The 72,089-nt window shown below is 34.0% G+C and overlaps 1 protein-coding gene across 1 annotated transcript; it reads right to left on the reverse strand.

The window, feature by feature from the left end:
* Positions 1-11,782: 11,782 nt before the first annotated feature.
* On the reverse strand, positions 11,783-56,537 carry LOC149776494 (uncharacterized). Its single transcript, XM_089940928.1, has 10 exons — positions 56,495-56,537; positions 29,664-29,775; positions 26,927-27,023; positions 26,097-26,152; positions 25,293-25,340; positions 24,614-24,713; positions 23,607-23,667; positions 21,716-21,814; positions 20,791-20,871; positions 11,783-16,151 (listed from the first exon to the last, which is right to left on the reverse strand). The coding sequence occupies exons 2-10, from the start codon at positions 29,773-29,775 to the stop codon at positions 15,183-15,185; spliced, it is 1,623 nt and encodes a 540-aa protein (XP_089797054.1). The 5' UTR covers positions 56,495-56,537; the 3' UTR covers positions 11,783-15,182.
* Between the last annotated feature and the right edge of the window lie 15,552 nt (positions 56,538-72,089).

The following is a 72,089-nucleotide window of genomic DNA, read 5'->3' on the forward strand; positions in this document are numbered from 1 at the left end:
CATGAAAATGATTTTGGCTCCGTTCAAAGTCACTTTAGGACGCTCGGTGCCTTGTTCCGTGTAGTACCTCAAAAGAAACTGTCCATCGTATCCGGAGAAATTGTGAGCCATCACCGTGGCATGACGATGACAATCTCCGTAACGTTCGATGTCCTCTTGGCTCCACGTCTTGTCGATGGGGTCTAAGACCCATCGAGCGAAATCGGCTAGCGTGTTCGGTCCCCGAAAGATTTTTTCACGCCCTCCAGGAATCTTGCTGCAGTAAGGGCAATGACTGAAAATAGGTTCTTGAATGCACTTCTCGCACGCTCGATGAGCCACGCAGAAATTAGGAATGTGAATGCCGGTCTCTTGCATGCATTCGAAATCGAAAAAGATGAAATTGCCTTTCTTCTTGTGACCGTCCTCTTTCTCTGGTGGGGGTTGGTATTTTTGCACGTAACATTCGTGTTCCAAGTCCACGATGTGGTGACAAATGTGACATTTTTTCTTTCCTCGACATACGTGTGCCTTGGCATTGTTGGTAAGTATGCCTTGTCCACACGTAGGGCACAATCTCAGGAGTAGACAAGCACATTTCTTCTGTGAACCTTGTGTTTTCAAATGTTGCTGGTAACAGGCAGGGCTGACAAACGTGCGCAGACAAGTTGAACAAGGCACTGGTTCTTCGCTCAGACAGGGTGGAGAGGCCAAACATCCTGGGCATTTCGATCCACAATGCTTGTGTTGCTCTCGATTGTTATAACCATAATCACATTTCTCACAATAATAACTGTATCCCAGGAATCCGGTGATACTGGTAATGGTATCGAAATGGTCATCGTGATAATAAACATGAATGTATTTTCCGTCCTTAAAATCCTGGCCTCGAAACAACAGAGACCCGCGCATTTCTTGAGGGTGCACTTTCAAGGTGTATCGTGGAGCTAGGGCATCTTGCAATTTTTGCATCTCAGGAATACCACAGGGTGTGTCTTTGGACAGGCCAGCTTGTTGCAACAGGAGTTCTGCTTCGTTTCGTTGTTTGGCTCGATCGGATCGTTGAATAGTGTTCCAGGTTCTTTTCTATTCTGTCGTGTCGTTCTTGTTGGCATAGGTTCGTCCCACCACGATGGCACGGGCTAAAGACATCTGGTCATGAGGATTGTGAATTTGGACAAGGCTACGCTTAATGCTGCGAAGCTCGTTCACCAATAACATCTTTTTGCGTCCGGTCCCTTGAGGAGGAGAGACGTGGGTCATGTCCAATGTGGCTTTTCCATCGGTGATGTCAAACTGGTCATTAGATTGTTGCACGTGTTGAATCTTGTCCATGACTTTGGAAGCGGTCAATTCTGCAGGGGTGCTAAACTCGATCCAAACAGAGGATTTCAAACCGTCGTGTTGTATGGAAAGTCTCAAGCGATCGTCTTCTTTGGGTTGACATTGTCGCTTGAGTGCAGTGAGCAGAGAATCCCACACCCCAGTGATAAACACTTCTGCTTTCTCTAACGGCACTTCAGCCTTGAAATCTTTAAACTTCACCGTGTATTTGTAAGCCGTGGTTCTAAATTTTCTAGAGGAGCGCTTTTCCGTCTCTCGAATGGAATAGTATTTTTCAGGGTTGACTAAGGGTGGTGAACTTGGTTTAGAGGTTTCAAATTCTGGTTCACTCATGTCCTCTTCAAAATCACTGGCATGAATTTGTGCCAAGATTTCAGCCCTGGTACGAGGCGATAGATCACGTTTCTGCCTCTTACTTTCTTCTTCTTCTTCTTTCTTCTCGAATGAATAGGATCGTTTCATCTTGAGTGCAAAACGTCAAATGACTCAAGTTTAAACACCATAGGCTAATTTATAGTCATGGCAGACCAGCGTATATAAAAGGGTGTGTGTCTTGTCCTTTCACTATTCATTTCACTCTCAAGCCGAGCACAACGATGGAAGAGACTAACCAAATCGAACGTTTCGTCAGAGCTTTGCGAGGGGTCATTAGAAAATTCTCTTCAGACCAGCCTACGGACTACTCTCCTTCCTTTCGAGATAAAAGTCAAGATACTTGCTATATCTGTCAGAAGAAAGGGCATTGGTCTTCAGAGTGTCCAGACCGTCAAAAAAGAAAAAAACAGGGGCTAAAAAAGACAGAAGTAAAGATACCTGTTATTATTGTCAAGAAAAAGGACATTGGTCTCCAGATTGCCCAAAAAAGAAACAAGAGGAATCAGAAAAAAAGAGGAATTCTTCAGAAGAAGAGAGGGATTCTTCAGAGGAAGAGAGGGATTCTTCAGAGGAAGAAGAGGAAGAAAGAAGACAATTCTATTTACAAGAGGCAAAGAAACAGGAGAAGAAAAGAAGGGAAGAAAATGAGGAGAAAGAAGAGGTAAAGACGGTGAAGAAATTCAAAAAACAGAGAGACTAAACAAGGAGAAAGAAGAAGTCAATGAACTTTTAATTAAAGTGTTCTGTTGTGAATTGTGAATTGGATTGTAACAATGATAAAAGAATAAATTAATGATATAAGGTAAGTGTCTTTGAGTTTTGATTTTAAAATAAGAACGTACACTCACGCACTCATACAAAGACATGTACTATAAGGGTAAAATGGGCTGTTAAATATTTTTTTGAGTTATTGGCAATTGAAATTGTATTTCTTTTCGAGAAATGTGGGTGGCCCTGAAAAGGGCCTTTTTATTTTGGTGCAGGGGTGAGTTTAACCAATCAACTTTAACTGCCTTAAGCCTTTGCCACGGCCAAGGCCTACTTCTGGACTGCGTAACGTTGATGATGATAATGATTGGGTTGAAATCACTAAGGGTGGTACGGTAGGCTTAGTCACACGGTTGACGTGTTTAGCTCGGGAAGGTCGTATTCTCTTCGGTCGTGATAAAGAAGTCTGATACATTTGTTTCAGACTTCTTAACTCCGCTAAAATGTCCAACAGTACCGTGACCGTTTGATTTTCACCCTCTTGTTTCTTTGCTGCTACTTCTTCTTGCTGTTGTTGCTGTTGTTTTTTTCTTACCTCTTCTTCTTGATGCTGTTGCTGTAGGAGAAAAGCTTGTTCCGCTTCCTTTTGTCGTTGTATAAATTTCTCCAATTCTTCTTTCTGTCTCTGTCTAAAATTCTCCACTTGCGGTAATGAAGAAGATAACGAAGGTTCCGGAACAAATTCTTGCGAGGAGAGAAAATCCACAAAATCCCAATTCACCTCTTCTGAAAGTAAGTCCGGGTTCCCTTGGGCAGTCTCCCCTGCTGGTGCACCCCAATGGATCGTTTTCTGAGTTTCCGTCATGTTGAATCACTGTCGCATAGATTGACTGCACACAAGTGCTAACGAATCTATATAGACCACGTGACGTCACAGACTGTTCTCTTCGGATTGGATGCGAGCTAACTGAATTTTGTAACGCGTGTTTGGATTGGTGAATGAACTCAATCCGTTTCAATCCTACCTCTACCTATAAATAAGCGCAGTTCACTGCATTGATTCACCTGTTCTCGTCGCTTCAAGATGTGGACCACAGTAGAATCATCCACCCTTGTGTCTTCCATGATGTTCAGAACGGACATGCTCATGTATGTCCGATCCAAGTGGACCGTTGTCCACAGGACAAACACCAGTTTGTGGATACGTAGGATCTACGTTGAAAGACAAGGATGCCTGAAAAGAGTGCTGATTTACGGACCAACAGTGAGACGCAGCCTAAGAACAAGAAGAAGACCAATGCGGTGCCCTTTATGTTAATGAATACATTAACATAAACCCAAAGGCCCTTTTCGGGGCCAGCCATATTTCTCGAAAAGAGATAGCCTTTCAATTGCCTACCCCTTTTTTTAAATTTAAATTTAAAAAAAATATTTTAAAAAAAAATAAAAATCCCATATTCAATTCCCCTTTGTCCCTAAACAACCCCCAAACTCTATTCCCCATGTTAAATTCCCCTTGTACGTATATCGGCCCACAATTTTTTTCCCATGTTAATTCCGCTTGTACGTATATTAACCCACGATTTTTCGCCATGTTAAATTTCCATTGTACGTATATTCACCCAGGGGTCTCCGTAATGCTAATTTCCATTGTACGTATAGTGCCCCACTTAACTACTATTAATTTAGTATGGTAATGTTAACTGTGGTATAATTTATTATGTTAATGTTAACTGTGGTATAATTTACTATGGTAATGTTAACTGAGGTAATTTACTATGTTGATGTTAACTGTGATATAATTTATTATGTTAATGTTAACTGTGGTAATTTACTATGTTAATGTTAACTGTGGTATAATTTATTATGTTAATGTAAACCGTGGTATAATTTACTACGTTAATGTTAACTGTGGTATAATTTACTATGGTAATGTTAACTGTGGTAATTTAATATGTTAATGTTAACTGTGGTATTGTTGTTGTTGTTGTTTTGGGGCTTAACGCCATTTTTCAGCACACGATAGGCTATACATGGCGGCCAGTATTAATGGTGGAGGAAGAACCCGGGAAAACCCCGGAAAGAACCACCGACCCACGAGAAGCTACTGGCAAGCTTTCTCACATACCCACATTGGCTGAATCCTAGACTCGAACCGCCGCAGACAGAGGTGAGATGGCAGTGATCCGTAACGGAGAGCGCTTTAGACCACTCGGCCACTCGGGGCCCTGTTAACTGTGGTATAATTTACTATGTTAATGTTAACTGTGGTATAATTTGCTATGTTAATGTTATCTGTGGTATAATTAACCATGTTAATGTTAAGTGTGGTATAATTTACTATGTTAATGTTTCCTGTGGTATAAATTACTATGTTAATGTTAACTGTGGTATAAATTGTCATGTCAATACTGTACATAAAGTGGGATAATTAAACTTACACCATAGCTGATACTGTGAAAGACATTGTGCTGATATTAGAGAGCTTGTTGATGAAAACAGAAAGGGTTGACACTGAAGCCTTCAACTCACTAGCTACGCTATATAATAGAACGGGAAATTTTGAGTGGGATGCTAACAGGCAGGCAAATTGTTTGTCCGAGAGGGCCTGTAAAGATGAAACACACTTACTCAACAAACGAGAAAATATTGAAGGACTTGAGAAATTAGGAAAACTTCAAACAGAAAACAAATGCACTCCTAAAAAAATCTTAAGATAGTTCTTGGTCTTACAAAGGAATATATGTAATCAACACATTAACAAACACAAAGTAAATAACAAAAATATTTTTCCGAACATCTCATTTTGCCACCAAGGAGGATTGTGTGACACGTGTCAAACATGTCATTAAAGGATCATACATATTGACAATATTTAAATTTAATTTGTGAGAAATACAGATGTTTTCTAAAAATAAAATATAAAAATCATTGAAAAATTTTGCCCTGAAAAAAAAAGACAATTAAATTCGCAACAATATTTCTCAGGAATTTCCGTACATTCCATATTGACGGATAAGTGGCATATTTCCTTAATAGTTTACACACCAGGAAACAATTACTTCCTTTACGACAGATTAATAGGCAAATTTAGATGATGTTAAATCAAAGGAACCTAACCCAAAAGCAGAATTCTGTTTTAAACGATGTTCGTGAATAGATTAGTTTCATAATAGTCTTCTAATCAAAAGATCAAATGTCTTGGCAAAATTCATATGAGGAAGTAACATAGTACGTATTTTTATAAGAGATCATTAATTCGGAAAATTAAAATGAAAGAGAAATAATGTTTAAAGACTAGAATACTCCTTTGATTACATGGTAGCAGAATAAGTTAGACTCCAATAGAGTAGCCACGATCACCAGTATTTGTGTGGTTCAAAACAACGGTCATCATCATTTGGTGAAAGAGCAAATTTTAATTCGAGTAATATTGTGGCCCAAAACAACGGTCATCATCATTTGGTGAAAGAGCAAATTTTAATTCCAGTATTACTGTGGTCCAAAACAACGATCATCATCGTTTGGTGAAAGAGCAAATTTTAATTCCAGTATTACTGTGGTCCAAAACAACGGTCATCGTCATTTGGTGAAAGAGCAAATTTAATTCCAGTAATGTTGTATATTTCTTGGTCATATGAACCCGTTAAATTGAAACCTTCACATGTTATGGTTTGGTTCCAAAAATAATCGTTTTAGATATCTAATTTTAATTTCTTTTTAAAATCTAGAGGCGTTTACTACTGTTGCATACCTGTTTCGCTATATTAGTCCTACAAACAAACAGCTTACTTCCAACTCCACAAAATTCTTATATTGGTGTACTACCATTTAATTCATCGTTAAAAAGTCTTAAAATAAGTAACGGACAAAAAGGGAAACCAAAAAGCTTATTAAAATTAAAATTACATGTGATTTATTTCTCTAAGTTACAAAGTAAACATTTAAGAGGAGCTTACAGTATTGTAAATTAAAACCCAAACAATTCTGAAAGTTCTATCACAATTTCAAACGTATAGTCTTCCAAATGAATTCCAACACTGAATGTGCTGATATACCAATAGTCTTGAATAGGCTGATGTAACAACAGTCTTGGTGTATCACAATGATATGATCCAGAATATCTTCGAATAAATTCACAATATATCTCAAATACATGTAGTGTTTAATAAAAAAAATAGTCAATGAGCACTTTGTAATTCCATAGGACAATTTAAATACTTGGTTGTTCTCAAATTATATATGAACACAACAGTAAATAATTATATGGATTAAATTCAAAGGAGGAGTGAATACTTCTGCGACCATATATTTATCAAAACCCTAAGACAATAAAATGACCATGATGTGGGTCAGAATTTCGCTTCCAGAACATTCAAAGTTTCTAAATAAGACTAGACCATGAACTCAAATATCAGCAAACAACTTTTTAAAAATTTATAAAAGTCAGGTAGGCCATAATTAGTCTACCCTCAATCACGGACAAAAGTCAAGCACACAAAATAAATTGATATATATAATAACACTAACTACTGTCAATCTTCATGCATTGTTGCTCTTCTGGCAAAACGAAATATTCTTTTTATATGTAAAATAAAAAACGTGGTTCTGTTTGGTAACTATGTCAGGTGAAGCTGGACAAGGGGTAAAGAATTGGTTTTATTTATCGAAATGCCAATGATTGAAATGTTGCAGAAACAGCGTTTGTATCTGCTGAAATACTTGACATAAGATGAAACTTTGCAGAGATCGGCAGATTAAAAGAAGCGGAGAAAATGTGCAGTTTTGAAAACATGGTGGGTCGTGTATTAATAATAGCGGTTAGATAAACCGGAGTTCTAATTGAGTGAGTTAACAGTCGGGGGTGGGGGCTTTCCATGCAAAGTCTTGTGTTTTAATGATGGCATAGTGAACAGTGTAGGCAGTCGAGTTTTTTGCGCGAGGAGAAAAGGTTTTGACTCCGGGGGGTAGGCGAGACTTTCGTAAAGTTTGTCTAAGGGACATATAGTCGAGAGTCTATGAAAGACACATAACCAAGGCTTAAAGAGACGGTTCTGCTAAAGGTACAAGAGTGTACCTCAAAACAAAAAGGTAATTTATCTTAATTTCATATATAATTTTATCTTTGATACGAGTCTTAAGGTATGTGTTTGAATGGATTTTTCATATATGACATATATGACATAGGAATCATGTATGATAAGAAATGATCATTATTAGGTTTGTAGGATGGCGATGAATTTGTACGTTAGAAATAGTGTAGTTTACTGTATTTAAGCTAAGAAGTAAATTTTGATCTATTTTACTAAGATGTGAATTCTTTACACATATGAATTGGTGCAACATTTAGTGCAAGATAGTGATTAATAAGTTCACTCTGCAGGGGCTTAAATATCATTAAGCGAGAGCAGACTATGCAATCGACCATTTAGTAATAGTAACTAGTTTTTTGGAGACAAACATTGATTTTGCTTTGCTATGTTAATTGTATATGGAAAGAGAACAAATCGAGTGTATGTAGACAAATACGGCACTGTTGTATTTAATGCAAGGTTATGACCTAAAACCAATTAACATTAGCGGTCTGCTGTGAAATATGATAATGGTTATTCTGAGATGTATATTCAGTTAAGGACATGAGAAAACGATAGCAGGATTAGGCCGCACCTACTTTGTTTCGTCATGGAAATAGTTTTCACAACTGAGATAACAGTGAACGACAGAACATAAGAGCGGACGACAAGTAAGAGCGTGATGAAACATTTCCCCTACATAGTTTGGGGCGTAATAAGTTGAAAGCATTCCCTATGTTATTTCTCCATTAATGCATTTACATTTTGGACGTAAATTCTTTTCTTTAATCTATGGAACTGCATTTTGTTCTAGTTTCATTCTCATCTAGCCTATGCGCATTTAGGGACGACATATTTCACTTTTAAAATGTTGTTGTAGCCATTGTTATATTACTCATACGGAGGCCCCGAGTGACCGAGTGGTCTAAAGCGCTCTCCGTTACGGATCATTGCCATCTCACCTCTGTCTGCGTGGGTTCGAGTCTCGGATTCAGCCAATGTGGGTATGTGAGAAAGCTTGCCAGTAGCGACTCGTGGGTCGGTGGTTCTTTCCGGGGTTTTCCCGGGTTCTTCCTCCACAATTAATACTGGCCGCCATGTATAGCCTATCGTGTGCTGAAAAATGGCGTTAAACCCTCTAACAATAACAACATTACTCATACGGTTGCATATCAGCGATTTCTGCCTGGAGATGGTCATTTGCATGACTATCATAAACTTTTCGGGAAATCTTGTTTTCTAGTTTGCTTGTGTAATTTTGTATATAGATTTTTGTAAGGTTTGGAATATTTTATTCTCTTCAATATTTTTATTTTATCATTATCTAAGGCCCTAACGTCCTTACGTCCCGTTTATTTTGTCATAACATTTAGAATGATATTTGTGAAAGCAACTTACATTATTGTAATATACGTCTTAGATGATGGTTTTGTTCCCGTTTCTCATTTAAGTGAGAAACAAAACGTATTTATGATTAATGTTCTTATTATGACTGATCATAACCATTGATAATCTTTGTCTTTTGACTTTTATTTACTATATATGCAAAATCGCACTCCGGTCTCTCTGTCCCCAAGGACAACCAGCTAAAACGCATTTTGGTGCACCTGGCCATCTTCAAAGATAAAATATTTTTAAAAATTCTTATGTCAAATTAATGAAATATCACACTGATTGGTTCAGTTAGGCAAACGACATAACACTTATTGAAGATCCTTACTGATGTGTCTAATTATTATGGTGCACCGAAGTTTGCATCACTTTTGATTTGAGCGAATATCAACTCGTACCCATGGTACCGCTTTCGTGACATTCTTGCATTATTGAGCCGAATTCGCCATACTGGGAATTGTTTGACTGTTGCAAACATGGAAAACTTCCTTACCAAAATTACCATTGAACTGCCTCTCATCTAAGCAGTTCCCCCCACCCACCCCAAAAAAAACTGGCGACAAATCCTGACTGAGAACATTCTAATTACATAAAGTAAAATTGAAATAGTTGCTTGTGGTTACGTCATTTGTATAGTTTGCTAACCTTTTTGTGACGAGTTGGTATTTGGGCTCTTGTTAATAATTTATTTTATACTTAAGTTCGATTTCTGACTAGTATACAAGAACATCAAAGTTATAGTCCGATAAAGAATTCTGGCGTAATTTTTATCGGGGTCTCAAGGTCATACCCATATGTAAGGTACTGTATGTAGCCAATTAATGGTAATAGTAACTTCGCATTTATTATTTCTAACTAAATATAATATTCAATGGCCTAAGCGATTAGAACGTCTGCCTTCGATACGGGAGATCAAGAGTTCGAACCCAGGAAGAGTCATACCAAAGACTTATAAAAATGGTACTATCAACTGCTTCGCTTGGCTCTCGGCATACACACACACACATACACACACATGCACTTTTTATCACGACTAAATGTATTCATATCTGACTACATAACCTGTGAAGGAGTCCAGATGTCCCGTTGGAGAGTCCTGATTAAGAATCCTGCCTGTATGGCCTATTTATATGGGCTTATTGTTTGAAAATACTAGCTGATTTTTAAGTGACATCAACGATGTCTTCACTTAAACATGGATCTATTTGTTATTTTTTGAGTGTTGGTTATCTGTTTATGGATACTAAATATCACAGTATGGGTGCTGATTTTATCCATCTTGTTATTACTATAGGATCTGAATGATGGGCGGTTAAAAACAAGCATCAGCCAAACAAGTGCCAGCACCACCGATTCCAGGATTGGCTACGAAATAATCCATAGTTTCGAATAATAGATGATGATGAGTTGTCTTTTCGACTTATCCATTTTTATTTGGAAATTTTTAATTGTTTCATTTCAAAGATTGGTGGCCCAGTGTTGTTAGGAAAGTTTTGAACGTTGGTATCCTAGTGTTTTCTTTAGGAAAAAATAGCTTTACTTGTGGTAAGCAGATTATTGGTGTTTTAACTGGTGATGGACCAGGGTTATGTGAGAAAAACAATGAGCGTATACATAGTATGGAATTTGGAAAACCAAATTGAAATGGCTAGGTTGGTGGGTGGCCCAGAATTCATATGTATCCAACTACTAACGTTTAAATTGGAGACAGCCGCAGCTAGAGGACGAAATGTGTGTGTGTGTGTGTGTTTATGTGTGATTTGGATTTTTAACGTAGCTTTGACAATTTTTCAGTCATATCACAACGATGTCTGCGGTGTGTCACAGTGTGGCAGTTTATAGTGATGTCTAGCACTGTGGCATCATGCCGCAGACATGTAGCATGATGTCCCATCCAGTTACATTATCCTGACACCAGGCCGACCAGTCCCAACACTAACCTCGTAATGCTGAGCGACTAGCAAGGCAGCTATTAGTACCATAATTATAAGTCTTTGGTATGACCCGACCGGTTCCCACGTTATTTTTGTTTTCATTTTCTGGACAAGTCCAATGTTCAACTCTCTCAGAATACAATAGATAAATAGTACTCATTGATTTTCTCATAAACAATATCCAGCAATTTTCGTATAAAAAGTATCCACTATTTTTCTTTTAAATAGTACCCAAATTACGAGAATGTGTGTGATTTTGAATTTAAACGTATCTTTAACAGGGTTTTAGTCATACCGACACGATGTCTATAGAAAGCAGTTTATAGTGATGTCTAGAACTAGGGCATCACGCCGCAGACATGTGGCATGATGTCCCACCCAGTCACATTATTCTGAGACCATTCTTAACACTAACCTCTTAATGCTGTGGGCCTAGCGAGGCAGCTGTTTGTACCATTTTTGTAAGTGTTTGGTATGACTCGGCCTGGGATGGAACCCACGACCTCCCGCATCCGAGGCGGACGCTCTAACCACTAGACCACCGGAGCGGTCATGTATGTATGGATGGATGGATGTACGTACGTATGTGTGGACGGATGGATGGATTGATTGTTATGTATATATAATTGGTATTGTTTGTTGTTTTTTCCCCATGATTATGTTATTTACAATTTTATTTTGGACCTGGCATTATCTAAAATCAAGTTCACTGTGTACTGATGTTGTTTTGATTTTGGCGAACAAATAATACGTAGTTAATGTGTTAAATATTTGGATCATTATCAATAGAGGCATACATTTTGTACTTTCCTGGGTCGTATGTATGTATGTATGTATGTATGTATGTATGTATGTATGTATATGTATGTATGTATGTATGTATGTATGTATGTATGTATGTATGTATGTATGTGTGTGTGTGTAATGGTAAGGAAGAAAGGTAACTAACTACTTAACAAAAATACATGCTGGAACAAATTTTGGATCACATTTTAATCGGTTCATGATGTATGTAGCACCATTCAACAACAAAAGTGCAAGTGTGAAATATACAACTCTAAGTATTTAAACAAAAAGAAAATAAAATCAGCGTCAAAAGTGACATGAAACAAAATGGATGGTTTTAGGCCAACTTAATTAAACAAAATATCATCTATTTAAATTGGTACATCAACCATTATGAACAGTCAACTGGAATGAAATCTGGAGTAGACTAGCGTACTTTAAGTTAACAAAGGTCCTGACAAAATATAAAAGCGTCGCTCGATCATGATTTCGCAATGAATAATGGGGAAAAAGGAGAACGCTCCGCATACTTATTTACATATACATTGCTTGAAATGCTGCGTCTGTCGTTTTGAAAAATTTCTAGGTGTCTGAAACAAGTCATACTTGTGAAAATGTCATCAAAAATCTCTCACGCTTTTAAGTGTAATGTAGAAATGTTAAATAGTATATTCTCTCTATTTTCCCAACTAGGCCAGACAATATTTTAGCCGGCGATCCGATTATGCAACGTTTTATATCTATCTGGCAATCAGATTGGTCAGCGATCCGCTGAAATCTGTTTTATGACAGCTGATTCAGAAATGCTACCTTAGGCTGATTGGTTAATTCAACGACCTATGGCGATTATGACCGAGGAAAATTTGCTGCTTTCCTGTTACTTGTAGGATTTATGTTCACACATTAGTAGCGTACACGTGAATACAAACTTTGTTTTATTAATTTTTGCCACTGCTAAGAACAGTAAAGTAGCTAATTTCGGACCAATGCGTTAACTTTTAAAAGTCGACCGCTTATATATATATATATATATATATATATATATATATATATATATATATATATATATATATATATATATATATATATATATATGTATATGTATATATATATATATATATATACCTGTTTACCATGGTTGTACTTTGCACGGTACTTTTCACTGTACCGGTACCTTGGTAGTTTCCGTCAACAAAGAATTTACGGGCTTTCATGCGTAATCTTTTTACAAACTGACTGATATTAACAGCATGGTTTCATTTTTCATGATACATTAATTCTAAAATTTATTATTATTATTATTATTATTATAATATTACAAAAAGAGTTTTATTTGTCACAAATTAATTTCAAATTTCATACTTTTAATTATATTTCAAACCTTTCAATCACAGGTTTGACAGGTGTCACGTAAGCCAACGTAATGGCCGAATAGCCTGTTGTGAAAGGTACTTGGGCCAAATCCAGCTTAAGGAAAACATTTCGGTTCTGAGAAAATGGTTGATGTGTTAAGTACATGCATTTCCTTTGTAGGACTGTCAACCATCCAAAGATTTTCAGGACAACAGTTGTTTTCTGTTAGAATTTTAGTTATATATATATATTTTAGTTAATATCTCAAGTGCACTAAATATTTTCTCATTTGTTGGGTAACTGTGTTTTATTTTTACTTGCCTTCTCTGACAAATACGTTGCCCGAGTATTGGCATCCCACTCAAAGTTTCACGGTATAATGTGGCTAGAAAACTGTAGGCTTCAGCGTAAAAAATTCCTATTTGAATCAACATTCTCTCTCAAGTCTGCTTAACGTCTTCCACAGTATCAGCTATAGTGTAAGCTTACTCGTCCCACTTTAGTTCCAGTTTTTAGATTTCAACTTGTACAATAACTGATATACATATAGCAAATTCATTTCTTATATAACGTACTGACCATTTAATTTTCGAGGCAGGGGCTAAGATTTTCTTTTCAGCTGTGGTATTTGAATATCTTTTGTCTCAAGAAAATTATTTTTTAAATTATTTAATGGGTATGTGGTAACTTTTGCTATAAACTTATCAAACAGAGAGAGATATTATTTTCAACCTGTTGACAGACGGTAATATTCTTTAAAACGTGCCAGGCCCTGCCTCAGAACTTCAAATTGTTGGTCCTTAATATAATTGCTGTATACCATGGTATGTATCGCGGTATGTTCAGAAATACCGCGGTATACCATGGTACGTATCGCGGTATGTTAGGAAATGTCTCGGTACAAAATGGTACGTGCTGCCCAGCACGAATATATAGTATTCAATTTTCGTGCAAGGAAACTTCCTTGATAAAATACTACAAAATCTTGAAATCGACCGCGAAATGGAACATATATGTAGATTACAACCTTTTAATCATAAACGACACACTTTCAAGTAAGTAATGTCGTCAAATCTATATCGTCTGCTTCACATAGCTGTGATACACTGTCTGCATACAGACCTTCCCTTTTTACTACCGGTTAGATTAACCTTTATCCAAACGTTGAAAACTATCTCCAAAATATGCTCGTAATATTAAAAAAAAAAAAAATGATACTTAACGCCGAGCAGATCAAAATGAAGTAAACAAAAGGAAAAGAAATTCAAATCTTCCCAAGCGACCACGATTTGAGTTTAAAAGTGAGAAATGAAGTAATCAAAAACTAAAGCGAAAACAATTGTCAACTCTTAATTTTGGTAAAATAAGAACAAATCACGAAAACTATCTTCATGTTAAAAAAAATGCAACTAAAAATCGGGGATATAGTATTCTATTTAAGGTTGTAGAAATATTTATGGAATGAATAAAGTAGGATTGTTTAACAATAATCTCTCGTGTTAAGGTCAACGGTTGCATCGATTAGCCACTAGGCATGGTTAATTTATAGCATTTTGATGGAATAAAATGATTGATGAAATAGATACCCTAAAAATTTCGAAAAGAAAAGCTCACTTTTGAGAAATATAATGCAAATTTCGTTAAGCAGAACTAAAAGCAGAACTAAAAATTACAACATTGTCAAAGTTTAGACAAATAAAACTCAAACATTTCTTGTTTTCAAATTTGAATTGCTTAAATAATTTCGAAAACTTGACTTCTAAAACTCAACATTTAGAGAAAAACCTTTCACTTCTGACCTTCCTAATTGGTTTATCGATTATGGCTTCAGTATATACAGGTAGACAAGCAAGTCAAATATAAAAATAAAGTCACGCAAGATCTGCAGAAATGCAACTGTAAATGCTACCCTATTGTTAATGAGAAGATACCACTTCTATTATTTTAAAGTAAATGATTTACAGTGTACTGCGACCAGACACAATCTAGTTGTACCACACACATCTTATACGTGCCGATATCATTATTTTCAGACCGTGAGAAAGCATTAATCCCTTACTAATCCTCAAAGAATTTAGTATAAAAAAATAAAAAAATAAAACCCACCGGCTATGCTCATAACCCTTCCTCTTTATATCCCTTTTAAAGCATAATTAAACAAATGATCAACTCGCACTTAGACTTGACAGTTTTTTCACCATGCATTTTCGACAAATATTCGGGCTCGCTGTCATTCATGTCAGGTACTGTCCGTCTGCATGTTGCCACTGTTGTCTTTGACACTTCCATTCTGTCCATTTTGTCTGACCTCATTCACCTCTGCACTGGTTACAACATTAACCTTGGTATCGATTTCCCCAGCCTTGCTTTGACCGTCCACATTTTTCGGCTTGGGACCTGGCTTCCTAATAAGTTTTGTCTTAAAAATTCTCCCCACTGAGACGGTGCCATTTAGTTTTTCCTCATCTGTTTCACTGTCACCTTTGCCATTGACACAGTTTTTGAGATTCGTTCCTCCAGTCGAAAATCTTACTCCATTAAACTTGGTGAACTTCATCAAGTCTTTGGCTGTTTTCCGTGGCTTCAGTGGGGAATTTTTTTTGGAAACAGATCCTGCTTTGTTTGTTTTTTCAGATGGATCCTTTCTCGGCCTTCCACGTTTCCTCTTGGGTACAGAAGAGTCATTTTGCAATTTGACATTGCCATTAGTGGATTTATGAGCCTTTTTTGACAAATCCAGAGCTTGGAATGGAACAATGCACATGTCATTGGATATAAAATGCACGTCCTTGTCACTCACACTTTTAAGATCATCCAACTGATAGATATCTTCATTGCTTAAATCGCCCTTGTCCTTACCATGAACACCAACCTGAGACTTCGAAACGCCGTTTATCTCGTCCTCTTTGGGAAAAACTCCCCTATCATCAGGCTTCACAATGTCATCTTCCTTTTGTTCCTTCAGTGCACAATTCATGCTCAATTTTACAAATTTGTCTTCTTTGGTCGTGTCGTCATCTGCGTGGACCTTCTTCAGCTTTTTCGTTTGGAAAGGGCCATCTGTCCCTGCCTTTCTGAAGTCTTGCTCGTTAGCCTTCTTTTCTCCGTGGGCAGGGTGCACAATTTTCACTAAAGAACTGGCCTTTACATACTTACGTTTCTTTGGCCTCTTGTCATACACTGTATAATACAACCGCAATGGACCTCTCTAAAACAAAAGAAAAAAACAAGCATGTTTACAATTACTTTTCCAATTAAGGAATACACGAATATTTCCATAAACTACATAATTAAACTATGCAAAACAAGAATGAAAATAAATTAAAGAAAATTAAAATAAATTATGGTATTGGTATTCCAACGTATAACACTTTCCTAAGCAATGTAGTACAATACGGTTGTCATAAAGATGCATCCAAATTGTATTGTAAATTGATGCCAATAATGTAATGTATGTATGTATGTATGTATGTATGTATGTATGTATGTATGTGTGCGCGTGCGTGCGTGCGTGCATGTATGTATGCATGCATGCGTGCATGTATGTATCTATGTATGTATCTGTGTATCTATGTTTGTATCTATGCATCCATGTTAGTGGTACATCAGCACAATCCTGGCCATAGAGCTATACAATACCGAATAAGTTTAGGAATAAAAAGGGCACACAAAACAATGATAAAGCCAACAATTATTAAATACGTTAAATATATAGTATAGTTAAGAGATATTAAATAAATTTAATATAGTCTATGTAATTTAATAAAAAATAAATACGTTAAATATACAGTATAGTTAAGAGATATTAAATAAATTTAATATAGTCTATGTAATTTAATAAATATTAAATACGTTAAACATACAGTATAGTTAAGAGATATTAAATAAATTTAATACAGTCTATGTAATTTAATAAATATTAAATACGTTAAATATACAGTATAGTTAAGAGATATTAAATAAATTTAATATAGTCTATGTAATTTAATAAATATTAAATACGTTAAATATACAATATAGTTAAGAGATATTAAATAAATTTAATATAGTCTATGTAATTTAATAAATATTAAATACGTTAAATATACAGTATAGTTAAGAGATATTAAATAAATTTAATATAGTCTATGTAATTTAATAAATATTAAATACGTTAAATATACAGTATATTTAATTTAAATGCATTTTTAATTAGTCAAAGAAGTTCAACTGAAAAATGAATCAAGGCAAATGAACAGCAATGACTAGAAGAATTGATCAGCCAGATAACCTTGTTATTTCATGCGACCAGACTTAAAGTTTCCATAATGTTGGAGATTATTATATTCGGGTTAACAGGTGGGTGATCCGTGTGGGTTCATATCACCTGTCAGGTGGGTCTTTTTTTACCCAAGCCGATGGCGGTGGATAAGTATAGCCCAGCAGGTGATAATGCACGCGTATCATGCTTATCAACATGATAGACGAGTTAGTCATGAGTCCATATCACTCGCCTATCGACCTAAAAAACAAATTTGTTGTGCACTGGTATCATTTGCCTGTCAATCTAACTGACGAATCTATCATGCTGCAGAGTTTTTTTTTTGTCCGAGTGCACAGTGCCCTATTTTAATGTGCAGAGTGCCCTATTTTAATGCATACCATTACGCCATGTGAAAGAAAATTACATTTATTATTATAATTACTTGTTTACTTCTCTTTAAAATTGTATTTGCAACTGACATTTTACACTAGAACAATGTATTTTTAAATCTTACAATTTGCTCACCTGTTCTACATCTGCCCAACAGCAATATACAAGAGCAATTGGCGAAGAAATCTTGGTCAGAAGGGTAGCTTTGTTGAAATGTTTACAATGCTAATGGTTACATACGCTGTGAAAATCGTACTGTGTAAAATTCGTTCAGGTCAGCAGCAGTGTGTGTTTTAAAAATGTATTTCTCCTTTTAGTGGTGGAAAGGCATCGTTTGTACAAATCTGAAATCCCTGTATACCAAGACGGTTGCTGTAAAGCTTGGGCAAATTCTGTCAAGCAGTATTTTAAAAAATAAGTCGTTCAAATGTTTGTGTTTTCTCCAAAACATTGTTTTAGCAACTGTGGCCATATCTGATGGTGGATTGGCATCATATGTAAACACTGACAGATCTCAACGCCTGGATACCATCTGTCATTGAAGAAAAAATCGTTTAGAGTTATTTCTATTTCTAATTTGGTTTAGTTTTGTGACTTTAATGCCATTTTTCAGTACACGATAAAATTTACATGATGACCAGTATAGTTGGTGGATTAAGTACCATAGGAAAAACCCTGGGAAGAACCAATGACCCACGTTTTCTCACATATCCACGTTGGCCGAGTCAAGACTCAAACCCACGAGGACAGAGGTGAGATGTCAGTGATTTGTAAGGGCCAGCGCATCACGGGACTCCTAAAACTTCGACCTGTGCCAAATTTGGCCCCCTGACTGCCCTGGCTTGAGGGTAAAATCCGACCTGGAACAAAATTTGGCCCCCTGACTGCCCTGGCTTGCGGGCAAAATCCGACCCTGCCAAGATGATGTAATTTAGTTATGGTGGCAATATTTGATGGCAGAGCAGTTACAGTAGTATACGCCTGAAAGCCCTCTATGCTTTCCACCAAATTTGGTCAAATTCAGTCAAACGTTTTTTTAGATGTCATTTAAATGTTTTATTGCTTTCATTAACAGTCGCATTATCTTGTGTCAGATTGGCATCTTGAAAGGCATTCATGCTTTCCATCATTTTTAATCAGATCTTATATAGCATATTTGGAGATACTGCTTAAGAAGTTGGGGTGGTTTTTTGTGGGTCTTTTTTTTTATAGAAAAGATGGCAATATTATGATAGCGGATCGGCATTATTTGTGTGTGTGTGTGTGTGTGTGTGATTTGGATTTGGATTTGTAACGTAGCTTTAACAATTTGTCAGTCATACTGCTACGATGTCTGCAGTGTGGCAGTTTTATAGTGATGTCTAGCACTAGGGAATCATGCCGCAGACATGTAACATGATGTCCCACCCAGTCACATTATCCTGATACCAGGCCGACCAGTCCTATCCTGACACCAGGCCGACCAGTCCTAACACTAACCTCTTAATGCTGAGCGCCAAGCGAGGCAGCTGTTAGCACCATTTTTAGAAGTCTTTGGTATGACTTGGCCTATATTCGAACCCCCGAGCTCCCGCATCCGAGGCGGACGCTCTGACCACTAGGCTACCAGAGCGGTTGCATTATTTGTAAAAATCGGAATGGTCCTCATAACAAAAATGCTCTTTGTCAAATTTGGCACTACTCTGCTGATCAGTTTTGAAGAAGAGGTCATTTAGTCGTTTAATAATTTTTCCTATTTTAGTAAAGCAGTCATCTTTCATGTCAGATCAGAATCATGTGTACCCGCTTGAAAGCCTTTTATGCCAGGATACTTCCTGTCAAATTTCGTAAAATTCTGTTGAACGGATTTTTACATGGGGCCATTTATGTGTAATATTATAATTTATTGTCAATAAATGAGAGCATGTACACCCGGATAAGAATCATTGATATAAACTCGAAAGGTCATATTCTCTTTAGAGGTTTTGGAGAAGAAGCTGTTTGAAGCTGTTTCTTCCTTTAAAAAAAGGCAATCATATTTGACGGTCAAACAGCATCTCTTGTAAAACTCTGAAAGCCCTCTACGCCTGGATTCTTTTCGGTCAAATTTGGTGTATTTCTGTCCAGCTCTTTTGAAGAAAAAGTCATTTAAAGATTTTTATATTTTTACTATCAGCAAGTTTTCTAATTTAGTTTTAGTCATTATTTTTGAAGGTGGGACTTGTCATGTGTACATGTTTGATAAATCTTCCAGCCAGGATTCTTACTGTCCAGATTACATAAATTCTTTTCAACGGTTTTTGACGAAAAGTCTTTTAAAGGGTTTTAACTATTTTTAGTAAGGGCGGCCATATTTATTGGTATATTGGCATCAACGGCACAGATTTTAAGGCCCTTCATGATAGTATGTTCAAAACTGGTTTGTTGGTTTTTAAGATAACGTTTAACATACCAACTGCTGACAGACTCACCACTGACACAGCTATAATGTAAGCTGATTTAGTCTTATGGCCAGATGGAAGAAAATATCAAGTTAAACATTACCCACGATCATTAATACATTCAGTGCAATATTCTTTGCAGCCATGATTGCAACGGCATTGCGAATATCCTTTCTTTGACGTCACGACACGTGCATCATCATAAACGTAATCATACATTATCAGAATAGAAATGTACAGTGTCAAATGATCATGCAATTAACCAATCAGGTTTGAGGGATCTTATTCTGCAGTCCTTGTGACAAAAAAATTGTGTCCATGTGATATATATCTTTCCATATTTATTTTCAAACGTTTTGGGGTTCTTTTGGGCCAACTTCAATGAGTTAGCACTTCGATCTTTGATCTAATAAACCATTATGGTTCGAACTTGAATAAGTGATATAGTGCTGTAGAATTCTGTCGTTTGTTCTTGGTTTAAACGGGCACTTCAAACATTATTCCCTACATCAGGCCTAGGAAAGAGGAGTTAAGTGCCTTTCCCAGGGACATACAGGAGCAATAAAAAACTACGGCTTACCTGGGCAGGTATTAAACCCGCAAACATTTGATAACGAGTCCGACTCTCAACCAGCGGAGCTACTGCGGGACGAGGAATATGCAAAGGACTCGTGTTGATTTTTAACATAAATATTGTAAATTGTAACACACCATCTGTTTATTGAATGGACTATTATTATATAATGCAATGGAAGATCGAACTATCGGGTCATCTAGCGGATATATATACTCACCCGTGTCCACGTGTAAATATAAGCAATGTCCATGAGAGTGTAGTAGGAATGAAGAGGTTCGTCTGTGTGGAAAATATCGATCTGTAAATTTGCCAAAATTGTATGTAAGCTATTACAGAACGCATTCTAATATGGCAGGTTCATTATGAAACATTCCTGGAAGCATACAGTTAAACTTTATTCAATCCTAAAATTTCTGTAGCATGAAAATAAAATAACAATTTTTTAGCATATGAACTTTTTTCACAAAAAATAATTTTTATGTAACGTCAAGTGCAGCCAGAATCACGTGCATTTCTCACAAAACCAATGTAACCTTTCCAGCAATCTTTAGAGGTTTCACCTCTGATAATGAAAACGATATGAAACAAAACTGGTTCCATGCAAAATGCCACTATTTTTAAAACCCCTTTATTCAAAAAGGGAGCGTAGGGGAGAATGGGAAGCATAGAATAAAAGGTACACGCAAGATACATTGCATTTCTGTAGATCAATGCTAAAATATTACTCATTTTCTGTTACCACGTAGGACAATATTGAGGAAGGTAGAAAAAAAGATGCGTTTTTTTATATAGACCAGATCAATCTATATTGACTGTGTACATATTTGTAACCAAAATAATTTCTAACCTCTATCATCTAACCAGCCCTATTTAAAGTAAAAATCCTTAATTTGTATTACAAAAATATATAAAGAATCTAGCATGAAATTTGATGCATACTTTTTCTGTAATTCTACAAGCCGTTTTTGCTATAACATTCAAGTGTAGGTACCTTGTATGCGAATGAATAATTAATGCAAATAATTTCGAGTTACAAGTTACTGCTTGTAATAATACAGACTCGTCAAGGTGATAGTTAGTTTCCTAAAAATGAACAATTTTAACAAAGGAATCTGCAATATTAGTCATGAAAGCATTGTTACCTGGTGCTGCTCGTCAAAGTCGAATTTTAGGCTTAGAAATTTCTTCAGATGTCCCACTGTAAAGGCTGCGGGGCACAGCAGGTAGCGAATGTCACTTGTCTAAAAACAGAGAACAAAACTGAAGTGTTTTGAGCGTTTATTGATTCACTGTATAATGTATTTCATTACTTATACTTACAAACCTTTATTTCAGTAGCGGATTATACTGAATCAAAAACAATTAACTACCAGTATTATCTGTTGCCAACACCATGATTTGTTCATATTATTGAGATACCTGCTGGACATATCATAACTTTATGAGTACGACCTTCATTTAAGAACACCACCTAATGACATATAGTCAACGATACTCATCAGGCATTGCCAGTATGCCATTAGTATTAGTATATACTATCACTAGTAGTACTCATTATTTTATTCATTTTCTTTTCCATTCATGAATGCACTGTGACAGAGGACATGGCCTTTGAAATAAAAGAAAATTTCCTATGCAACATTTAAAGGAGAGATTGTAAAAATGCTTTAGATGACAGCACAAAAGATAATACTTGTGAGGAACGTGGTCAAAAAGATACTTCATATAAAAACAAGAAAGCCGGGGTCTGTATGTCGAACCCACTATCAATCAAAATAGCTTCACAACAATTCACTTCAGGTATGAAAATCCATTATGAGGTTTAGAAAATATAAGCAAATTAGAAAACCTTACTGCTAATATCCTATATATGCGACCTTGACCCCAAGGCGCAGGCAAGTGTGTTGCTGAAAGAATTCTCTTAACTTAATAACGATTCATAAACGGACAGAGGGGTAAATGGCAAAATCTTAACCAGAACCTTCACACTAATGTTCTATGACTGCGACCTTGACCCCATAGTCAACAGGGTCGGCCAGCATGATGTAAAATGAATTCCAGTTTCGTCATAATGAATCATACCAAGTATGAACTAAATCCATCAGAAGTGCAGGGAAACGGAAAATCTTTCACCAAACCTCAACTCAAATTTTCAAACACTATGACCATGGTCCCATGATCAAAAAACATGAAGCAGAGTGAGAAGTCTTATTTTCATTATATTTCATGCAAAGCACGAACCAAGTTCAAGGTCATGAAAGTTCAAGTTCAAGTATTTGTTAATGCAGACGGTATGATGTTATCGCCACAGTCGCTGGAAAGTAACTGTTGTCTTGATTTCCTATAGACGTAAGACTGATCTCTCTACCTCTCTCCATATGCACATTAAATTAACCTATGAGTGCCCTCACACAGGGGCAAGGAAATACCTACTTCACCTCTAAGCATATTTTGGTATACTTCCTTAAAACCTAATAGCGGACCACTACATATTTGCCCACCCCACCCATAATCATGTGGGTGCTCCTAATTAGCCCTCTGTATTTATCTTTATTAGAATAATAATTGTAAACTTATCCTCTATAATATTTGGACTGAATTTTAAGCCTGCACTGAATCTGTGATGTTATATCAAATATATAAATTGCATTTATAATGTAATACATAATAAAGATATGTACAATAAATTAAGTGGCATTTCCACAAGGTTAAGCAAACTGAAATTAAAAGGAAACATGCTGTAACCACTGTAAGGCAATCACATTTCTTAAAATGATTTAATCTCCTTTTCAAGGACTCATAAATTAAATAATTGGGAGAAAAATGAAAGAGAAAAATAACAAAAGTAAGCCGCTGCAAACTGCCTTATTTGCACACATTCCTGAGGTGACTGTCAAAGAAAGGTTTTACTATATCATGAAAACTTTTGTCTTAAGGAATAAATGTTTTATAAATGAAATGATACAAGTATTTTAAAATAACTCAAAACCGAACAAGATATCACAGACTACTGAAAACAGAGAAAGTTCCAACCTTTTTTATCTCTGGTCCAGAAGGCCTTCTTATCTTAGATGGATATGTGGAAGGAATTCCACTACAAATAAAAGCAGAAAGAAATTTTCAATAATTCCACTATACAGCCAGTATTGTGCTGATGTACCATTAATAACAGCATGCTGACAAAGCTAATGTAACAAATCCCATGCTGCAATTAATTTAAACTTTCTGATAATTATCATATTTTTTCTCCTTATTCTAGTATAAGAAAATGTGTCCATTGACCAGAATTCTTTTAATGGGGTCAACAGATTAACTGGACAGTATGTAGCAGTATCCCTCCTCCACTTTCAATGCTCACTTTATAATAATAATATGTCATGTGACTCACATTCTGAACCAATCCAAACAATCAACTTAATGGCTAACTTGCTCACTGTTTATCCATTTACACTTTGAATTTTAAGTTCAATCCTCTTAAGGTACTTTTAAAAAAAGTGTCATAATAAAACTAAGCTATTCATTTTAAGATCAACTACAAATAAAATTTGAACGTTATCCTTGTACGTGAAGATGAAAAGACGCACTGAACGATGAGATCAGAGTAAATCCAACAATTTCATAATGTGGAAACAGAACATTATCTCTGATGCAGACTGGTTCTCTGGCTCACAACACAGTCATCATGATGCTGATAACATTGACTGATTGTCAGGCTAACAACACCGTCATCAAGATGCTGATAACATTGACTGGTTCTCAGGCTAATAACACCGTCATCAAGATGCTGATATTTTGTATAGGGTCAGAATACCTGGCAAGTTCGTATGTAACATTCTCTTACTAACATTGGCCCAAATATCGTACCTTGGATACTATCACGCGTTACGACTACTAATTCAATTCCTTTTTCGCATAAACATTGGTTTAATTAATCCTCGTACCTAAAATACAACGAGAGTTATTCGAGATATGAAGATTAAGTTACTGGTGGTATGATGAAAATACAAGAACGCTATGCAAAAATAACGAATTTAACTTACAGTGAACAAAGCTCTAGAGAGAGACTGATTTTCTCGTCTTCTGTGTAAATAATTCTGTCACAAAACTCGTCTCCACGGTCTTCGCTCGGAGTAGAGGGCTCTGCAATCAGGAGAGAAAATGCATCATTCTTTATGTCTCAGTACCATTGCAGAAAGGGATATAGTTACCCGTGTCCAGTCGACCGTCCGTCCGTACTCCTGTTCAGTTCTGCATTCAGGTCAGTTTTCATGTTTTGGGCATTTGTGTTCCATGAATACTTTGAAGTTATGTTTGCATTATTTGAATGATAATATTCAAATATGTATCATGTTCAATGTTTATCTGTGTAGCTTTAACAAAAAAAACCTATTAATTATTTGTTTTTCAAAAACATTCTATTCTTTTCTGAAATAATTTGCTACAAAGTTATCTAATTTTCAATATAAATGGTTTGAGACTAAACATATTTTTTAAGTAGGTACCCATCCATCGAAAACAAAGAAAAAACGAATGAAGTGTAATTGTTCAGTTTTTAACAAATGTCGATAATAATGAACATTTAATTAATAACACAATACTAATGAACACTTAATTAATAACACAATACTTATGAACACTTAATTAATAACAATACTAATTAACACTTAATTAATAACACAATACTAATTAACACTTAATTAATAACAAAGTGCTGTTTACTATCTGAAGCATGCAGGATATAGAAGTCTCTTCGTCTTTTCATCTCATCTGAAAGAAATAAAAGTACAAATTAAAAAATAAAATTCAAGAAAAGCTAGAAAAGTGAAGCAAAACATCAGTAAATTGATTTTTCAAAAATAAATCAAGCAATTATAAATCTGGTCTACCTTTTCCGTTTCAGTTATATTTTTTTAAAACAAAAAATACTGTATTTGTGCACGATTCTAATGCAAAGATAGCAGCATTATTTATAATTCAAACCAGAAGTTACATTTTTTTGGGAGAGTGGAGTGGGAGTTAGATATATCTTTAGTCAAAGCAACCTACAAACTCCCCAGCTCAGATCCCTCTGCAAAAGTCTTCCACCGAAAAACTTCATGTAAATTGATGAAACGAATGTTGATGATGCTGTCTTAGAATTCATATGTCCATCATTTTTATAATTGGAAGTTTCAATCATACGGTGGTTATGTTGCTATTGTTGTTTTTGTTGGGGTTTGGGGGAGGTTAACGCCATTTTTCAGCGCATGAAAAGCTATACATGGCGGTCAGCATAACTAACGGAGGAAGGTCCTGGGGAGACCCCGGTAAGATACACAGACCCACAGGAAGCTACAGGCAAATCTTCTCATATACCCACACTGGCTGAGCCCGAGACTTGAACCCATGCGGACACAAGTGAGGTGGCAGGAATCAGTAAAGGATAGTGCTTTAGACCACTCAGCCACTGGGGGCCCCTATACCATGGTTATAATTAATAAATTGAACAAGTACTTTTTATATTAAAAAATGCAAAAATCATACTTTTATACAAGGAGGGTACCAATTTGTACACCAAGTCCTGAAGAGTCTTGTCCGACCTGAAATTGCAAAAGTGAAATTCAAATAAAATATGAAACTGACAAGTATTGTATTATTATCACAACGTATGCAGTCGTAATGTTCCTTACCCTTATGCACTGATTCTTATTAAACATTTTATATAAAATTGTACACACCATGTCCGATAAAGATACGTGTCCGGTAAAATATGCACCAGCCCATGAGAACAGGAAATAGTGACGATTACAAAAAAAGGAAGAGGAAGAATACGAAACGTTTATTCGACAGCCAGACAAATAGTGAAGTACTACGTTTGTTTATGTATACAAGGGGTGCACAACCCATGGCCCGCGAACGTGTTTTGTCCGGCCTTTAGGGCAAAATTAAAACAACACAGAAATCTGGCCCGTGAACAGTAATTATATTAAAGAAATTAGTGTTTGCGGCCGTCGAGTGGTCTTCGAAAATACAATCTGGTCCTTGGCCGAAAAAGGTTGTGCAACCTTGATGTATACTTTAAAATAAATCTTTCAGAAATATTGTGAACACAAGGCCAAATGCTGTTTATTTCTTCAAGATATTCGTTTATTTTTCCTCTCCATCTTAATTTGTTTCCACTTCTCATTTTAAAGCCTTAAATCCTCCTTAAACTATTCATGGACGTGTCTGAAGTGTCTTGGTGAAATCTGAAACATTGAAAATCCCATTAAAGTCTTTTATTTAGTTATCCCAGAAAAGCAGCAAGACGTTACTCAGTCTAAATAGGAGAAATCAGCTGTATTCATGAAAGGTATTATTAACAGTACCGTTACCTGATGTTTTCCAGCGGTCTGGTCTTGTGCACCATTACGTCACAAATTGGACACGATTTACTTGATTCCAGGTACCGTAAAATGCACGTACGGCAAACTGAAAAAAAATAATAATAAAGAAAGAAATAACAAATTACAAGAGAGATTAAGGAAAATGACCAATATAAAATCCATGTTTTCCGAAAACTACTTCCAACCACTAAAATGAATGTAAGAAAGAGGATAAACAAAAAGCAAACAAACATAAACAAAACATGGACAGATGCTAACGCATTCGGAATTAGTTTCATAATTATGCTCATCATTTGGTTTTAATGCTAGTGTCCATATTTTCTCATCCGAAATAGTGGAAATCACCACCTTCCTCACACACCACCACCTCCAGGCAATGTGTTTCCATTACTTCGACAATTACGCAGTGTGATTCTTTCTTTTTATACAAACAGACGAAGAGCTTTTATTAAAGATAACAGTAATTTGACGAAAGGAATTAGCTATTCACATGTAAAAGGTGAGAGTAATTATTGATTTTTATCACGGTTATTTCCACTGCTATAGTATATCAAAGTTCTCCATTCACCTGGAATATTATCAAAATGTTTTCTTAGTTTATACATGTTCACACAAAATACTGCGCTCCAAAATCGGTGATGAATGGCAGCAAAGATGTGTGTGCTAAAGTTAAAATTTTTTGTATTCATCAACCAACACTTCCTACAAATTAATGGAACTGCAATGGCTGCTACAATGGCACTTTTGTAAGCCAATATTTTCACGGGAAGACTCGAGCAAAAGCTTCTCATCGAGGCATCCTATAGACCTCCAGCCCTGATATAGATTTATTGAGGATACAGGTACAAAATAAATCGAAACGGGCGAAAACTTCAAAATATTTTTTTTTAAATTTGCCTTTAACTTCCATCCTATAATTAAATTTACGTCGGAGTCATCAAACAGGTTCAGTATGTTATTTGGAGATCCGATCTACCCTTCTGGAGGGCACACATAAACTGACACGTACTCTAAACCTACAGACTCTCACCATTATCTACTCCCAACAACCTGCATCCCCTTGCATGTAATAAAAAATCTCCCAAAAGGCATTTTCGTTCGTACCAAACGCATATATTCAAAACCTGCTACCTTTAAAAACGCCTTCGTTAGCCAAAGTTTCGATGTGATAACCCCTATCAACATCCTGTCGTATCGAGCAGATATTTCTGTGCATAGGGTATGTGAATTTCACTGGATGCGACGGCAAGCCACCGCATCCAATCAAAATTAAGTTGTTCCAATTTGAACCCTGTTCATACGTGATCGAGATAGGGAAGCACACAGCCCGAATAGATTGATAAATAAGCAATTTTCTATTGCCGGTCCGTGTTTGCACAAATACCTTTCACTCAAATATACCTGTATTGGTGTCCCTCTGGTAAATAATCATATTTTTTATGCTAAAACTTCCAAACTATCCTCTTTAGGTCAATTGTCCGCACCACTTTCAGCCGATGTACAATGAATCATGCTAATGGTTAGTTGGCATTGCATACTAAGGTAGGCAACTCATGAAATCTAATAGATCACTGGGACAAAGGACAAATGTATCTATTCGATCCGCCAAGGCGTACATCGGAAGCTTGGATAGCGAAGATGCCTTTGAAAAGAGATTCAGTGTGTGTGTGATTTGAATTTTTAACGTAGCTTTAACAATTTTTCAGTCATATCGCTAAGATGTCTGCAGTGTGACAGTTTATAGCATTGGAGCATCATGACACGGACATGTAACATAATGTCCCGCCTAGTCACATTATTCTGAGACCATTCTGACCAGTCTTAACACTAACCTCTTAATGCTGTGTGCCTAGCGAGGCAGCTGTTTGTGCCATTTTTATAAGTGTTTGGTATGACTCGGCCGCGAATCGAACCCGCGACCTCCCGCATACGAGGCGGATGCTCTAAACAATAGGCCACCGGAGCGGTCAAACATTTAACATTGTAGTTGCGTACCGCAGACCTAAAAACCTCAAACAAGACAATGATTCGGTACACACCGCTGCATATACAAGCGTTGCCTAATTTGCAAATATATGTCGATGTTGTTTATTATTATTATTATTATCATCATCATCATCATCATCTCGCTACACAATTGTCTTGACATCTTTCGTTAACAACATCTATGCAAAACTGTATGTAGCGGGATATAATTTCGTTAGGAAATCTTGAAAATGACGTAGATTTTTCGTCACACCGTGTTTCCTTCCTTCGTTAACAACATGAAGTTAAGTCAAAACGTGTCGTTTCTCTATATGATACACACAATAAACAATTCGTTTATTAGCGCTTCACTTTTTCTTTTTTTTAACTTTTCTACATCGTCTTGTAAATTCACTTTAGTGATTCTAACATGCATAAGTCAGATTTTTTTCTTTGATTTTGTGTTTAGTGTTTTATTTGTAACTCTTTTATTCCTCTGACGAAGAGCTTGTTAAGCTTGCTACGTTGGAAAACCGTTCTGTATTTGCGCTGTAATCAATTTTTGTGTCATAGAAGAGAAAACCATCAAAACCAAGCAAGCGTGCAACATAAGAAAAATTAAGATAAAAAACAACAAAGAATAAACAGAATAAACAACAAAAGATATATATATATATATATATATATATATATATATATATATATATATATATATATATATATATATATATATATATATATATATATATATATTACTTACAGGAATGAAGACATTCTATAATTGTAGTTGCGTCAATGAAATATCCGCCACAAAGCACACATATCATGTGAGGGTTCAAGTTCGTGATTTTCACCTTCTGTACACGATCCATCTAAAAATAAACAAAAGAACAACAAAATAAGTAATAATATATTAAATTATACGCTGTGTGTGAAATGATTTCTCTACTGTTTTCTTTTTGAGATCTGGTAAAAGAAAATTTAAAAATTCAAACCCTGTAAGAATGAAACAATGGAAATGAAATCAATCGGTTTCTTAAAAAAGAAAAAGAACAATTGCAAAAATGTTGCAACGCACATATTGTCCCATATTCTTAATATATTCCCATATACTAAATATTGTACCATAAACTAAATATTGTCCCATATTCTAAATATTGTCCTATATAGTAAATATTATCCCATATACTAAATATCATCCAATATACTAAATATTGTCCCATATTCTAAATATTGTCCCATATACTAAATATTGTCCCATATTCTAAATATTGTCCCATATACTAAATATTGTCCCATATTCTAAATATTGTCCCATATACTAGATATTATCCCATATACTAAATATTGTCACATATTCTAAATATTGTCACATATTCTAAATATTGTCACATATACTAAATATTGTCCCCTGTACTAAATATTGTCCAATATACTAAATATTATCCCATATACTAAATATTATCCCATATACTAAATATTGTCACATATTCTAAATATTGTCCCATATTCTAAATATTGTCCCATATACTAAATATTATCCCATATACTAAATATTGTCACATATACTAAATAGTGTCCCATATACTAAATATTGTCACATATACTAAATATTGTCCCATATTCTAAATATTGTCCCATATACTAAATATTATCCCATATACTAAATATTGTCCCACATACTAAATATTATCCCATATACTAAATATTGTCCCATATTCTAAATATTGTCCCACATACTAAATATTATCCCATATTCTAAATATTGTCCCATATTCTAAATATTGTCCCATATATTAAATATTATCCCATATACTAAATATTGTCACATATTCTAAATATTTTCACATATTCTAAATATTGTCCCATATACTAAATAGTCACATATACTAAATATTGTCATATATTCTAAATATTATCCCATATACTAAATAGTATCCCATATACTAAATATTGTCCCATATACTAAATAGTATCCCATATTCTAAATATTGTCCAATATACTAAATAATGTCCCATATTCGACGTATGCATGTCCAACATGTAAGACATTCATTTGTATATTACAGATTCGAATTATTGTATATTTATGACTAAGTTATTGGAAAACTATATTTATTCTTTAGTGTTTAAATCTTATACACGTTTTGCACATCATTTGCAAGTGCCAATATAATAAATATGGGTGTTCCCTTAGTTAACTCTAGTGTATTAAATGTCATATTACGATCAACTACATGTAAATTACTACAAATCTCACTGGAGTCAATCATGTCTTTGACATGATTTATGTCATCCTAGCTATTGGATATGATACGCGGTGTATACACTCAAATTTCCCCTTTGTAGTGTGTCATCTGTAGTGATAGACTGTAAAAAGTCGACATGAAATACTAGCCTTCCTTAACAAAATAAAGTGTGCTGACTCAGCGGGTAGAACCTCAGACTATATACATACTTCGAACAGTCTTCTCCCAAAAAAGTTTGTTTTACAAAGGATCAAATGCACGTAGGTTTCATTACCTCGGCTGGATGTAGCCAATAAGGAACTGAAAGGGCCTTCAAAAACCAAGCAACATCCCTTTCTAGCCTTCTGCAGAATATTAATTTCACCTACCGTATATACCCGTGGCGAAGGCGCTCAATATGGTGAATAACTGAACAACATAAGCTCAGATCTGACTGCTCTTTAAGATGACAAATGTACAAATTACAAGATGATACGTCTACGAACATGTTACTTTTACAGATAGGTGCGAACTATGCATTGGTACATACGATCTGGCTGACGTGTTATACACGAAGTAAGCGAACAATAAATGAATCTATTAAGAAAATACATCTATCACCGCTTATCTTAACAGGGAATCTAGCGTATTCGACAGTATGTGTGGCCTGTTATAGACATCTCGTGGGCGAGAGAAGGATCTGTGCGTTTAGGAGGTGATATACACGAATGAAAGAGGATCTTTTTCATGGGTTGGTTTTATATAACGCAATTCAACGTGACACACTTTGACCTTGACCAAACAAAATCACCGTACCCGAGAAAAACTACAAGCCGCTTTTAAATCTATACAAAATTCTGAACATCAGCCTGCATAATTATGTGTCTAAACTTGAAAAGTATCCTTATAAATGCTGTAAGATTCCCTGCAAGCTCCAGGATGCAGAGTTAGCCCAAGTCGCCCTCCTCCACGTCAGAAGAGCCGAATAATAGTAACAATCTTTTTGACCTTGGATGCGTCTCGTGATGTACCACTTCAGAATGTCTTGAAATTTGTAAAAGTTTCAGACAATGTTTCATTTTTAAATACTCTTAACAATCACGTTATTATTAGGCACAACACAAAATGTATCGTGAATATGGAATAAATAGGTAATAATTATTGAATAATGAAGCATATTTTCAAAATAAATTCACAAGGTTTAAAAAAAAATAACTAAGGATTTTTACCTCTAGTAGATTTTAGCTTGTATGCCTTTTAGGAGTGCCCAAAATTAAAAATCACTATATAACCAGGTGTGTGCTGATGTGCCATTAAACATATACTAACATACTTCGAAAAGAGTATTCTTCCATCAAAAAAGTGTGGGTTTTTTCCCGAATTAAACTTAACGTTGATAACAATTTTAACCAACTGAGGGATGACCTATAAGTAACAGGATGTGAATACTGTACTCGAGTCATTACAGCTTAGTCTTGTATCATGGGGATCCGCTGCAGATCATATACAGAGGATCTCAAATAGGTAATGATTTAATACTGAATTTATGAAACGAGTTAAATAATGTCTAGTCCTACATGTAAGACCTCGACGTTGATATTTATGTTATGAGCGTCAGGGTCTAACTGCTTAACTAACAGCGCTGTGCAGCGGGGTTTGATAGACTAACATCGTAACGAAAGCCAAATTTTTAGGAATATCTCACATAACTGGCAACTAAAATGACGAAGCTTTTCTACAAAGTCAAGTCGTAATGTTTTAGTCAGACTTTACTTCTCTGATATCATTTCTCTAATAAATTCAAATTCTTACAAAAAGAGATGGACCTGTTTTCAAGTTTCGTTGGCCTACATTTCAGTTGGCTGGAAAGGGACGAATGCCGGGAATGCTGAAATCGGGTTAAGCTGAAATATTATTCTTTAACGAAACGAATAGAATATATATTATGTCTACTGGAACTGTAAGCAACGTTTCGTTTCGTTCAAGAAACATAGCCCTAACATGAACTTACTTGAACCTACTTCGGCATACCTCGACTACCGTCGCATTTTAACAAATTCAAATGTATGTCAACGGAACATGAAAATGCGTCCATTTGCTAGTGTCAGATTTTGATTCCACCAGAATAAAAACAGCACAATACGTTTATTAATTACATATCAATTTGTGGAAGAGTGTTAAACGTGGGCTGCCAGGTGTGTGAGATAATCCTGAAACTTTGACTACTCGTTCCGATGTCAACCGACATCGGAACACGCTATACAAGCCCGTTATTTGGGTAGTAAGACATTATTTAGTAATACAATTTACGACATAGCACATGTTATTTTTGTTTTAGTGATATGTCTTAAATTGTATTACTAAATAATGTCTAGCTTTTTTCAACGAGTTTCATAATTTAGTATTAATACCCATCCATGTTAGATTGTATTGGTTACATATTTTTTTATTTTAATTGAAATAGAAAAAAGAACAAATTACAATACAGATTTGTCACTTTCAATACTAAAAGCTGTTTGACATTCACGTGAAAGGATGATTACTGGGTGAAAAAATTCTGTATTTACTGTAATGTATTTGTGACCGTATATGTATTTGTATTACTTGATTTGGAGCGGGAGAGAATCGGTATTGCATGCTCTAAGAAACAGATCGTTTTAGCTATTGTACCGCGTAAAAATGCTGTGGTTTGAGAGGCTTAACGTTCTGTCACTTGGGAGACCGGTTTATGTCCACATTCTTCTACGAACAAAGGCGAGTTTATTTACATCCAGAAGTTATCATCTAACCACTCTTGTGTATAGAGCGGATTTCGTGTTACATGATTACCGCAGATGCACCCACCCACGAACGCTATCAAATGACCCATACCTTTAGTTATGTTTATTGCTGTTGTTCTTGTTTATGGTTTAACGTCATTTTTCAGCGCATGATAGGCAATAAAATGGGTAATGAGCCCCTGTAGGGTACATTCGCTAAGTCTCCTTTTTATTCAAATTCCTTTTGGACAGTCTACTAAAAAAATGGCCGCCCAAATGTTCATAGTATTAGTAAAAAGAAAAATTTCCATACAGCGGAGGAAAGAAACTTTGCCCACGATCGCAGCCAATCAGTAAAAAGAATACTGCGCAAGAATTTCATTGAATTATTTGGACCAATAAGAATCACAAAAAGTGATAGGTTAACGTGTTGTAATATCAAAAATAATAAACCGCACACATTCTATTTAATGTGTACAGACTATGTGACAGCAGTGGATATAATACAGTAACTATTCCTGACCAGGTCTTTCCGTTTAAATTATTAAAAATTACATGACTTTGTCGATACCAATTGTATAATTCTTAATAAATCTGTCAAAATTTATCAAATCCTTCCAAGAGCAAAAATGACACTGAATCGGTCCATTTACCATGAATTACCTTCCGGTGACCATACTTTGTATTCTGGATTTTAGACGTTGGACACGACCAAACACAATGATTGGATTTTAGAGATTGGACACTACCAAACACAATGATTGGACTTTAGACACTGGACACTAACTGAAACAATGATTGGATTTTAGAGACTGGACACTACCAAACACAATGATTGGATTTTGGAGATTGGACACTACCAAACACAATGATTGGATTTTAGAGATTGGCCACTACCTAACACAATGATTGGAGTTTAGACATTGGCCACTACCAAACACAATGATCGGATTTTAGAGATTGGACACTACCTAACACAATGATTGGATTTAGACACTGGACACTACCTGACACAATGATTGGACATTAGACATTGGACACTACCTGACACAATAAATAGACTTTGTACACTGGACACTACCTGACACAATGATTTGATTTTAGACGTTGGACATGACCAAACACAATGATTGGATTTTAGAAATTGGACACTACCTGACACAATGAATGGATTTTAGAGACTGTACACTACTTGACAATGATTGGACATTAGACATTGGGCACTACCTAACACAATGATTGGATTTTAGATATTTGACACTTTTTTAAATTTTGATTGGATTTTAGTCATTGGACACTACCTAACACAATGAATGGATTTTAGACATTCGACGCTACATGACACAATGGAAACTACCTGACAATAATTGGATTTAGACACTGGAAACTACCCGACACTGACAGACGAATGAAACTTAAAGTGACACTACAGATTATATATGAACATAAATTTATGAAAATAACGAGAAAATCTTAATAACACCAGTGAAAATACAATAAACATCACCTAAACGTATTGCAGATGTTCAATTTTAGAATTAAACAGAATCTTTATCATTTATATTCCAGATGGTACTGAAGAGAAAAATGTTTCTTTTTAAAAGTGTAATGCTTCCTCATAATACATCTCCATGGTAATTTGTGTCAACATTTTAAAATGACGTGGAAGACGGTGAGACTTGTATGCATAGGTACTTTAATATATTTTGCAGCATTAACTATTGAAATATTAATGATTTAAAATAAAAATTATGAAGGATTTAAAACAAAAATATATTTGATTTAAAACAAAATATTAGTCCATTCATCTGAAAGCATTACAATTAACTAGCCCTATTCAACGTCTGAATGTGCAAAGAATTTAATTGAAACAGATTTTTCTTGTTCATTTCTCCATAAATCCATATTTACTTGTTTAAAATAAATACATACACTTAAACCTTCATTTTATATGTAATATAAATAGTTATTCCAGTTACAAATGCATTTTGCCTAAAGATGAATGTTAATTTAGATGTATATTATTGAAAATTCAAGAAAAAGAAAGGTCCTAAGTACTTTTAAAGACAATTTAATTTATTTAAAATTGGTATTCCTCGTGATCTGTTAATTCTACTTGATTTAGCGGTGTTAACAGATCACTAGTTTTCAACAAGAATTAAAAACTAGTGCAGAATCGTTCTCGATGCATTTGAAAGCATACTACTAACCCGGCCACCTTGCTCTAGCGCTTTCAGAGCGATCGTAACACATTGACAAGAGAACCAATCTTGTTAAGAACATTTCCCATAATCAAACAACAGTGAATTTGCCCTGGGGGTTAGAGCGAGTCAAGACCGCTTGATGATACCTCACTGGGAGGCCAAGCTTCGTAAAATGAAGGACGGCTTATTCTAACGAAGTTAACAGACCGCTGAAATATCACCCCGTATTCTACAATCACGATTTAACAAGTCAGCCACCAGAAATAAAGTTAAGTCAATTCCGCCCCCTTCTTTTTTAAACGCCATGTGATGGCAGCGGTTAGTGCTGCTGTTCGCTTGAGTGTTACTGAATTTCTGCCAGGCACAAAAGAAAATATCCCGTATGTAGAACTTACGATGATGGTTGTATAAAACATTTTTCAAATAGTTCTATACATTGGCATTAGCCTGGACTTGCCTTATTTGGACAGTAGTAACCAATAGGTCGCAGTGACCTTGACCTTTTCACCTTAAACGGAGTAAGTTTTTTCCTTGCTCCAAAGCAAACCATTCATAAAGTTTCCGGGAAATAGATTATGTAATAATGTAGAATCAAGTAAAGCTTGAAAAGAAAAAAAAAAAGAGAAAAACATTTTGGAGGAGGGAGTGGATGAAAGGAGTGGTTGCTGTTGTTGTGGCCTTGACCATTAAGCGCTTTACAACAATATCTATACCTTATTTACATTTCATCATCAGCTACTTTCTTTCTTAATATCTCTGGTAATTCACCAATTAAATTACTGTATGTGGTACAGAATCAACGCTGTTGTATTGAAACCATTTGAATGCATGAATTTACTTTCCTAATTTATAAGTAAACCGCATGTAGCATCGATCTGAAAAAGAAATATATTTTCTAAAAGTACACTTTGTACAAAGATCAATATCGCCCTGGTCACCTACACGGCTGACACTACAATAGTGAAAGGTAAACTTTACACGATATCCATGATAATGGAAACTTCCCATCATCAGTCATTTTGGAAGAATTATGGCAACTGTATGCAAGTGAGAACATATTCTTATGCAAATTACACTATACAATCAGGAAATCATTGACCGGTATGAATCTGAGATATTATTGAAAAGCAGATGGCGCTGAATACACTGAGACCGTCTATTCAAATGCAGACGACACTGTATGCAATAAGTCCGTTCTGGACTAATATCAGCAGTTATCGCATACGACCTCGGAGAACGATAAATTTGATCGCGTTTCCATAAAAGTTTTATCCACAATATAAAGGTCACAAAAGCATTTGCCATAAATTCAAGAAAAAATTTCCCATATTTGTCTAAAGACTTGCCTACCACGAAAATGTAAAATTTTCCCATATTTGTCTAGAGACTTGCCTACCACGAAAATGTAAAATTTTCCCATATTTGTCTAGAGACATGCCTACCACGAAAATGTAAAATTTTCCCATATTTGTCTAGAGATATGCCTACCACGAAAATGTAAAACTTTCCCATATTTGTCTAGAGACAAGCCTACCACGAAAATGTAAAATTTTCTCATATCTGTCAAGAGACTTGCCTACCACGAAAATGTAAAATTTTCCCATATTTGTCTAAAGACATGCCTACCACGAAAATGTAAAATTTTCCCATATTTGTCTAGAGACATGCCTACCACGAAAATGTAAATGTACAACTATGTGTATCCAAAGGCTTTTAAATATAACACATATGACACTGGCAAGTAACTAAGGATGATCAGATGGGGGTATTTAAAAAAAAACAAAACAACAGGATGACTTATTGGTCTAAGGAGCTCGCCTTCACAGATCACCATCTCATCTCTACGTGGGTTCGAGTCTCAGGCTCGGCCAGCATGGGTATGTGAGGAAGCTTGTTAATAATTACCGTTGATCGATGGCTCTTCATGGATGTTTGGGATGCTTCCTCCCCCCCCCCCCCCCATATCCCGGCTGCCATGCATAGCTATCATGTACTGAAAACTGCGTTAAACCAAAAACAAAAACAAAAAGTAAAAAATATATGGAAATATTATGAGTATATATTATGTATGCAAATGTATGTACTTCTAAATGCATGTTCGTGTGTATGACACTGCAAGATCAGTAATTACATATCAACTACTAGTCCTATAAAAAAATGTATCTTTGTGTAGGCCACTGCAACGATATACAATATCTAAGTAATTAATTTGCATTAATGAGTCATAATATATATATATATATATATATATATATATATATATATATATATATATATATATATATATATATATATATATATATATATATATATATATATATATATATATATATAACGTCAACAAAAACTGTTTAGTCCCAATGTTAGTATTTATTTTAAATCCATAAATATATGTTCTGTTCTTTACTTTGCAGTAAGAGCAGTGTCTTTGGCAGTGTTGTTTACTTTGTAATAAGAGCAGTGTCTTTGGTACTGTTGTTTACGTTGCAGTAAGAGCAGTGTCTTTGGTTTGTTGTTTACTTTGCAGTAAGAGCAGTGTCTTTGGTATTGTTGTTTACTTTGCAGTAAGAGCAGTGTCTCTGGTACTGTTGCTTACCTGCAATAAGAGCAGTGTCTCTGGTACTGTTGTTTACTCTGCAGCAAGAGCAGTGTCTGGTAGTGTTGTTTACTTGCAGTAAGAGCAGTCTTTAGTATTGTTGTTTACTTGCAGTAAGAGCAGTGTCTTTGGTATTGTTGTTTACTTTGCAGTAAGAGCAGTGTCTTTGGTACTGTTGTTTACTTTGCAGTAAGAGCAGTGTCTTTGGTATTCTTGTATACTTTGCAGTAAGAGCAGTGTCTTTGGTATTGTTGCTTACTTTGCAGTAAGAGCAGTGTCTTTGGTACTGTTGTTTACTTTGCAGTAAGAGCAGTGTCTTTGGTATTCTTGTATACTTTGCAGTAAGAGCAGTGTCTTTGGTATTGTTTACTTTGCAGTAAGAGCAGTGTCTTTGGTACTGTTGTTTACTTTGCAGTAAGAGCAGTGTCTTTGGTATTGTTTACTTTGCAGTAAGAGCAGTGTCTTTGGTACTGTTGTTTACTTTGCAGTAAGAGCAGTGTCTTTGGTATTCTTGTATACTTTGCAATAAGAGCAGTGTCTTTGGTATTGTTGTATACTTTGCAGTAAGAGCAGTGTCTTTGGTATTGTTGTATACTTTGCAGTAAGAGCAATGTCTTTGGTATTGTTGTTTACTTTGCAGTAAGAGTAGTGTCTTTGGTACTGTTGTTTACTTTGCAGTAAGAGCAGTGTCTTTGGTTTGTTGTTTACTTTGCAGTAAGAGCAGTGTCTTTGGTTTCTTGTTTACTTTGCAGTAAGAGCAGTGTCTTTGGTATTGTTGTTTACTCTGCAGTAAGAGCAGTGTCTTTGGTATTGTTTACTTTGCAGTAAGAGCAGTGTCTTTGGTACTGTTGTTTACTTTGCAGTAAGAGCAGTGTCTTTGGTATTCTTTTATACTTTGCAATAAGAGCAGTGTCTTTGGTATTCTTGTATACTTTGCAATAAGAGCAGTGTCTTTGGTATTCTTGTATACTTTACAGTAAGAGCAGTGTCTTTGGTATTGTTGTATACTTTGCAGTAAGAGCAATGTCTTTGGTATTGTTGTTTACTTTGCAGTAAGAGTAGTGTCTTTGGTACTGTTGTTTACTTTGCAGTAAGAGCAGTGTCTTTGGTTTGTTGTTTACTTTGCAGTAAGAGCAGTGTCTTTGGTATTGTTGTTTACCTTGCAGTAAGAGCAGTGTCTTTGGTTTATTGTTTACTTTGCAGTAAGAGCAGTGTCTTTGGTATTCTTGTATACTTTGCAGTAAGAGCAGTGTCTTTGGTATTGTTTACTTTGCAGTAAGAGCAGTGTCTTTGGTACTGTTGTTTACTTTGCAGTAAGAGCAGTGTCTTTGGTATTGTTTACTTTGCAGTAAGAGCAGTGTCTTTGGTACTGTTGTTTACTTTGCAGTAAGAGCAGTGTCTTTGGTTTGTTGTTTACTTTGCAGTAAGAGCAGTGTCTTTGGTTTCTTGTTTACTTTGCAGTAAGAACAGTGTCTTTGGTATTGTTGTTTACTCTGCAGTAAGAGCAGTGTCTTTGGTATTGTTTACTTTGCAGTAAGAGCAGTGTCTTTGGTACTGTTGTTTACTTTGCAGTAAGAGCAGTGTCTTTGGTATTCTTTTATACTTTGCAATAAGAGCAGTGTCTTTGGTATTATTGTATACTTTGCAATAAGAGCAGTGTCTTTGGTATTCTTGTATACTTTACAGTAAGAGCAGTGTCTTTGGTATTGTTGTATACTTTGCAGTAAGAGCAATGTCTTTGGTATTGTTGTTTACTTTGCAGTAAGAGTAGTGTCTTTGGTACTGTTGTTTACTTTGCAGTAAGAGCAGTGTCTTTGGTTTGTTGTTTACTTTGCAGTAAGAGCAGTGTCTTTGGTATTGTTGTTTACTTTGCAGTAAGAGCAGTGTCTGGTATTGTTGTTTACTTTGCAGTAAGAGCAGTGTCTTTGGTATTGTTGTATACTTTGCAGTAAGAGCAGTGTCTTTGGTTTGTTGTTTACTTTGCAGTAAGAGCAGTGACTTTAGTATATTTATTTGTATTAGAATTATTCGCTCGTAAATAACTGTTTTCACGTTAGCTTTTCTGGTGCGAAAGTTAACTAGAAAATAAAAAGACTGTCTAAAAGACGAACATTATTAACGCGTGACAGCTAAGAATGTTCGGTAAAAATGTGATAAGGACCAAATGTACATAAAAACATACAATGTTCTATAATACCCTGCGCATATTTGTGGTTTTTCTTGTTATTTTCTTTTCTCTTTTTTGGGGTATGTGTGTGTGTGTGTGTGTGTGTGTGTGTGTGTGTGTGTGTGTGTGAAGGACACTCAAATAACAAGATTTAAAAAAAGTGTGTTCGTTGTCTCAAAAGCGCACAACACTTCTCATAATGTGCGGAAATGTAAAGCAGAAACAAACAAAAACTTATCTATTATGTTTCAATCACTGCCCTTTCAGATTCTGTAAGCATCCTCCGCCCACTAATAACCATATATACATTCAACACAATTGGGCTTTGCTACTTCAACAACAGAAAAATTCATGACAACTGGGAGACAACTTGTACAAAATGGTTGAACATTTTATAAAAGATCAAACAAGAAATTTTTGAGATATCAAATTGTTATAAAGGAGACATCATTGTCCTTGTCACATTATAGAGAACATTATTTGCTATCGTGCGTTACTGAGATGCTGCTTTTAGAGAGTTATTGTTGTTGTTGTTGTAGGGTTTAACGCCATTTTTTAGAACACGATAGGCTATACATGGCGGCCAGTATTAATGGTGGAGGAAAAATCCGGGAAAACCCCAGAAAGAACCACCGACCCACGAGAAGCTACTGGCAAGCTTTCTCACATACCGCTTTTAGAGAGTCTTTATTTTCTAATTAATGTTCGCACCAAAAAAGCAAACACGATTACATTCCAAGTTATTTAGGAACGTACAATTCTAATGCAAATTAATTGCTGGAGCTTTATATATTGTAAAGTACTACCCAAATAGGTAACTCGCCAGGATTTTTACGGACCGCATTACTGGCCTCCTTGTTGGGGCAAATGTTAGGTAAATATCAAATTGAGTAATTAAATTGGTTAGCGTTCCTCTGGAATTCCGGTTATGCTCTAGAATTTGACTTTCAGTCAACAGGGGCTGACCCTAGACCAAGAGGTCAACCACCGGGCGAAATGAGAAATCTAATTTTGCACGAAACATGTTTGTAGTATGTTTACCCGGCGCGGATACGATTTCCGCTTTATAACAATTGATAACTCTCCATCATGATACAGAATATGCATCCAATGTATTTTTAAAAAATCATCTATTAGGCATGATACAGCCAATCATATGGAATCATTTCCTAGGCATGATACAGCCAATCAAATGAAATCATTTTATAGGCACGACACAGCTAATCGAATGAAATCATTTCATAGGCACGACACAGCTAATCAAATGAAATCATTTCATAGGCACGACACAGCTAATCAAATGAAATCATTTCATAGGCACGACACAGATAATCAAATGAAATCATTTCATAGGCACGACACAGCTAATCATATGAAATCATTTCATAGGCGTGATACAGCCAATCAAATGAAATCATTTCCTAGGCATGAGACAGCCAATCAAATGAAATCATTTCCTAGGCACGACAGAGCTAATCAAATGAAATCATTTCATAGGCACGACACAGCTAATCAAATGAAATCATTTCATAGGCACGACACAGCTAGTCATATGAAATCATTTCCTAGGCATGATACAGCCAATCAAATGAAATCATTTCCTTGGCGTGATACAGCCAATCAAATGAAATCATTTCCTAGGCGTGAAACAGCCAATAAATGAAATCATTTCCTAGGCGTGATACAGCCAATCAAATGCACTCATTTTCTAGGCATGATACAGTCAATGAAATGCAATCATTGACTTGGCAAGACACAGCTAATCAAATGAAATCATTTTCTAGGCATGATACAGCCAATCTGAGGACCACGTGGCAGATGGGTCAGCCATGACCAAATGTGTTATCCTCGTTAAAGATAGTTTATTATTATTATTATTATTATTATTATTATTATTATTATTATTAATGCTCAAAGTGCCATAAAAATCAACAAATTAACCATCCTATCGATAAATACAATTTGCGATTCAGGGACAAGCACTTTTCCCCCGATTGGTATATACATGTCAATTTGAAATTATAATTGCACACACGCATGTGTATATGTGTTATCTAAGCATGAGAAATTTTATATAGCGAAATGTTAGTTTCCGCATGTCCAAAGTTGGCACAACGAACGAAACTTTACCTGCTACCGAGTTTACGCTGGTTTTTTTTTTTTTCTTTCTAGGCCACATAAACACAGTATTATTCGTTTAGAACTTGACGCAGTATATTAGAACTGGAATTTACACTATTATGTCGTTTCCTTGGCAACACACTACCAGCAACTCCGCCCCCTATCTACAATGCCTTCATCAAAAACTCTAATCGCACGTTAAATCGTTTGAATCGGAATTCAATGTTGCAGGTTCTATATCAAATACATTACTTACATTACAGATTCCACCTTGTCATAATACTGCAAAATGCAGTTTCACTGTCAGTTGCGAGCAGTGGTGCCAACAAAAGTCAAACTCTTCAAATCTAAAATACATCTACATTTAACACTGGTGAGAAAACCAGTACAATAGCATATATTTAGCACATCATCGCTTGTCAAGCGAGTTGTAGACTGCCTTGTCAAGCGAGTTGGAGACTATCAGATTTTAGTATTTATGTCTGTGTCGATAATTGACCAGAAATGGACTGTCAAATCATATATATATATATATATATATATATATATATATATATATATATATATATATATCTGTTTGTGTGTGTGTGTGTTATTTCTACTTGGCCAAACACATAAGATCAACTTTACTATATATATATAAAAATCTCAAATGTTGGACTTTATCACAATACTATTGAAAATGAGTCAGACTGATGTCATATATTCCGTCCGTCTGTCCGTTATGCCATGTATAGTACCACTGGGTGGAAATTCAGGAAATTCTGTAGTAATATTACTCGCAGTAGTGTCATTATTAGCTTTACATGCCTTCTGACTCTTTGAAGAAGATCTGTGCTGGAGGAAGGGGGCGTAAAATGTAATTTAAAATATCAATTTGCAATGACATTTTGAAATATTTTTGATCCAACTTCATTTCATACGCAGCAGCTACATGAATAATGTGTGTCCGCGCGTCTACGCGTGTGTGTTTCGTCCATGGTTGAACCCTTGAGGAACACAACCCAACATTAGACGCATTCAAGATCAGATCAATAATAACAACATAAAAAGTTGTAGGTCCAAGAAAGCAATGAATCCACACTTCGAGCAAGTTTTCTTTTTTTCCCGGTGATGGGAAGGCACAAATATTAAAAATTGAGAAGATTAAAACTGTACTATAGAACAATCTTATTATATAGAATAATGGACACAACTGTCGCTTTATGTAATTCCATTATATAGACTAATGGACATAACTGTCGCCTTACTTAAGTATATGCAGTCATAGTAACAAGATGTACACACTGAAGAAATTTCGAACCTAAATTACAAAAAGGGTAAATCTCATAACACGTCTAAACTGTTTGTCTGGGGAACTTTATTTTATCGTATACACTCGCTTAAAAATCGGGTCTCACTAAAACTACATAAATCCTAGGTTCACAACAAACTGTACTGACCCAGATCGGACGGCGCATTATGCAACTGCAGACATGGTAATTTGCAACTGGACCCAAGTTATAAGCTTGTACAAATGATACAGCACGTAGGTAATCCAGTATGTCAATACATGTATGTAGTTGGTGCTTGTTGAAATAAAAAATAAGAAACAATGGCTAAGACTACAAGACTAATAGTGATAGTTTCGTAATAAACCCAAATTTTACTTAGTGGAACACCGGTAAATGGAGAGAACACGGTATGACGCAGATTACTGTTATCTTCTTTTGAGTTCTTTATTTGCGTTTCCGTTAACGAATTCCATTCGAGCAGCCCTGGAAACACGGCCTATTCCAATCGAGTCCGTTCTGAAACATATTGTCTCCAACGTGAATACATCCAACGCTTCGAACCGTTAGTTCGGTCTCATCAAAACATACAGTTGATCCGTTGATATTATTAAAATTGGTTGAGGCCATAATGCGATTAATTAAAAACCAAATTTTAATTTGTTGAGAAACCAATGCCAATGACTACTGTTAAAATCCACCATTGTGTGTCTGATCAATTTATCGATAAATGATCCGAACAATAACATGGACTTCGTAATGCCTGCATTTCATGTTTTTAAACAAAGGTACATTACAATTTTTATTTATAAATATGCGATTCTAATGGTATTTACCCTGACAAAAGCATGAAAAAGAATGTAATTCACCTGACTAGTAACTGTTTAAAAAAATACACTGTCAACAATGAACATAGGAACATGCATATTAGTGTATCGTTTTAATAAGGACTTGAATCGTACTTTCTTTCACTCTTATGTTAATATTACGAACTATTTTACTCACCTCGATCTTATCGCTTTCTTTTGCACTTTACATTTTATAGCTGCACGTGCTACACATCGACATGTGTTTGCTGCACATGCTACACGTGGACCAGGTGTAAACGCTTTTCGATCTCTCTGAAATCAAGTACACAGCTGACAATATTTATAATTCAGCCTAAATCGAAACTGAATTTGAAGTGGCTCAATTTTTAGTTCCAGCAAGAGAAATTGTTTGCTTTATTGGGGGTTTTGTGGGGGAGGAGGGCGTGCTGTTGCTAGAGTTTATTTCTTCATATAATGTACATGTCACCCCAAGAGCACTGAAAGACTTCACACATTATACAAGAGCACTGTAAGACTTCACACCAATTACAAGAACAACGTAAGACTTGACACATAATTCAAGAGCACTGTAAGACTTGACACATATTACAAGAGCACTGTAAGAATTCACACACTATACAAGAGCACTGTAAGAATTCACACATTATACAAGAGCACTGTAAGAATTCACACATATTACAAGAACAACGTAAGATCTGACACATAATTCAAGAGCACTGTAAGAATTCACACATATTACAAGAACAACGTAAGACTTGACACATAATTCAAAAGCACTGTAAGAATTCACACACATTACAAGAACACTAAGACTTGACACATAATTCAATAGCACTGTAAGACTTCACACATATTACAAGAACAAACGTAAGACTTGACACATAATTCAAGCGCACTGTAAGACTTCACACATATTACAAGAACAAACGTAAGACTTGACACATAATTCAAGAGCACTGTAAGACTTCACACATATTACACGAACACTGTAAGACTTGAAACATACTACAATAACAATGTCGAGTACATATTAAAGTGACGCTTAAACCCGACAATGCCCGAGTGATATCAACATGTATGTACATGGTGAAAATATATAGGCGTCTAAGTCCTCATTCAAAGATCAGTTTGGAAAATTAAGCCGATTTTGTAATGTCTGTCAGATAACAAATTTTTTATTATTGGGCAGCATTCCAATGGAGGTGGTGGGTTATCGTTTAGCAGTAATTACTTGAAGGTTGTCGAACGTTCATTTAGCTCAAAAATAGTCTAAAGAAATTACTTGATGACCGGAATTATTCTGTCCTCAATGTTATTATTATTATTATTATTATTATTATTATTATTATTATTATTATTATTATTAACCAGTAATTTTATTAGGTTTCCAATTACCCAATTTTTTTATATAGTTTTGTTGGGGAATTTTGTGTGTTTTGTTTTCTTTTCTTTTGGGGGGGCTGGATGTAATTTATTTGTGTTAACTCCAACTGTGGAACAATTTAATGAAATGTATTCAAGGGTGGAAACTATAATAAAAAGTTCCACAACATTTCTGGTCTTCATGAAAACGATTATGTACTTATCTATGCATAATTTATTTCAAACCTTTACGTCATTTCTAAATTATTTCTCTCTAATGTGTATTATTTCGGAAAATAAGATTTTTGGTTAATAAACATCATAGACTAGGTAAATCGATATTCGATCCGTGTTTATTATCATCTTGAGAGTAAAAAGATGCACATAAAATCCTATCAGCCAATTTGAGAAAGATTACTTATGTAACCACATATCCACGAATTTCTAAAACGAATCTCACGGAAGTAATTTTGAATCAGTGAAATCCTGCTTTTATCTAAAAATTGGGGGAGGAGTTTTATCATTGCATTCACGTCATATAATTCAAGCCAAATATGACCATCTACAATTATAAATGTATGTTATAGTATTATATGAAAGCGCGCTCGCGCGCACAAACACACACACACACACACACACACACGAGACTGAATTAATTTAAATTTGGTAGACATATCTTTTTTTCCTATCAGATTTTGGTGAATTTAAAAAATTGCAATATCTGACAGTTCTTTTCTCGCCAAATACCGTCCATTAAAATATTCTCTAAGTTGAATTTTTCTTGTGGTACTAGCATATGATTCATGTCGCGAAAATGAAAGTAATACAAGGTTCTCCAATAAGAAAATTGTACGATTCAATCTGTGTCCCATTTGAAACCGTTATAATATCGATTTATTCAGTTGATCTAAGTGCAGTTTAAATTAATATTTTTTTTAAAAATAAATTTTCACCCAAAATAAATCTACGATTACACTTACATTGCATCTGCAAATGCCCGAATCAATATTGATGACAGTGGTGAACACAGCAAACTTTCTTCCGATTCAATTAAGCCATGCATTTAATTTTATTCTTAAAAAAAACGGGAGGAAAAAACCACAACGGAACTTGTTTTAAGCAATTAATTACTCTGAAACAAATATTTTTATTTTGTATCAAGATTTGTACACCAATCCGGTGGCCTAGTAGTTAGAGAGTCCGCCTCGGAAGCGTGAGGTCGTGGATTCGATCATCGGCCGACTTGCAAAAATTGTACTAACAGCTGTCTCTTGGCGCTCGGCATTAAGAGTTAGGACTGGTCGGCCTGGTGTCAGGATAATGTGACTGGGTGGGACATCATGCTACATGTCTGCGGCATGATGCCCCAGTGCTAGACATCAGTTTAAGCTGTCACAATGCAGACATCGTAGCGATATGACTGAATTATTTTTAAAGATACGTTAAAAATCCAACATTTGTGCAGTTTTTGTTACTGCTGGCATTTGAACAAAGAGTCATCTTCAGTTATTTCAAGTCAATTATAAACACTGTTTTCTTTGCATGTTTTTTCGAATTATTTTTATACTGTAGCAAGACAGTGTTAATATCTCAACAATGGGATCATTTTGTTTCACTGGCACTGAAATATTGAAACTACGCTAAATCTTGCTAGTTCTTTTTGTGAATAAACAAGGCTCTAAACAACATAGCCAATTATTTTATCTACCATTAAACACCAAAGATACTTAAATTCAATAAAGAATTCCAAAACACCTTTTTCCAATGCGAGTCCTTTGCCTCTACGACTTTCCCAGTTAAAACTGTGTGTACCCTTAATAATAATAATAATAATAATAATAATAATAATTTTGCATTTAAAAAATGAATCCTATATATAAATTAATTCTCACGACCCCGTGAATCTTACTAAGTGTGTGTGTGTGTGTGTGTGGTTAGTATGCTAACTTTAAAAATATGTATATCAATTATATATCTTTCTCTTTCCTATTATTTTCTTTCCTCAGCTTTTATCTCTCATTTAACAGTTACACAAAATAACTGTTTGCAATCGCCTACAGTTGTCTTAATAAAAAGTGGTTTTCAATACAGTGGCAGTATTTAATGTCATATTCCTCAAGTTACTATGGGAAAACATTTCCCATGACCCACGTTCTAAACCCCAGTGTGTTTGAGACAGGTTAAAAGTGCTTTATAACAATCAAAGTTACCAAAGTTATTTCCACAATGTCTACGTATGATGTCAAACTGTAATGTATTGTTAAATAAAACGAGAATATGGAAGTACTGGGATCTTGTTTGTAAAATAGATGTGTAATTGAAATACTTTCATGCAAGCTTAAGGTTATTTGTACCAACGGGTCAGATAAATACTGGCTATAACGATCCGAGTAAAATTTCATTTTTGAAAAGAAGAAACAATGCGGACGATAAAGCCTTCCCAATCAACGTAACAAGTTGGATAACAAAGCAAGTAAAAAAAGATGATAAAATTCGGGGAAAATATATAAAATAAAATGTAATGGTTTAAAACAAACTAACCTTAAATTAGAGTCAGAATTAGTCCTATAAACCGCATTACTAAAAACAAAAAAAAATCAGAAATTATCTGACAGTACATTCTCATAATGCAGGTTCTTTGAGTATTTTGATATACTTTTGTGCATTATGGAAAAAATGAGGTAATATCAAACGATCAAATATAAATAATCAAAATCAAAATAAATTATCTGCAGGCAGTGTCTTACATCTTGACAAACTCTTCACATACTCTTGTGCGAATGAATATGGTCTATACATGCATTCAACGATTTAAAACGTTCGGTGGTCGGGGAGAGGAGGATGGTGACAATGTACCAAAAATGTATATCATAAGTGAGTCGTGATTTCGAAGGTTTGTGCCTCGATGCCTTTGAAAAGTACACCTGTGTTATCACCGAAGATAGTTTGCAGTATTGTAAGGTACAAAATCGCCTGGGGAAGGGAAAAAACCCGTGCGTCAAGTCGACAAAATGATTCAGACCTTAACTGAATGACTCTGTTAATTTACTATATATATATATATATATATATATATATATATATATATATATATATATATATATATATATATATATATATATATATATATATATATATATAAAATGGCCTGCGGCATAACATGGGAATGCGGTTGTTAGGGGTGGAACGAAAATAGGGATATCAATAATACCGTTACTTCTAGTTCAAAAATATTTTTCCAACGTCTGATTTGATTTTTTTCTTAAAAAGCATAACAAATAAACACTTTCGTTGTATATCTTGTACAACTTTCCCATTCAAAAATGGTTATTTTCTCCCCAATTTGTTGCTGATCTTATGAAAACGTAAATAACTATATCCAGCAGTGTATTGTGGGCGTGCACAACTAACCATAGCAACGACTCTGAATAAAGTTCACGATAACTAAGACTAGACGTGCATGGCCGAATGGCCTAACACATCTGTAACGTACGGTAAGTAATACATGTCGTTGAAGGGGGTTAACCAGTGGATGCAAGTTGGTAGGTATAAGTCACAACTTCGTGGTAATGCAAACAGATCTGAATTAATCCTGGTTACAAGCTGTAAAATTTGACCTACATCAAGCACTTAAATATGCAGCTGATTTCAACTGCCTTGATGTTACGGAATATAACTGAAGAAGAAAAAAAACGGAATCAAAGCGTGTTTTTTTTTATGCCGCTGCTGTTCTCTACTATGCATTATTATTATTATTACCAACGCTTACCTGGTGATAATGGGAAATCAGTACAATGCTACTGCGAAGGAGAGCAAACGATCAGGTGTCTACCTATTAATGGTGGCGATACATTAAATAAAATGTACACTTGACAAAATTTAACATATACACTATCATACTGGCAAATTAGACGGTTGTATCATTATTTCAAACCATCTGATCATCGAAAAATTGTTGCTATTTCGTTAAATGTTAGAAAATAGTTTCTCTACTGGCCGAATCCCATATTCGGAAATGAATGGCTAGATCCAAATGATCAAGTTAAGTAGCTCCTATTGTTGTTGTTGTTATTATCATTATTATTATTATTATTATTATTATTATTATTATTCCATTTAGAATTACGTGAATTGCATGGTTTTAATTGCCGTCAATATGTGTATATATATACTGTCAAATATGATTAAATGTTTCTTATTTGCTAGATAAGTTTATCTAATTCATCATTTATATATCACCCCCCCCCCCCTTTTTTTTTGTTTTAAAATAAGTAGTCTTTAATCAAACACTTTCACAGGCACTAATGTCGTCCCATATCAAAACTGCTTTTCTATTATTGTGTGATTTATAACAAAGTGTCCAATAAATGCAAAACTCTGGCAATAAGGGATACATTACACAATATGGAATACATTACACAAGGATATATTACACAGTAAGGGATACATTACACAATATGGAATACATTACACAAGGATATATTACACAGTAAAGGATATATTACACAATAAAAGATACACTGCACAATAAAAGATACATTACACAGTAAAGAATACACTACACTGTTTAAAAAATGCTGTATGAAATTTCGAACTTGAAAACTGCGTTTTATTTTTAAAAGTAGGTTTGCTACTTTTGTAATATCACACAACTTTTTGCCCACTCAGTGAAAAAGTAATTATGTAAAAACAGGAAACGTACAAAGGCATACAAGTCTACACCACATGGTCACAAAACATCATATGCACTAAATTCCAACTCTAACCTAACATTTAAAATCTTTCGTTTCCAAATAAAGTTTCAAATAATAAAAACAGAATTACTACAAAATTCACATTTATTCCCATAACGTTAAATTCGGATACTTGACTATTTTCATAGTCAGGGAGTCTGGTTACTTTTTAAGGGTACTGACTACGAGTTCAACGTATGTCCTCATGCTATGTCGTGTTGTCGTCGTAACTACATTCGCACATATATCGTTTATCAGCGTTGGTGACAAAACTGTCTGTAGTGTTGAAAGAAAAAGAAAAATACAGAATCGGTGGTTTGCAAGTGGTTTTAATTCCTAACCGTTTATCTTATGTACATACCTATTCTCTCTGTGGTCGCTTAAAAAAGTGATAGGATAATGAAACCATCTCACTGCATGTGACCATATTAAAATACTGTGCTAAATAAACAGAACAAGGTAATACATAGGAGAAAAAAAGCAGTACATCACAGCTTACTTCTTCCGCGTGCGCTATTCAAGTGCACTTTTTTTGGTGCAATTTAGTGCGGGACGGCACAGACATGCGCATTGGTAATTGTGATTCGCATAGTGAAAATGATGTTTCCATACAGAAGCAACTTCCCGTCGTAATTTTTACTTTTATGTTCCAAACACGTATAAACAAATAATTATAACTACGAATAAAGGAATGTAATCATTTTTACAGGTGTTTGTTAATGTTAGCAGTTATCGACCGCGTGACGTAGAAGCTATTCAACATGATAGATTGTGCCCAAAAAATGGCGGGGGGGATACACGCGCATGTTTTTATATAGTATGACATGTGCAGATTCGGCGGTTATATTATACATATATGCGTACTATCCCGAAATAATTTCCTATTGGACAAATACATATATAGTTACATTAATAACAGTCCTCCCGCCACAACCCGCTATCATTAAGTTATCTATATTCACGTCCGTATTTACGTCAGGCCATGGTATGGTTATTCTGCACATCTGCAGACGTTTTTTCTTATAAAACTGGAAATTAATACCTTTTATGAAAATATATCCAACCAGATAAACATTTTTCATTTTGAGTTAAAACTAACTTTTTTTAAGGTATATTTGTTTCAGCTGGCTGATTTTTTACTGTCCATAACGTCAAGAAAATGCCATCTCAATAAGAACTGATAAGTAAACAGGGATCCTGTATTCCAATAAAATAACTTTAAAAAAAGAACAGATCTTTCAATCGGAATATTTTTTCACAGATGATAGACATCGCATACGAATTCAGCAAAAGCTACAAAATTATTTACTAATATTTAACGTGAAAACTGCATATTTCTTGTTATCAAAGATCCTTAAGTTTTAATAACTGTAATACAAACAAAAGGTGGGTTAAGAAAAGGCCTTTTTAACGCCACTGCTAAAAGCATTGGTTCTCCACTTAAAGTGAAACATTAATACAGAGAGAATAAATAATGAAAATTATAATAAGTACACATCTGATGCTTGATATTTTTAATATTAAACTGTATTTCTTCCTTTTCTATATTTTTTTATCCTGCCAAAATTCGATGCATTTTCATTAGTAGATCAATTTATAACTGAAAATTCCCCCAACAATTAAACATTATCAAAATGTCAAGTACTATTTTTCCTTCTGATCGTTTATCCAAAATTATAATTCTTGCTGATTACGAAATCAAATGTGGCGTATTTATCTGGACACGTCACAAATGATCCCAAAGATGTATGCATCAAAATTAGGCATGGCTGTAAAAATGAAACAATGATAACTCAAATATAAGGAAAATTATTTTTTCAGTCCTGCCAATAACAAGTGAATTTATATGGTCATCCCTGTCCACAGTGACTTTATCTGAAGAGTGAAAAAAGCATCCCTGAACAGGTAGTTGCTATACAAACGTCAGCTTGTAGCACTCGACGTACAAACGTCAGTTTGTAGGCACTCGACAATATAAAGCGGCAGGAATATTATGAAACCCACCGTCCGTACGTTTTTCTAATTATTTACAGCAGCTCCTCCTAAACCTCTTGGTGGAATTTCACGGTATTTTGTACTTACGGTGCCCAAGAGATGAATTATCTGCGATTAAATATACAAAAACTGCATCGACAGTGGCATTTTTATTGTGGTTTTTTTTGGGGGGGGGGTGGGGGTGGGGGTCTGCTCAAAACTTTTTACAGTTACTGATTACTTTAAAATAATCAGCGGTATCATAGCCTGAAAAAAATCAAATTTTATCACTAATAACAATGTACTACGAGTTGTAAAAAAAAGCTGAACCAAATGTACTAGCCGACAAATGCGCCATTTGTTATTAACTTTTTTTAAATTCAAATTATAATACAAACTCGTGGGACTAGAGATATATATATATATATTTTTAAAAAAAATACATCTGACATGCCCAGCACATCTCTGAAGCTTGTTTTGTCTTTTCTACTATGTAATAAATAAATAAATGGACGAATGAAAATATTTTTTTTTAAAAGCTATTTACTTTGTCATGCAGCATTAAACAAATATAAGGAAATGACGAAAAGGGCGAGAATATTGAAGAACATAACACATTACTTCGTAAGCCATACAAAAACTACAATTTTCAACAAATAATGAAAACAAAAAAGGTTACATTCGAATGATACAGTAGGCGTGTCTTGCTTGAAATAACTGTGAGAAAATTACCACAATGCAGCGGTGTATCAATCGTCCAAGCAGTACCTTCTTTCCAAACACTTGTATAATAGTTGTTTAAAAAGACGATGCTGAGTTTTACAACCACACCCAACCCACTTATTTTCAGATGAGTAAATCCACTGATAGTTCCCATATATGGTAAAAAAAGTCGTATCATATCCAATAAACAGATTGTACGTAAGTGACTAATGAGTCTGCAGCTAGTTGTAACAGAGCATATACTAAAGTCATTCATATACTATGCCGAATACTTCTCTCATGGCTCTAATTTACCATAACACCGTGAGAGGGGAGAGGGGATTTTTTTTCGGTATGGATGTTCTTATTAGGTGTTTGTCCGTGTGTCTGTGCTCAGAACATAAACTGACAAGTTTGAAAACTCACACCCATATTAATTATTAGGTTTTTCAACCACGTTATTGCTTTCAATTTTGCCCAGCAGAATTTAATCATTCCAAATAAAATTCAAATGTGGGGATAGAGTTTCCACATCAATCTGTATTTTCGTTCATTCCAAATTTATGATGCTAAATTTAAACGCGCCACATGTCGGAAATTGCAAAAAAAAGTTAAATCTGGCTTGAATTACGAAGCAAATTAACATTTCACTTATAGCAAAAATATTGGCTATCCTTGCCATGACCTCAAATTACATATTCTTTATGAAAGTTAAAACATATTGTCGTTTCTATTCCAAGCAGTCATTAGTATCCTAAAATGGTCTCTTTGATTATCAAACCTGATAACAATTTTATGGATATTTATCAAACCATTTCTTAATTTTAACATTATCAAACCTTTGAGTTTTTTTTAACACTCCTGTCCTTACAGTATCACATATGTAATACATTTATCTTAAATACAGTACTAGTGAAATCCTGAACACGTGTCCGGTAAGTAAAGAATACCTACAATTCAGAGACAGGTTGTATTCCTAGATCAAGAACGTAAACGATGCTATCTATGTACATCTGTATACAATATCGGTGGCGTATAGACGGATCCCCATAATCGCGAGAAAGCTCATGTTAACAACAACGTGCATTTGAAAACTAGCGTGAATGGGCTTGGTCGGGGTCAGTTCGCACAGGTATTCCAAATCAGACGCATAAAGGATTAACAAGAAAAACATCTTAATAGCATATGTGATTAAATATCAGTCTGCATTATTATAATACGTTGGTTTCGTTTTCTATGACGATCTCTAAAAACAATATTACATACGGGCATCTTGTGCTTCTGATTTATTTTCATGAAGAAATGAAGATAACAGAAGTATAAATGTCCTGATGGATATATATATAAGCTTAATATCGTGTGTCGCTTTCGCAATTCTGTTTTTACAAAATAGGTTTTATTTTCAAAGTCTTTTTTAGTAATATAAATTCAATCATGTCTACTACATGATAAATGTTAAGTGAAAATATTAATTTAACTTCTGTTAGTTTCGTTACATTATTGTCACTAATCGCTATCAAAACCAAGCCTACAAGATGCGACCAGCTTCTTATAAATGATTTTTAATTTGAGAATCTGACCGTGTATAACAATAGCTGATAACCCCCCACCCCCACCCCCCACCCCGTAACCTTGAAATAGTATCGCCCCGTTCTGAGTGGCAAAAAGAAAGTGCAACCCTGGTGTCTTGAGGTAAATTTAAATCAGTTCTGTTAATTAAATTAAAAATAAAAATAACAAAATTTCAAAGACTTTATTTCATATGTTTAACTGTGGCAGTCGATTACAAGCTTGATAAAAATTTAATTAATTGGCGACTCGACTTTAGAATCGAAAATGAGGAAGTGTAGACGGTGGTCACGTGAACAAAATTTTATTGTAAAAATACCATTATCATTATAATGTACAACTAAAAGAAACTTTTAATTCTTACAAAAGTTTTTCTTTTTAATGTTTAATGAGGTGGGGGATTGATCAACGTAACAATACTAAAACAAAAACATAATAATTTTCTAGGTCACAGAAATTCATTCCGGTTACACATCATAAGCCTATTCGCAATACAAACTTTACAAGGCAAAAGTCACACTTTTATCGCGGTACTGTAATATTTAAAGGTACTACTGTGGCCAGCTTACAATAAACAGCAATTGTTTATTTACTTACTTCCTTTAAGTACGTCTGACGTTAGGGTCAAGCTAATGTAAAACATAGGCTGACTTCAGTGACTAACTAAATGGTCTATTTTCCCGTCGTGACACGAATAAACCCTGGACCACAAACAGTGCTGGAAAATCGGGGTGGTCCAGTCTAATAATCATTTGTACTGTTTTATATTCCATACATGTATCGTTCTCGTCTGGATACAGAGATCATTGCCAAATGTCTTTTTAGGCAGTGGGTTAAGGAAACGAAAACTGAAATCTCACGAGAGACCATACAAGGAGTCGTAGCAAAATCACAAAGGAATTCGAATAGACACCGTTTAAAATTGATATTGGCCGCCATTTTGGGAAAACAGTGATGTGGAGCACGCGGAGTTCATGTCAAAATGAATGATAATGTGTATTAATAAACACATGAAAGTGCAAATGACAAGTACTTAAATATGTAGAACAGCCTTTGAAGTAAATGGTATACTTACAGTATTCTGTGACTGGATAGCGAATGTAGATAAAATCTCAAACAAAGCACCGCTGACCTCAATTCTAAAGCGTTGCACCCAAATCACACAAGTCACGTGACCTGTCATTGACGGCTGTGGTATTATTTACTTTGGCCTGTTATTTATAGCTACTTTATTAATTCCACCAATCGGCTGACAGAAAAACTAAAATAGCGCCTGGGGGAATAATAGGAGAGGTTTGTGAATATTGGAAAATTCTATTCACAAAGAGATCTAAAATTTCGCTCTGAGGATGCCCCTAAACAAAGACATTGTCGTGAATTTATAAGGCCTATGCACTACTTCACTACTTTTAAGTTTATTTTTATTTTTTATTTGCTGTGGAAGTAAGCTCTCAAATATCTAAACATTTCTTTGTTTCATTAATTTTATAATAAACTGACGAGGTCACTACGTCGTAAAGAAATTTCGAATTTATTCTAAATTTGTCAGCACACATAACTCAGAAAAACGATAGAAAATAGATCAAGACGAAATCTGTAATGTCTTTAATCTCATATATATATATATATATATATATATACATATATATATATATATATATATATATATATATATATATATATATATATATATATATATATATATATATATATATATATATATACATATATATATATACATATATATATATATATATATATATATATATATATATATATATATATATATATATATATATATATATATATATATATATATATATATATATATATATATATATTAAAGTTTTTGTTTTATTTTAAATGAGTTGGTGCTTCATGTGTCATATAGCATAAAGTATTACCTGTCATACACATTGGGGTTATGTGAACTGTCCACTAACTTTAGTCCTCAAAGAGACCTATGGCAATGTTAAATATTGCTTTGAAATAACACCTCTCTCTCTCTCTCTCATTTATATACCAGTAGCAATTTTATTATTTTCAGTCTTCAAGTTCTGGCAAAGTTGTTTTGCCAAGTTTTGCCAAGTTTTTATTTGTATGACTTCTTACATCATGTCACAAAATTCATGTTCTACTGTGCTAATACTGTGCTAATAGTGACCTTATTGCATGCTGTAATAACTGATAAAAAGTTTTCGCACTATTAGTAACATCATATCATACTGTACTGATACAAGTTATCGTACTGTACTACTAGTTACATTATATCGGAATTTGTACTAGTTACATTATATCGGAATTTGTACTAATTACATTATATCGGAATTTGTGTGCTGTACATCAGTCTTATCTGGCGACTGAAGAAGATGGTGGAGGAGGGGGGTAAATATTGTAAAAGCTCAACAAACGGCAATGGATCATTGTGGGATAGTAAAGATAACGTAAAAACTCTGATTGAATGGCACCAAAAAAAACTTATAACTCGGATTGGAACTTTAAAAAGGTAAGAAAACAGATAGTTGAAGCTTATAAATCAGGAATGAGAATGGAAATGGTAATTCAAATACCTCGATAAAGCACACTCTCTTTGAGATAGATAGATAGATAGATAGATAGATAGATAGATAGATAGATAGATAGATAGATAGATAGATAGATAGATAGATAGATAGATAGATGGATATATCAGGATTACGGTGGAGGACGATTTTCATCGCTAGACTTTTAATACTTATTCATTTAAATTTCAATTTCAATACGTCCTCAAACATTTTTTTGGCGACTAATGCAATTTTTGGGACAATAGCTAATTGGAGCAATGATGATAATGCTAGTGGTGATACTAAACTAGAATTCATTCGTAACTATTTTGTAATACATTATTTACGCATGTCGAATCAATCTTAAACGAAAATAAAAATACTTTCTGATGGGAGAAAAATATTTTCGATTTAAATTTTTTCTCCAAATACATTCAGTTTTATGTATTTTGAATGCAATACGCTATTCGTAGGTTGATATAGTTAAAACAAACAACAAAAAATTGCATCACTCAGAACAAACAAGATTCAAAACTTTTTCCTTTTTTGATACTGAAGATAGTAAGATAATTATTAATCTTTATAAGGTAAAGCATTGATATTTGTTCCAAATAAATTTTGGATTTCGACAAAGATACGAACTCATTTAGGCAAATTAGAATCAGAACAAAAGGTTATTGTATACAGCAGATGCATCGGAGGCGGGAGGGGTGGTTGAGATGAGAATAAATAATTAATGATTTTGAAATAGTAATAGAAAGTTTTTATAATAATAATCGTAAAGTTATTTATTTGAGGTTAGAAGTTAAAAGAAAAGAGTTATATTTATTATCATCATCATTATTATTATTATTATTATTATTATTATTATTATTATTATTATTACATTAAATGTCTTGACAAAGCTTACTCAGGTCAATGGTATCAACTTCATAAAAGGTTTATATCACTGGTCATATGAAAATTTCATTATCAGTATCTTTTTCCCCCACTGTAAATCAAAGTTCATCATGCAGCATACGTCATAAAGTTTTAATTCCTTAACATACCTTTGTGCATTTTGTATTTTAAGAAAACCGAACAGCTGAGTTTCTAATTACTGGATTAATATTTGTTCTTAAATTGAACCCAGCTTTCAGCCATTATGCCTGACGTAAAATAACTTCAAATCAATAAACAAGAAGGTCTGAGTGAGAGAAAAAAAGAAAGACATAATGTACAAATTAGAAAAAGAAAGAAGAAGAAGACAAAAACAACTGAATAATCACAGGGAGTGATACACTTAGCCAAATGCTCAACATGCACCTGTAAATCTAATTCAAAGAATGATTTTAATTAACATGGGTAGGATGGGTTTTTGTTGTCTTTTTAGATTATAACATACATAGGAAAAATATTCTTCAATCATAATTGAAATAAAAGGATTTTTCTTCACTCTGGCCTAAACTTAAGATCATTTTTTAATCGATAATTTGTCATAATTTTGGGATACCTCTTTATATGACACACGTTTGAAATTCTTTTCAGTCATATATGTTATTGGCCAAACTAATCGGATGTTGATATGGTAGTTTGATTCCCATGCCCATTTCCGCATGGCTTCCTTTAATTCCCCAGTCTTTCGCTAATGTTGAAATATGCCTAATCCAAATTTGACACTTCAATTAAATTTGCCTTCGCTCAGGTAGATAATTAAGTACGAATTTTATTTTATTTCATTTCACGGTAGCAAGAGGCATCATATGTTACATATATTTGTAATCAAATTCACTAACAGCACTGCACGTGCGATTTTTCTATTCTTGTCTTTATCAATTGTCTTTAATTGTCAATTGTCATCCCTTTATATGTCGCGTCATTTGGCGCTTAAAATACGAGATAAGATGCTAACATCTCCAAACATGTAGTGTATAGTACATACCACCCTTTAAAAAATGGGCTGTGTAATAAATTTTAAATAAAATTTACCGAAAAAATCTTAGGATTTGGAAACGCATATACTCGACAGTGTATAACATTTCCTCCCATTTGTTACGTCGCGTGTAATTTATACCATAGTGCATATTCGAATACAAATGTTTTTTAATAAAGTACCATGATATCCATACGTATAATACATATAAGTAGTGCAAGAATCCTATGGATTTAACATAGACAAGACATGCGGGGAAAAAAAGTTGTGCAAAGCACACCTTACACAGTTTAACTTAAATATTAAAGGCTGGTAACATTCGCCTGGTTTTATAATGATTTGACATTATTAAGTACATTATTATTGTTGTTGTTGTGACGACGACGACGACGATGATGATGATGACGATGATGATGATGATGATGATGATGATGATGATGATGATGATGATGATGATGATAATGATGATAATGATGATGATGATGATCATTATTATTATTATTATTATTATTAATATTATTATTAACGTCAACCTTGTCTTTGTGTCCATCGTCATTTCTTTAATGGCATAAACATTGTAAATTCAGCCCAAAACGTTAATACTGTTAAACTGTTCAATTTTTGACGAGTGAGAAAATATTCTCCATGTTATTGACATAGTTATTGAAAAAGACATTGTATATAGTACCATTATCTAACGTGAACTGCATCTTAGTACTTATCTCACCGCGTTCTCTGAAAATTCCAAAATCCCGATGAAAATTCGTCTTCCAGAAAGTATTTAATTTTTACAGAATGGAAACTTCGACAGAGGGACAGAAAGAAGGCCAAATAAACGTTATGGTTTACTGTTTACATTTTGTTTGTTGCTATTCTTGTTACTTTTAATTTCGTTGTTTTTCTTGATGTGGATGAATTTAAGTTGAACGAAGAATTTCACACTTACTTAAATATAAATTTAATTCATTTCAATATTTCATTGTTCTTTTATCCAGGAAATAAATTAGTTCCCGCCTTGCATTCTATGATTGTGGTAAATAACAGATGCTAAGTAATATGTGGGAAATCTTGATTTTAATCGGACTTGAAATTTTGAAATGAGCTTCAGTTCCTTGAAAAATCTGAATATTTAAATGTATACTTGCCTAAGAAGCTACACTCTTAAGTACATGGAAACATTACGCGGATTATTTGTGAATAAAAGCGGATCTCTGTTATGCTAATTAAGAAAGGTATTTTAAAAAATTAATAATATACACAGATAAAATGACGGATACTACAGAAACAACAACATTAATATTACCAGTAACATCCAATCCATCCACCACCACCCCCACCCCCACTCACCCTCTATTCGCACACACACATACACACATACACGCGCGCGCGCGCGTGCCACGGCTAATACTAATAATAATTGTATAAGGTTTAGCTGGGCAAACGATTTTCCATTTGCACTTGTTTTGTACTTTTTGCTCACAAAATTATAGAGCATTGTCTTTGATTTTAAATACATTTTGGAGTTCCATATTTTTCGGAGATTAGTACCTATCCAACATCTTTTTGTAATATACAAATTCGCATATAAATATTAGTTTCAAAGGTCTTTGATAAACTTCTGTATTACCCAATAAAAAACAGTTCAGTTTTAATGAAAGTATAAAAAAAGTACCGTACTCTGAAAGTATGTCCGTATATTCGTTAATTTAGGGAGATCGACCACGTTTGATTCAATTATGAAATTGATATTTTGGTATGAATAACTAACAATGCAATAAAAATACAAATAAAGTCAACATAGAAAGAAACACGTTTTCCATATTGACACGATTTTATTTTATTGATTGTCATTAACTGGGGGGGGGGGCATATGTAATCTTGAAATTCAACTGTGATATTTACTTGTGTCTGGGAATATTTTTGTTCTGCAACAAACTTTATGTCTTCAGCGAAGATAAATTTACAAGTTCTTAATCTTTCTCTCCCTCACCCCATTTAGTATTTATCCAGATCTTTAATGACCCTTAGAAATGAGAAAAAAATATTTTATTAACCAAAAACTAGTATTTGGTTAAACATAAAAAATGAAAATAAAATCAGTGGGAATTGTGACTAAGACGTACATTTTCCAGCACAAGAGATTCCTCAAATCCTAAAAGATAATGGTAAATGGAAGACCCTTTGATATTGCAACTAAAATGCATTGAATGTGTAGCAACCATGGCATGTCAACGATTGCAAACAACGGATAACATATGTACGACAACGCCATGTATATTAATTGTTTTGAAACTCAAATCAAGTAGTTGTCTTCATCAGTCTTCCACTCATTTTTTACTATAAACTAATTATTTATGTATTTTATTTTGACAAATTTTTATCATAAGACAGAAATGTTCATTGTGCTAGTAATATTACAATATTAACTAATAAGTAATGAATGTTGTCGTTGATTACGAAATACGATATAAGTAAAGAGGACATTGATTTTCATTGTCTTTCTTAGAGAAGGACGCATGATGTTTCAAAACACGGACATCATGCATATTATTTCCCTATCGATTAAAATAAATAAAATACGGAATTTCTAATAAATACTTTTTGCGTATCTTTATTGTCTAAGACTGTATTTAAACTCTTGAATGCATATAAACAAATTGTACGATTTGAACTTTATATCAATTAAATACTTGCCGTTGATCTGCCTACGTCTGAAACAAGACAAAAAGAAAAGAAAAGAAAAATGGTGAAAGAAAATAAAACATAAAGAAAGAAAAGAAAAACTACAGACAGATGAAAGAAAGAAAGAAAGAAAGAAAGAAAGAAAGAAAGAAAGAAAGAAAAAAGAAAAATGAAAATAGGGCGGAAAGGAATAACATAAAAAGAAAAGACAGACAAAAGTAAGAAAGAAATTAACTAATAAATCATACACATTTGTTTTACTCATTATCTGTTTGCTTCAAAACAGGTAGTCTTTAAATCAATAATACCTATGCTAACGTGCACCAAAAGGTAAAACCTACTCGTACCGTTGCAACGTTAGAATGTGTTTTTAAGATATTTATGCCGTTGCAACGATAAAATTCACCATTGCAACAGCACTGTTAACAGTGTTGTCGTTGCAACGGTATTTATAGTCATATAAAGGTACTCATATACCATTACTACACTGTTGCATGGACAAAATTAAATTTAAAGTTGCAACGGTAATTTGGATACTTTTGACATTTTTGTCACATAATATTTCCCATTGCTTATTTTATTTTTTTTCAATTAATGTATTAATTTTCTTTTACAATTTGGTCACATGGCTAACGATTGCACGGCTGAGTTTTCTTATTTTTATACAAAATAATTGTCTTAAAGCGGTAATAAAATATCCAATGCGCAGTTATAATGAAATGAAGACGCCAGAATCTATTTCTGATAGTAAATTTAATAAGAATATTACACGATTATATAAAGAGATCGCTAAACGTATTGAAGATATACACACCTATGCCGGTTTGTTGGGCGGTCCTACACACACTCATACACTTGATAATTTTTATTTGCTTTTCTAAGGACATTGAAGCAACGGTCACTATTACAAATATTACGTATATTTGTATTTTTACAAATATTTAAATATTGCATATATATATATATATATATATATATATATATATATATATATATATATATATATATATATATATATATATATATATATATATATATATATATATATATATATATATATATATATATATATATATATATATATATATATATATATATACATATACATATACATACATATACGGTATATATATTTATATATAACACATGGCATTTAAAATGTTGGTATTAAGGAAATTGAAATAACAGTACTATTGGTATATGAAATTGTGATCCGCCTATGAAGCAATAATACGCATATATAAACATTCTCGCTACCGTGTGCTGTTGGTTCTAGATCAACGATGAATTTCTACACATTAATTAATAGTGACGTGTGTAAATAAAGATAAAAAATGTTAATAATCCCTGTTTTCTAAATGAATTCAATATGGTACAAAATTTCATCGCAATCCTTTCTGCTTTCTGCCCCACCCCACCCCCACCCCACCATGCATAATGGAAAAAAACTACGCAGAAATCTCGAGCGAGAGGAAAAGAATTTGGGTTGGAAGAAAACCTCGAAACTGAACATACACCAAAGTAACCTACAACAATATGGTTCGTCGAAATGGTGGGGGTGCATTTTCCTTTTGATTTATCTAGTGTTTATATAATCAATGACGCAAAAGTTGCAAACCCTGCCGACATTAAAAGGTAAATTTATCGGTTACATGGTACATATATTGTGATGTATTTAATGTTTGTATTATTGTTCTTGCTGTTTCTTAAACCTATTATAATCTTGTAAAAAAGGATTAATTAAATATGAAAATATCCAAAGGCCCCCCCCCCCCCTCTCTTTCTGCACATTCGTAGAAAGATACGGGCGAAAATCTATGAAAAGAAGAGCGTAGAGGATTTTCGCTTGCGTCATCTCACGATGTCTCTGGACATATAAATGATGGTAAAAGTTAAGTCAAACCGACGAGAGAGAGAGAGAGAATTTTATGATGGTTAGTACTGTTATTACAGCAGAATAGTGACATTGATCAACTGTAAATGTATTAAAATATTTTAATTACCTCTTGTTTTTATCGTCATTTCGCTTAGTTTCTATGCCATATTAATTTCTATCCGCCGGTACACGAATGGCTTAGCGTTCATATATATATATATATATATATATATATATATATATATATATATATATATATATATATATATATATATATATATATATATATATATATATATATATATATATATATATATATATATATATATATATATATATATATATATATATATATATATATATATATATATATATATATATATATATATATATATATATATATTGAAAAATATATATTAAAAAAGGAAAACAATTAGCTTATCAATATGCAAAGGTGATTGTGAATATCACACTCGGGGATGTTTGTGACAGACTCGTGGTTGTGAGGAGTTCATCCACTCAGTCAATACACAGCTGCCTGTAGTAAATCTTAACTCCGTTCAAAAGACAAATATATGTATTTGATGTGATATAAATAAAATATATCTATAGTATGTACGCTGTTTCGCTGCTATATCACTCGTTGTATAAATCTGTCATATTCATACACACACACACACACACGTCACACACACACACACACACACTCATATATATATATATATATATATATATATATATATATATATATATATATATATATATATATATATATATATATATATATATATATATATATATATATATATATGTATATATATGTATATATATATGTATATATATGTATGTATATATATGTATATATATATATATATATATATATATATATATATATATATATATATATATATATATATATATATATATATATATATAATATATATATATATATATACATACATACATACATACATACATACATCCATCATCCATCCATCCATCCATCCATACATACATGCATGCATACATACATACATACATACATACATACATACATACATACATACATACATACATACATACATACATACATACATCCATCATCCATCCATCCATCCATCCATCCATACATACATGCATGCATGCATACATACATACATACATACATACATACATACATACATACATACATACATACATACATACATACATACATCCATCCATCATCCATCCATCCATCCATCCATCCATACATACATGCATACATACATACATACATACATACATACATACATACATACATACATACATACATACATACATACATACATACGTACATACACATTGGCTTGACGAGGGTCTTAATACTAGACCCTTTTAATCATTTTGTTCACCTGATTAGGTTCTTTGCATTCTCATTCTCAGACATGTTTAAGTGATATACGACAGCATTAGTCATATGGCCGCTTTATCAATTTACTAGCGTGATAGCATATACTGCAAGTAGAAGACAGCTAAAGTGGTGAGAACTAATGTCCGATCCCTTCCTCAAGCAAAGGGCAACACAATAAGTTTAAACTAATCACTCGTCCACCCACCCCTTCATATATGGATGCAATAAAGATTTTCAGTAGCTTCAAACTAGGTGAATTGGTTAAATGCTATGTAGTCTGTGCAATGATTTTAAATAATTATATCGATTTTGAATGTGAATGTTTATTGCCGATAATCAATATTAGTCTCCTAATATAATCTTATAATAGATATAATATCAACCATTAAATTTATGTTTTGAAATATTAATCGATTTCTTTCCGCTATATGATGATCTTTCATGGATTGTTTTCCCCATAATCTTAACTTCGCAAATGTTTTCGGCAAAATTAATATCGTAAATCGAAAACCACGTATCCGAACGATCACCATTCACAGCAACGTTTCGTAGTATAATATTTCAGACGTAGAGTAACCACAACATTTGGGGGAAAATATTCTACGAATCATGCAATTAGATCCTATTACTTTCCCAAAATTAATGCCCTGTGCTTTTTTAATGAATATAAAATATTCCTTTCACGCAAACTTACTTGAAACACTTATCACGATGAATTTCAACATATCTTTGTAAGATCTTTTTTCCATAACGATTTCCATAGTGATCATATCAGTAATCTAAAAATGAATTTACATTGTTTTACAAACACTACCAAACTGAATCAAGATATGAAAGTTATTGAACGTTTTACTCAAGCCTTTTGAAACAAAGTTAGCATGTGGTACAATAAAAACGTAAATTACAATGCGATATTGTACGAAATATTACCAGGATGTACCGTTAAAACATGTAAATTAGCATGCGGTACTGTCAAAGCAGGTAAAAGTACCACGCAGTACCGTGAAAGGAGGTAATTTACCATGCGGTACCGTCAAAAGGGGTAAATTAAGTCAGTAAGTCTAAAATCACATTTTTGGTTTAATCAAATTTAATTCTTGCATGAAAAATTTCTTTCATACAGATTTCTATGAATATTCCAACACACTGACTTTATTACACATCACCAAATCTATATTAAGAAATTAAGTTTTTACACTGTTTACTCCGCAGTCGGAGTTGTTCCCCCTTTTAACGAAATATCGTACTATTGTTTTGGGGATATGCTATTTGATATTATCATTACTCGAAACTAATATTAGTTTTGATATGTAATTTACCGAATTATAGATAATTTACTTTTTCAGGGAATGTTTCTGGAGACTAGTACAGAGAGTTGTTGAAAGCCATACACAATCCAATTACTTGTAATATGATTCAATTAGGACTTTTGTAAAACGTTTATACCATTTCCCAGTTTTATGGGGATAACTTCCACTGCAAAATACAATGACAATGTAAATGTTGATTTTTTTCTATTTTATTTATTTGTCTTTAAAGATTAGTGGATATTTTTCATTTAACGCAATACTCTTTCACTCTCTTATAATAATAATAATAATAATAATAATAATAATAATAATAATAATAATAATAATAATAATAATAATGATAATAATAATAATAATAATAATAATAATAATAATAATAATAATAATAAACAATTTTGATTAACGAGAATAATACATTAGGTACTGATTGATCCATCTACCACGTGGTCCTCCATTTTTGTAACTGGCTATGCTAAAAAAAATATACAAGATCTACGATATAATCAGGTATCGCCGCACATTCATTCATACATATTTAACATCACTGAATGTGTGTGACTATACTGGGAAACATATACATATGAACAATATTCAATACACATGTACATACATTTCAGCATGTCGTACGTATTACATATATCGAATAAAATCTGGACATATTATTTTGGGATATACGTTTAAACAAAGAACACGTTATCGTATGGTTAGCCATTGCGTACGTAGGAACAAAACATTCGAGGAAGTCATTACAGGAAGTATCAGTATTATTTGGGCTGCCCTTTTCTGGAGTTTATCAATTCTGGACATACTATAACTGGATATGTTTCCCCATATGGCACAGCCGTAGTCTATCAGTGGAAGGATATATCCCAAAAAATAAAGTTAAGTGATTGTGGAGGTCGAAATCTCGAAAGTAATTTTAACAGCGATTCTTTTGTCTGTCACTGCACATAGGTGATCGATAAGTGCATTCCAGCTGAGATGTTGATCAATGTAGATACCAAGAAGTTTTTGATTTTTGACAACAGACACTTCAAAGCCATTTTGAGTTAGAAGTAAATCCATGTTAGTAGATAGATGCTGCCTTGTTCCTATTGTCACACGTTTCGTTGTAGAGATATTAATATGCATTTTGTTGTTGTTTTAAGTCTGCTGAAGTTGATACGCTTCATATATTATTAAATGGTCTACATACAATAATGAAAAAGAAAAAAAAATATACTGTGTATGGCGATCCCTCTCCCCATCCAGCTTCCTTTGCTATAATAGGTATAATATCATTTCGAAACAAAAGCAAAGAGAAACGGTGACAAGACATATTCTATACGTATTCCAACTAAACAATAAAATACTATCTTACAACCTTTTATCTTTTTGCTTGTCATGTGCCTTAATTGTTATTAAAATTTTGCTGCTACTGTTATAGTTGATAAGAGTTTGAATCAGACGATTACTTTCCATCAATCAAAATCCTTTTAAAAATCTATAAATATTGCAAAACAAATCTTCTGCAGGATTTCTTACATACCTGCAATTGAATGAATGAAATGAAAACATATTAGGAATTAATGAACACCCCGATCTTTCTACTGCCTGTTATTCTCCCACGCACTTTTATTTTATACGCACTCATTTAGCTTTTTATACAAATAGTTCTAAATAGTTTACTTCGAACCGTTATAAGTACCTCTGTATATTGTGGGGTCACCAAAGTCACGTGCCTTAAATATTGGAGCTATTGCAACAGCAGTTCAGCAACTTCGATAATAACCAGCATCAAAGATCTTATTCAATAATCCAGTAAGTTTTGAAGTATTGCTATGGCTAGTTCATTTAAAAGAAATCACTGGATAATGCAACTTTTCCGATCGATTTGTTATGCCCCAATTACTCAAACCGTATCTAACTTTCTCTCTCCCGTATTATTTAATCCAAAACTTTATGACAGACAACTTATTCATCAACTGCCTCGAAACTGCCACACACCCCTTATGTGTTATACTGAATAGCTCTGAAAATTATCCATGCAAGACAGCTCCTGTAATCTTTATATCGGTCTCTGGATATTTTCGAGGACCTAAATTGTCTACTGTCTGTAAAGTATAATGCATGTGTGAAATTATTATTAATATTAATATTATTATTATTATTATATATATATATATATATATATATATATATATATATATATATATATATATATATATATATATATATATATATATATATATATATATATATATATATATATATACACACACATGTGTGTGTATGTGTGTGTGTGTACATATGTATGCAAATGTCATTAAGACTTCAACGCTGTATTTGTAACATATTTACAATCCGTATGAAAATATCGTGGGTTATAATAAAAGATTTGTTACCCGTATTAACACTGGCTTGGGATGCTGACATTAATCTCTTTTGTTGCGTAGCAACTGAGACTATCAAAGATCTACTTCTGGTATTGTACGAATGATTTAATGAGCAGATGTTTTTACTTATTCCATGCGTACCTGTGTGTCAACATTGCTTTAAAACTACCCAACAGTAATGGTTGCACACTTTAATCATTCAAGAGAAAACGTCATCGGCTTACTATTACGTCATCTAGAGAAATATGCATTCAAAATATATCCAAATATAATATACATTCAAAATATATCAAAGAATAATGTTAAGTCAAAATATTACTAATCAAACAAAAGATAATTACTTGCAAAATGAATTATTTTTACATACATGTATATTTACCTATGTGTATTATATACCCTTAAAAAGTCTCATCCTAGTAATTTGTCTAATATTAATTATAATTATTATAACTTTAACAAAGAGGAGTAGGAGGGGAGGGCGAAATAAATGTTTCCTCAGCCGCAATCGGAGCAAAACTTACAGAAACTCAAGAAAAACATTTTATCAAATATGATTAGCGTCTTCAATTCATACTATTATTAAATTTAAATTATACAACTATTAAATTTAAATTATACAACTATTAAATTTAAATCCATACAACTATAAACTTTCAACTGATTCAAATAGTAAATTTAAATTGAAACAACTTTAGCAAACTTCAATTCACACAACTTTTAAAGATAAAGCTTCTAACCATGCAATTGACTCACACTTTCATTCAAGAGAAATTTTCCAAACTTTGCAGAATATTTACAGGTGAAAAGACGTCCGAGCTGACAATCTCGTACATTTATCTTAAAAAATCTCGGTCTTCGCCTTGAACTTTTCTTTTTTCTAAATTCAGGGACTGGACCTTGCAGTCATGAGATTGATGGGCACAAAAGGTAAACTTAGACCAAAATAAAATGAAGCCACTTTAGAAGTAATTCTCTCCATGTCTAAAAAATAGTATTTCCTGCATATTTGAGATGCACGGGATACCATGAGCTGTAATTTTCTTAGTTCTTAACAACAATCTAAGGAATCTATTTATTTATTTTTCGCAAAACATAACGGTGCTAATTTTATTTTTCTCCTCAATAGATGAAGGGAGGCAATCTAACTTTCTCTCTTTAATGTTGGATTTTGGGGTGCAGAAAAATGCAGTAACTAATTCATTGATTCTCCACTCAGTGAGCATTTTAGAGAGTACGAGAAGGGGAGGGATTATCGACTTAAGTAGTGGCAATAAATATAAACATTTTGATAATAAAACATTGCACGGACTCAGTATTCAGTAAATGAAATATATTTAGGTACTTTGTGTCACCTGTCATTTGTGTATTTTGACGATTAGAGTGAATCCCTTTCAGTCAGGAACGAATTCAAAAAAGAAAGAAAGAAGAGACAACCCAGTGAGTAGTTCTACATTCCATGACTATATCGCCTTTTTTGTTCATAATGCACATTAATCACATATGCAATCAAATGAATTAGAAACATATTTTGAGTCATTCTTGTAAATGGTGATTTCTTTGGCATGTAGTCATATTGATGGATATAATAACTTTTAACACCACCACCACCACCGCCTCATAAAGTAAAATATACATGCATACATACATACATGAGACCGCTCCGGTGGCCTTGTGGTTAGAGCGTCAGCCTCGGAAGCGGAAGGTCGTTGGTTCGAACCCTGGCCGAGTCATACCAAAGACTTAAAAAAATGGTACGAACAGCTGACTCGCTTGGCGCTCAGCATTAAGAGGTTAGTGTTAAAATTGGTCGGCCTGGTGTCAGGATAATGTAACTGGGAGGGACATCATGCTACGTGTCTGCGGCATGATGCCCCAGTGCTAGACATCACAATAAACTGTCACACTGCAGACATCGTAGCGATATGACTGAAAAATTGTTAAAAGCTACATTAAAAATCCTAATCACACACAGCGCGCGCACACACACACACACACGCACGCACGCACGCACGCACACACATACACATGCACACACATACATACATACATACATACATACATACATACATACAAACACACATACACACATACATACATACATACATACATACATACATACATACATGTTTGCAGATATTATTATATAGTTTTTGTAATAAATGTAAACAAAAACTCAACAGGGCTTCCGCTTAGCGTTTACTTGCTTATTCTGCGTCAAGTTACGGTATGTCGAAACCGATAGACACTGAATCCAAAAATTATGTACTTAACATTTCGGAAACTAGGCATGAACATTGTTATAAATCGATGGGCAATTAACTTTTTTAAAAAGAAATATTAATTCATTGTAGATGATATCATCGACGCCAACAATTGCAAAAACGAGGCTTCTAATTTCCTGATGAATATTATATAATCGGGATTTTCTCCTCCATACGTAATTTATATCAAAATGAAAGTCAAGGTCATTTGTCAGCGAATTGTAGGACATACATTCGAAATACGTTTCTTGTATGAATGTTAATAGTAATATGTTATTATTTTAAAAAATCCTGTTCAAGGAATAGAAATACTTATAT

The sequence above is a fragment of the Sinohyriopsis cumingii genome, chromosome 18 (assembly GCF_028554795.1).
Source record: "Sinohyriopsis cumingii isolate HCF-2022 chromosome 18, ASM2855479v2, whole genome shotgun sequence".
NCBI classification, from domain to species: Eukaryota; Metazoa; Mollusca; class Bivalvia; order Unionida; family Unionidae; genus Sinohyriopsis; species Sinohyriopsis cumingii.

What these genes read in the sequence shown, in the direction of transcription:
- LOC149776494 (XM_089940928.1), bottom strand. Translation starts at nt 29,775, where the DNA reads ATGGATCGTGTACAGAAGGTGAAAATCACGAACTTGAACCCTCACATG. An exon ending in ACTTTGACGAGCAGCACCAG is followed by an intron (nt 20,872 to 21,715) that starts GTAACAATGCTT and finishes GCAAATTTACAG; the next exon opens with ATCGATATTTTCCACACAGA. An exon ending in ATATTTACACGTGGACACGG is followed by an intron (nt 16,152 to 20,790) that starts GTGAGTATATAT and finishes CTTTTGTTTTAG; the next exon opens with AGAGGTCCATTGCGGTTGTA.